This window comes from Nicotiana tabacum, unplaced genomic scaffold (genome assembly GCF_000715075.1).
Source record: "Nicotiana tabacum cultivar K326 unplaced genomic scaffold, ASM71507v2 Un00002, whole genome shotgun sequence".
Taxonomy (NCBI): domain Eukaryota; kingdom Viridiplantae; phylum Streptophyta; class Magnoliopsida; order Solanales; family Solanaceae; genus Nicotiana; species Nicotiana tabacum.
In genome coordinates, this window is record NW_027438240.1 from 1,395,915 (window position 1) to 1,468,003 (window position 72,089).

The 72,089-nt window shown below is 37.8% G+C and overlaps 2 protein-coding genes across 2 annotated transcripts; one reads left to right on the forward strand and one right to left on the reverse strand.

Moving 5' to 3' along the window:
• Positions 1-34,401: 34,401 nt before the first annotated feature.
• Positions 34,402-38,524, forward strand: LOC107826812 (putative pectinesterase/pectinesterase inhibitor 61). The gene is made up of 3 exons (XM_016653845.2): positions 34,402-35,544; positions 35,960-36,096; positions 37,559-38,524. The coding sequence occupies exons 1-3, from the start codon at positions 34,622-34,624 to the stop codon at positions 38,254-38,256; spliced, it is 1,758 nt and encodes a 585-aa protein (XP_016509331.1). The 5' UTR covers positions 34,402-34,621; the 3' UTR covers positions 38,257-38,524.
• Positions 38,525-41,573: 3,049 nt separating this feature from the next.
• LOC107760752 (phosphatidylinositol 4-kinase gamma 3-like) lies at positions 41,574-49,981 on the reverse strand. Its single transcript, XM_016578854.2, has 3 exons — positions 49,763-49,981; positions 42,869-44,260; positions 41,574-42,174 (listed from the first exon to the last, which is right to left on the reverse strand). The coding sequence occupies exons 2-3, from the start codon at positions 44,228-44,230 to the stop codon at positions 41,797-41,799; spliced, it is 1,740 nt and encodes a 579-aa protein (XP_016434340.1). The 5' UTR covers positions 44,231-44,260; positions 49,763-49,981; the 3' UTR covers positions 41,574-41,796.
• Between the last annotated feature and the right edge of the window lie 22,108 nt (positions 49,982-72,089).

Below are 72,089 nucleotides of genomic sequence, written 5' to 3' on the forward strand. Positions count from 1 at the left end.
TCGGTACATTATTTCGTACTGACATCCCTTTTCTAAGGGCGCTGCAATTTATGCGTGCAGGTTCAGACAGACAGACTGGTAGACCTCCTCAGTAGGTGTTGCCCGAGTTCAGCTTTATCGGTAAGCTCCCCGTCCTTCGGAGTTGCCGGGTCTAGAAGTTTTGTGTACATCTTATGCATGTATGTAGATAGGTTATGGGTAGGTCGGGGCCCTGTTCCGATCACAGTACATCCATCAGTAGAGGTTTGTAGACATATCCTGTCAGTTAGTGCAGTATGTTGGGCTGGTAGGCCTTTTATGTATATTTTGTTGGTTTGCCAGCTGTAGTAGTTATGACGGCCTTGTCGGCCCAGCTTTATATTGATATTTAGTCAGAATTCGCAGTTGTCTTGCAATGTGGCCCATGGCCAAAGTATGACATCACATGTTCAGAGTTCCTTAGTCGCAAGTTGGCACGCAAGGATAGGTGAGGCACCGGGTGTCGGTCCCTCCCCCCCCCCCCAACCGGGTTCGGGGCGTAACATGTAGTCCCTCATAATTAGAAGCAAATAGTAATTTAAAATACTTATGGGGTAATTCCCTCTTACAAGGTTAGGCAAGAGACTTACCTCATCTCAAAACTCACTTTCTGGCCCACAAATTCACTCTAAGGCCTCAACTTGGTTCCGAACAATTTGAAGCTAGCCAAATGTTATATAAATTAATCAATATACACTCAAAAGTTAATAATTTAGATATTTGAGTAATTACCCAACCCAAATTAGAAGATTCCTAAAATTCACCCCCAGGGCCCACATGCCCTGATTCCCGAAATATTTGAAGTTAATTGTTACCCATAACCTCACGAACTCAAATATATAATTTTCACCCAATTCCATAATCATTTTCGTGGTTAAATCCCATTGTTATCAAAACCTAAATTTTTCAGCTAAACCCACAATTTCTACACTTTATATACTAAGAATCTACCCAAAATACATGTATTAAACTCATCTCATATAGAAATTACTTACCTCAAAGCGCTAGGTGAAAACCCCTCTTCAAAGAGCTCCAAAATCACCCAAGAGATGAAAGAAATGAGCCAAAGTTGCCTAAGTGTTCGACTTAAATGAATCTCATTGCCCAGCTATTTTCTGCACTTGCGGAAGAATATCCACTTCTGCGGGCCCGCTCCTACGGTCAGTAGTCCGCGTCTGCGGAACACGCATGAGCCACGTACAGCCGCATCTACGGCTAAATCTCGCATCTACGAGCCCGCTTCTACAGCTCGCCTCACGCACCTGTGACCATGCGAGGCTGCCTCACTCCGCACTTTCGGACTCTTTCATCACAAAAGCGAGTTCAGTTTTGTGGAAGTCCTTCGCTTCTACGACCTCGCTGACTCCCTCCCTTTCCGCGTCTGCGAGCAAGACGCTGCTTCTGCGGCCATTCCCACCGCAGGTACGAACGCACCAGATGCCAGCCACCTTCAGCTCTTCTCCAAAGAGCAATCAAGCTCAGTCGACCCTGTGAATCCTATACGGGGGCCCCGAGGCCGCGAACAAACATACCAACAAGTTTGTAAACATAAAACAGACTCACTCGCACCCTCGGAATACGTAAAACAACATCAAAACTAAGAATCACACCCCAAAACCAATCGAATCAACTTATGAATTTCAAGTTTTTCCAACTTACTCTGAATGCGCCGAATCATACTTAGACAACTCGGAATGATACCAAATTTTGCGTGCAAGTTTTAAATCACCATACGGAACTATTCCCGGGCTCGGAATACCAAACAGACCTCGTGTCACGACCTAATTCTCCCTCCATAAGATGTCGTGATGGCACCTAGTCTCTACGACTAAGTAAGCCTAACAAAAATGCGGAAATAAACAAATGGAAAGAAAACTTAACAACTAACAACAATAGATAACTGATAATAATGCCGCTCGGCATGTACAATAACCAACACTCTAGAAATACACGGTATTCCCAAAACCCAGAACATCATAAGTCATAAGCTACAGAAGGAAACTAGAATCTCTATACACCAGAGTTTAAATAAAGAAACACAGAAAGTAGATGACATAGAAAAGAATAAAGGGAGACTTTAAGGTCTGCGAATGCGGCAGATATACCTTGAAGTCACTGTGTAGCAGCAAGCACTCTCAGCTAGCAGCGGGGCTGATAAGAAGTACCTGAATCTGCACACAAAACATGTGTAGAAGAGTAGCATGAGTACACCACAATGGTACCCAGTAAGTGCTAAGCCTAACCTTGATAGAGTAGTGACTAGATCAGGTCCGGACCCTACTGGTATATAATAATAAGACAGATGCTATAATAAACATGAAGTAAAAATGGAGAAGACAGCAGCAAGTATTCACAAAGCAATAGCAACACCGCACAATGATATAACAACAAGGGCGCTCCCGAGATACCGTCTCGTAGTCCCAAAAGTAAATATACAGGGAGAACTCCTGAGGTACCACCTCGTAGTCTCAAAAGTAAATATGCAGGGAGAACTCCCGAGGAACCGCCTCATAGTCTCAAAAGGAAATGTGCAGGAAGAACTCCCGAGGTACCGCCTCGTAGTCTCAAAAGTAAATATGTAGGGAGAACTCCCGAGGAACCGCCTCGTAGTCTCAAAAGTAAATATGCAGGGAGAACTCCCGAGAAACTGCCTCGTAGTCTCAAAAGTAAATATGTAGGGAGAACTCCCGAGGAACCGCCTCGTAGTCTCAAAGTAAATATGCAGTACAGGGGAATATCCCGAGTAAACACCTCGTAGTCCCAAAGTAAATATGCAGTACAGGGGGATCTCCCGGGATACCGTTCCGTAGTCCCAAAATAAGTACGCAACTCAAACAAATGAATATAATAGTTACAGCAAGAAAAACCTACAACATAGGCTAAGTACAAGTCAAGAAAGAAACAGGACTTACTAAACATGCTGCAAAGAGTTCAAATAGGCAATTAGGACACGTAGACATGTTATTCTAGGCTAACAGGATAACTACACATACTAGTATACTCATATAAGATGAAAACATGCTATTACTCAATAAAAATCAGGTTTTTCCACAAATATCCCGTGTACGCACTCGTCACCTCACGTACACGACGCTCACATATCATAACAACACCAAATCCTAAGGGGATTTCCCCCACACAAGATTAGGCAAGCCACTTACCTCGAACCAAGCTCAAATCAATCTGTAACAATGCTTTTCCCACGAATATCCGATTTCAAATGGCCAAAATCTAGCCAAAATCAATTACATATCATAAATATAACTGTAAGAAACTAATCTAATTAATGAAATCAAGGCTAAAGCAAGAAATTAGAAAATCGCCCCAAAACGTCTCTCCGGGGCCACATCTCGGAATCAGGTAAAAGTCACAAAATATGAACATCCATTCCATCATGAGTTCACTCGTACCAAAATTATCCAAATCCTATGTCAAAATCTCAATCAAAACCTAAAATTTTAGTTGAAGAACTTCTTCCCATTATCCCCAAAATTTCAACCCAAATCCGAAATTAAATGATGAAATCAACCATAGATTAGTGGAATATAACCATAAAGGAGTAAAGAATCGTTATCCAAAAGCTTTATCTGAAAATCCCTCAAATAATCGCCCAATCCGAGCTCTCAAAGTCCCAAAACTGGAAATGAGACCAAACCCTCGAAATTTCCTCTTTTCTAGCTAGTGATCTCGCACCTGCGGGCCAAGAATAGCACTTGCGTCACCGTACCTGTGGAATTCCCATCGCAGGTGCAGATTCCTCTTAAACACTCAGCGTCTGCTTCTACGATCAAAGGGTCGCACCTGCGTGTGCGCACCTACGGACCCATGTCCGCTTCTGCGGTCTCCCCTTCCAGCTCACTCTCCGCATCTGCGGAACTTCAAGCGCATCTGCAGGCTCGTAGATGCGGAAATTCCCTCGCACCTGTGACCTCCGGCCATCCCCCAATCTCGCTTCTGCGGAACTTTAAGCGCATCTGCAGGCTCGCAGATCTATCCTGCTCGGTCTCCCAAGTTGCCTCCTCGACCGGCTCACCCCTCCACTGAACCTTCACGGAAGCAATGTTCTTTGACCTCAACTTTCGAACCTACCTGTCCAAAATAGCCACTGGCTCCTCAACATAAGATAGATTTTTGTCCAACTGGACTGAGCTTAAATCCAACACATTAGCCGAATCGTTGTGATACTTCTGGAGCATAGAAACATGGAATACTGGATGGACCCCTACAAGACTGGGAGGCAAGGCAAGCTCATAAGCAACCTCCCCAATACATCACAACACCTCAAATGGACCGATAAAACATGGGCTCAGCTTGCCCTTCTTCCCAAACCTCATAATGCCCTTCATAGGTGAAACCCGGAGCAAGACCCGCTCTCCAACCATGAAAGCAACATCGCGAACCTTCCAGTCTGCATAACTCTTCTATCTGGACTAGGTTGTGCGAAGTCGATCCTGAATTACCTTCACCTTTTTTAGGGCACCCTGAACCAAGTCTGTACCCAATAATCTAGCCTCGCCCGGCTCGAACCAACCCACTGGAGTCCAACACCGCCTACCATACAGAGCCTCGTACGGTGCCATCTGGATGCTTGACTTGTAACTGTTGTTGTATGAAAACTTCGTAAGTGGCAAGAACTGATCCCAATCACCCCCAAAATCTATCACACAAGCGCGAAGCATATCCTCCAGTATCTGAATAGTGCGCTCGGACAGTCCGTCCGTCTGAGGGAGAAATGTTGTGCTCAGCTCAACTCGAATACCCAACTCTTGCTGTACAGCCCTCCATAACCGTGATGTAAACTGCGTACCCCAGTCAAAGATGATGGATACCGGTACGCCATGAAGCCTGACAATCTCGCGGATATAAATTCGAGCCAACTGCTCAGAAGAATAGGTAGTCATCACAAGAATGAAATGAGTTGACTTGGTCAGCCTATCCACAATCACCCAAACTGCGTCAAACTTCCGTTGAGTCCGTGGGAGCCCAACAACGAAATCCATAGTGATCTGCTCCCATTTCCACTCCACAATCTCTATCTTCTGAAGAAATCCACCTGGCCGCTGATGCTCATACTTAACCTGCTGGCAATTTAGACACCGAGCCATAAACTCTATTATGCCCTTCTTCATCCTCCTCCAATAGTAATGCTGCCTCAAGTCCTGATACATCTTCGCGGCACCCGGATGAATGGAGTACCGCGAACTGTAAGCCTCCTAGAGAATCAACTCACGCAAACCGTCCACATTAGGCACACATAGCCTTTCCTGCATCCTCAATGCACCATCATCCCCAATAGTGACCTCCTTAGCATCACCGTGCTGGACCGTGTCCTTAAGGACAAGCAGATGGGGGTCATCATACTGACGCTCCCTGATACGATCATAAAGAGAAGACCGAGAGACCACACAAGCCAATACTCGACTCGGCTCAGAAATATCCAATCTCACAAACTGGTTGGCTAAGGCCTGATCATCCAATGCTATAGGCCTCTCTGCTGCTGGTAGATTTGCTAAACTCCCCAAACTCTCTTCCCGACGAATCAAAGCATCGGCCACTACATTGGCCTTCCCATGGTGGTACAAAATGGTGATATCATAATCCTTATGCAGCTCTAACCACCTCCTCTTACGCAAATTAAGATCATTCTTCTTGAACATATGCTGCAAACTCCGGTGATCGGTGTAGATCTCACAAGGAACATCGTACAAATAGTGCCGCAAAATCTTCAAAGCATGAACAATAGATGCTAACTCAAGGTCGTGGACAGGATAGTTCTTTTCATGTACCTTCAGTTGTCTGGACGCGTAGGCAATCACCCTACCGTCCTGCATCAACACCGCACCAAGACCAATCCGCGATGCATCACAATATACAGTATAAGACCCCGAACCTGTAGGCAATACCAATATTGGGGCTGTAGTCAAAGATGTCTTGAGCTTTTGAAAGTTCTCCTCACACTCTTCTGTCCACCTGAATGGAGCACCCTTCTGGGTCAACCTGGTCATAGGTGCTGCAATAGATGAGAAACCCTCAACAAATCGACAGTAATACCCAGCCAAACCAAGAAAACTCTGGATCTCCGTAGCTGAGGACGGTATGGTCCACCTCTACATTGCTTCAATCTTCTTCTGATCCACATGGATCCCATCACTCGATACTATATGACCTAAGAATGCCACTGAGTCTAGCCAAAACTCACACTTTGAGAATTTTGCATATACCTCTTTTCTCTCAGGGTCTGAAGCACAGTCATCAGGTGCTGCTCATGATCCTCCCGAGTCCGGGAGTACACCAGAATGTCGTAAATAAACACAATGATGAATGAGTCAAGATAGGGCCGGAACACATTGTGCATTAAGTGCATAAACATTGTTGGGGCATTGGTCAGCCCAAATGACATCACAAGGAACTCGTAGTGACCATACCGAATCCTGAAAGTAGTCTTCAGGATATCTGGCTCCCGAATCTTCAACTGATGATAGCCTGAACGTAAGTCAATCTTGGAAAACACTCTAGCACCCTATAACTTATCAAATAAATCATCAATATGAGGCAAATGATGCATGTTCTTCATTGTGACTTTGTCCAACTGGCAGTAATCAATACACATCCGTATAGATCCATCATTCTTCTTCACAAATAAGACAGGAGTACCCCCAAGGTGACACACTGGGCCGAATGAAACCCTTATCTAGCAATTCCTGTAACTGTTCCTTCAACTCCTTCAACTTAGGAGGAGCCATACGATATGGAGGAATAGAGATGGGCTGAGTGCCCGATAAGAAATCAATGCCAAAATCAATATCTCTATGGAGCGGCATGCCCGAAAGATCAGCTGGAAACACATCTAGAAAGTCCCTCACTACTGGAACTGACTCAACTGTAGAGGTATCAATACTGACATCTCTCACATAAGCTAGATACGCGTCACACCCCTTCTCAACCATTCGTTGAGCTTTAAGAAATGAAATAACTCTACTGGGAGTATACTCTAAGGTACCTTTCCACTCTAATCGCGGTAATCCTGGCATAGCCAGCGTCACGGTCTTAGCGTGACAATCAAGAATAACATAATGGGGAGACAACCAGTCCATGCCCAAGATAACATCAAAGTCTACCATGCTGAATATTAATAAATTGGCTCTAGTCTCAAAACCACTAAGAGCAATCAAACACGACCGATACACGCGGTCCACAACAAGAGAATCTCCCACAGGAGTAGACATATAAACAGGGGAACTCAAAGAATCCCGAGAAATGCCCAAATACGGGGCAAAATAAGAGGACACATAGGAATATGTAGAACCTGGATCAAATAAGAGCGACGCGTCTCTCTGACAGACCGGAACAATACCTGTAATGACAGAGTCGAAAGCAACTACCTCTGTACGAGACGAAAGAGCATAATATCTGGCCTGGCCTCCCCCTCTAGGGCGACCTCCCCGACCTCCACCTCAAGCTGACTGAGCAGGTGGGGCGGTAGCTGGTGCTGGAATCATAGCCTGAGGACCCGGTGGAGCACGATGTGCCTTAGAAGTTTGTGGAGGTGCACCCCTCCTAAATCCGGGGCAATCCCTCACCATTTGGTGGGTGTCGCCGCACTCAAAACAAGCTCTCGGAGGGCGTGACTATTGTGACTAGCTCGGACCAGGTCTGCTGGACTGGCCACTGGGAACACCCCGTGCAGGAGGCACAATAGATATTGGCAGTGCATAATAAGGCTCCTGGGGGGCCTAGAAGGGGCCGGAACACCACTGGCGGCTGGAAGAGCTGAATGAACGGGGCAACTCACATAACCCCTACCATGGCGAGTTGCTGGGGCACGAGCACCAGAAAAAGAACCTGTCTCTCGAGACCTCTTTGCCTCTCTCTCTCTCTCCTCTCTATCCCGGGCAAGCATGCCATCCAATCTCCTAGCGATACTCACAACCTGCGGATAAGAAATATCCATCTCCAACTCCCTGGCCATACTGATCCGGATATTGGGGTGGAGTCCCTCAATAAACCGACGAACCCTCTATGGAACTATGGCAACCAAGGCCGATGCATGTCGGGCCAAATCACTGAAATGAACTGCATACTCTAACACAGTCATAGCACCCTGGCGTAACTGCTCAAACGCTGCGCGCCATGAGTCCCTAAGGCTCTGAGGGACATACTCTCTCAAAAACATGTCTGAGAATCGAGTCTATGTAAGTGAAGCTACCTCAGTCGGACTATCCAACTCATAAGAATGCCATCACTAATAGGCTGCTCCTCTAAGCTAGAATGTAGTAAAAGAAACCCCACTCGACTCCGCTACATCCATAGTACAGAGAATACGGTGACACTCCTCCATAAAACCCTGCGCATCATCTGTAGCCAATCCGTTGAAGGTAGGTGGATGGTACTTCTTGTACCTCTCAAGTCTGAGCTTCTCCGCCTCAAAAGCAGTTGTCCTAGTATCGTGCTAAACCGGAGCTACCGGCTGCATCGGTATAATCTCTGGAACCTGGTCGGCCTGAACCCACTGCTCTGGAGTATCGGCGATGGGAGTCTGTGCTCTTCCCTCAGCCTGAGATGTGGAAAGTGCAAGTGGAATCAATCCAGCCTGAGCTAAGGTGCTGAACATGCTCAGATGCTAGACTAGGGTCTCCTGAAGAGCTGGTACAGCAACAGGTGTCTGCCCTCCAGCTGGAGCTACTTAGGGCTCCTTTGTAGCAGCTCGTGCGGGTACTCTGGCTGCAGCGTGTGGACGTCCTCTACCTTTACCCCTGCCCCGACCTCTCGCGGCTCTAGGTGCAATTGCGCAGGTGCCTGGTCATCAGATCCTCTTGTACGTGTCCTCACTATCTATGAGAGAATAGAATACAGAAGTTTAAAATTTCGAAGTCAATAACTTCGCACGACAAGGAATCAAAGAAGTATAATTTTTCCTAACAATTCCATAGCCTCCAGAAGATAAGTACAGACATCTCCGTACCGATCCGTAACCCCCGGCCATCTATCCAATCTCGCTTCTCTACTTGGCCTCTCGTACGTGTGTGTCTGCACCTGCGGCCACCCTACCACAGGTGCGATTACACCAAAAGCTTGAAAGCTTCAACAATTACATAAGTCCAAATTTCGATCCGTTAAGCATTCGAAACTCACCCGAGGCTCCCGGGATCTCAACCAAACATACCAACAAGTCCTAAAATACCATAGGAACTTAGTCGAGCCCTCAAATCACATCAAACAACGCTAAAAATATAAATCACCCTCCAATTCAAACTTAATGAACTTGAAACTTTAAATTCCTACAACTGATGCCGAAACCTATCAAACCACGTCCGATTGACCCCAAATTTTGCACACAAGTCATATTCAACATTACGGACCTACTCCAACTTTCGGAATTGGAATTCGACCCCGATATCAAAAAGTCCACTTCCGGTTAAAATCTCCAAAAATTGGACTTTCGCCATTTCAAGCCTAATTTAGCTACAGACCTTCAATTCACGTTCCGGACACGATCCTAAGTTCAAAATCACCCAATGGAGCTAACGGAACCGACGAAACTCCATTCCGGAGTCATCTTCACACAGTTCTAACTACGGTTAAAATCCTAAGACTTAAGCTTCTGTTTAGGAACTAACTGTCCTAAAATACCCCAAAAACCAAAACAAAACCTCTCGGCAATTCACATAAGCTGAAATAGATACGGGGAAAGCAGTAAATAGGGGATCGGGGGCTATAACTCTCAAAATGACTGGCCGGGTCATTACACCTAGATAATACCAAAACCTACTCCAAGCCAAATTTAAAGAACTTGAAAACCCTTCAATGTGCCAACTTTCAATATTAAGCACCGAAACACTTACGAATTATCCAAAATCCAATCTGAACATACGCCCAAGTTCAAAATCATCATACGAACCTATTCGGACCGTCAAATCCCGGTTCTGAGGTCGTTTACTATAAATGTTGACCCAAGTCAAATTTAACCCTTTTAAGCCAATATTAAAGAACTAAGTATTATGATTTCAACATGAACCATTCCAAACCTAACTAACCATCCCCGCAAATCATAAAATAGTAAAAGCACATACGGGGAGTCTTATTTAAGGGGACTGGGATCTAGAAAGTAAAACGACTGATCGGGTCGTTACAGTATGGATTCTGGTTCTAGAGCTTGGTATAGGTTCATTACTATATTTATGACTTGTCTGCAAAATTTGGTGCAAAACGGTGTTGATTTGACGTGATTCGGACGTCCGGTTGTTACAATGAAAATTCTTAAGTTTCATAGAAAATTTCATTTGTTTTGATGTCTGATTCATAGTTCTAGGTGTTATTGTGATATTTTAATCACGCGAATGAGTTTGTATAATATTTTTGGGCTTGTGTGCATGTTTAGTTTGGAGCTCCGAGGGCTCGGGTGAGTTTCGGATAAGCTACGGAGTGAATTTTGACTTAGAATCATAGCCGATGCCTTTTTGCTTCTGGATTTGCGAGATCTGACTCGCATTTGCGAGCATGGGCTAGGGGCTAGTTTCTCGCATTTGCGATAGAGGTAGGATCGCAATTGCAAACAAGTAGTTTGCATTTGCGATGGGGACTCGAGTGAACAATTTGGTCGCATTTGCGGTAAGGCCCAGTTCGCATTTGCGAACAAATCATCGCAAATGCGATGATAGCAGATTTGTAGGTTGTTTCGCATTTGCGGCATGTCGCCATTGCGATATTTGCGCCTGGTCAAAAGCTGAGTTAAATAGGATTTTGGTTCATTCTTTCAAATTTTCAACCCTAAAAACCTTAAAGGCAATTTTCTCAAGAGCTTTTCTTCCTTAATTCTTTGGTAAATGACTCTAACCTACTTTCTTTCAGTTACCCACTATATTTCATAAGATTTCAACTTTAAATCTAGGATTTGCACGGTAGAAATTGGAAATTTGGGTAGAATTAGAGATTTTTGTATAATTAGAATTTATATCTCGAATTGAGGTTGGATTTCAAAACAATTACATAACCAGGCTCGGGGGTGAATGAGTAATCAAATTTTGGTTTGAATTTTGGGTTTTGACCAAGCGAACCCAGGGTTGACTTTTGTTGACTTTTTCAGTAATGACCTAAATTGAACCTCTTTCATTCGTGGGTAGTTCCTAAGGCTTATTTTGAATCATTTAGTTAATAATTTGCTAGATTTGGTTGATTCGGAGGCTTATTCGAAAGGCAAGGTCGTGGCTGGACTTTGAGTCGATTGTAGAGCGAGGTAAGTGTCGGGGTTAACCTTGACTTGAGGAATTAGGACTTGTTTGCATATTTGCTACGTATTTAAATGTATGGGTACAACGTATATGTGAAGTGACAAGTACCTATGCATTGTTGTTGGGTTAAAGCATGCGGGTGGGACTTGTTTCTTTGTAATTTATTATATTCTTTGATTATGATATCCATGCTTAGACTAGTTTATTACTTAGTTGATCGTTCTTTCCGCATTTATGAACTATTTGTGATGCTTGAGTATTTTTGGAAGTTGAGGTTCGGTATTTTGGAATCGTTGTTGACGTAAAGTTTATCCTTGCTTATTCTATCTCCCAAATGTTTATATTCATTGCTACATGGTAAGAAAGAGAGTTAAAGCACGAAGGGTGATGTCGTGCCGTAGTTATCATTTCATGGAGAAGTTAAAAGTAAACGCCTGAAGGGTGATGCCGTGCCATTATTATTATTTCATGGTGAGGTTGAAATTAAAAGCACGAAGGGTGATACCGTGCCATTATTATTATTTCATGGTGAGGTTGAGTGTAAAAGCACGATGGGTGATGTCGTGCCATCTTTACTCATTATGTTTATCCGTTTTCATTGGTTTATGTTTATCCGTTTTCATTGGTTGATGGTTTATTTGACTATCTCATGTTGTCATTTCCTTTTGTATTTACCGTATCTTGTACCCCCTTTCACATGTCCCCTCCCAATCATAAGTGTTTAATCTCTATTTGTTGTTATGTTGCACGTATATCTTCGTTTGTACAGGTTTAATTGTGTGGGTGTCCTATCATAGCTTCGTCACTACCTCGTCGAGGTTAGGCTCGACACTTACGGAGTACATTGGATCTGTTGTACTCATACTACACTCTACACTTCTTGTATAAACTTTGGTATTGGTCCCAGTGGTCCCAACTATATGTGAGGTGTATTAGCTCGAATTGGCATATTTGAAGATTGAGGTAGATCTGATGGCGTCCGCAGACCTTGAATTCCCCTTCCTCTTTCCTTATTTACTGTTCATTTCATTTGAAACAATTGTATTTATTTCAGACTCTATTTGTAGAACCTCTAGAAGCCCGTGTACTTGTGACTCCACATCCGGGTTGTATTTAGATATGCTGGTTATTATGCTACTTCATACTTCATTTTAGTTTCATCTCAGTTTAATTGGTTTATTTATTTGAACTGTTTTAAGAAATTGATTTAAGAATTTCTCTAACGTTGGCTTGCCTAGCGAGTGAAATGTTAGGCGTCATCACGGTCCCGAAGGTGAGAATTTCGGATCGTGACAATATTTCTGTTCAAAAGCACTTTTCTATTTTGGCCAAACACTTTATATTTCTAAATAAGAATTATTTTTTTCTGGCAAAATGTACTTTCGACTTCCCATGAGCTCGGCCAAACAGGCTCTCTTGAACCCAATTGAACTATTTTAATCACTTTTAAGGTCAGAGGTCCACCCTTAATTCAGCATAAGTCAATCTCAATGAATCTCAACATCCATGAACATGTTTGGGAAAGCGATTACTTGAATAAAAGAGGACAGCTCACTCATCCTTCTAGAGAGATGTCAACTACAAATAATTGCAATACAAGATTAATCATTAACCATTAGAATATATATACTCCTCTTCTGAAATTATGAGACCTTCGGCAAGTTTTTAAAGATATCTGATTTCAGTTTTCACGTACGTGGAAAATACAGCTTCCATAAGTTTTTATTCTTTAGCTTATCCATTTTGCAACTTGCAACACTATTATTGTGCCCAAGCTAATTAGAGAAGAAACGAAAAAGGGGATCGAAATAAAGTAGTATTATTCTCAATTTGGTAGATCCTTCTTGGTAAAGACTTATACATCACCCGATGCTTATACCAAATAATTAATAAATGTATGATTGTTATAACTAAACTATATTTAATTAATACACATTCTTATTTCATTTTGTTATTTAATCATACTAAATTAGTATAGTTTGATGTAATACCAAGTACAATTAACTTTTTTACCTTTCAAGGTCTGCAGCATGACGTTTTCTTTTGACATATACTACTTATATATTAAAAACAGAAAAACCAAAAGGTGGTTTATTCCATTTTGATCAAAGAAGAGAGTCAGAATCATATCCTGAAAATGCGCTTCATCGGTTGGCAAAGGCAAAGCTACAGAGGCAGGAAGTAAATTAATAATGGGTGTAAAATTGAATTTATCATATCATATAAATTGGACGTCCCCTTAAATGTAAATTTTTGAAAGGAATAAAAAATGCGAAGATTAAAAGTATAAAATTAGGAAGGCAGCAAACCCCTATGTAGGCCAGCCACTAATCTCCACTCTTGCGCATTAGCTGGGCTAAAAACTCGCTTAATAGACAAGTTAACATAATCCAAAGGAATTTTGTTATGAAATTAAAAGCTAAAATATTTGTAAGAAAAATGAACTCCATACAGGGTTGTAACAAACCACGGTTAGTGAAAGAGTAAACTTAGTTATGTAGAAAGAATATCATAGATTTTTATAGTTTGACCAAATGAACCTTTATCTATTTATCTATCTAGTATATATTAATAGAAGCAATTTAGAATGGAGTATTGAAATAGTGGAAGTTCAGTATCTCGTTCCTCATCTTAAAGCTTTAACATTTATCTCTGTTTTGGATTCTTTAAAATCCCAATAAAGATTAAAAAGTGAACATCAAAATGTTAAAGTGATGGCGGTAATATGAATATATAGCGAAACGAGAATAATGTGCTCGAAAGAGTTGCAAATTTGGAGAAGACAAGCATAGAACAGGACGAATAAATTTGTTTTTTCTAAAGATAATTTAACAAATAAAGTAAAAGGGAAAAAGAAAAAGAAAAAAATAAATAAATTATAGTTTCAAACAATACTTTTGCTGTTATTAACTAACTTAAACATGGACTTAAAATCATTATCTGTTGAATAATTATGCATCAAGATATTTCGAAAGCGATAGACCAATGAATTAAATGAAATTGTGATAGGTAACTAACCAACCATTCATTTGATTGGCTGTCCTAGTGTAGTGTCCCTACCACTATACAATTGTGCGCCATTCCCTACTTTATTTGTAAGTAACCTCGTCTCAATATTTTCAGTGGACTTAGTATTCATGTTACAAAAATATATTGTCATTAAGATTTTCGGTTACGATGTTGTTTCTCTTTTTCGACACTTGTTCTTTTCGCCAATTCCCTTCTTTTTTTTATTTATTTATATCAAGCGGAATTCGAGCAATATAATATTAGGATCGGAGCTAGGTAGACCAGAGGGGTTCAACTGAACCTTCCTTCGTGAAAATTACCATGTGAATATACGATCAATTTTTTTTCATATATATATATATATTAAATGCTGAATAATTTTAATATCTTCCCGTGTTTTTTTTTAATCTCCTTGATAAAACTTTTGCCATTGGACCAATAACCCCAAAAATTCAAATCAAAATCATATATTTCCTATATTTTATCTTACACAACGGATTGAATGAATAAAACTTCCTAAAGTTGGCACTTTTTACAGCTTACGTACATAAATTATTGTGTGTTTCTATCATATCCTGATATTAAAAAAGATTCTATTTATTATTCTCCTACGTAAAACTGAGTTGAGGCAAATTTCACACGCCTATGGGCTATGTATGTGTTTAAGTGGCATGACATGCAGTAATTTCTTTAGAATAAAAAACCCATAAACTTGACAATATTTACAACTTACTCGCTTATAAAACTATTGAATTATTTAGCTGGATATGAAATTTTAGATAATAGTCTACCTTGTCACATAGTATTGAAGTTAGAGAACAAGATTAACGTAATAGTAGATAAAAATAACTTGGTTACTCGTCATATCAATTTTCAAAATCTGAGTAGTTTAATAAATGTGAATTTTCAAATTCAGCCAAATATTGTCCAAACTCCTGCTTAATTAACATAACTATTCTATGCTGCCCAAGCTGCCACTCATCTCTTTACCTTTTTCTCACTTTTGCATCTTTTTCCTATCTGAAGTAATTAGTGGGTTTCTATCTTTTTTATCAAAAGAGAGAATGAACTTTTTAGAAACTTTTGTGCTCTATAAACTACATACATGGGTACACATAGTCACAAAGAGAAGTGCCCACCAAAAAGATACCGATCTACGTAACAAAATCGATCTGAATTTTGCAAAAGATTGGGTAAAGTATGGGAAATCATATGCTTAAAGTTTGGGAAAACATTATAAAGAATCTGGTGCCCACTAAGTACTAGCCAAACACCTCCTAAACCCCCACCCCCACCCCAACCATGAAAAGAAGTATTAAGTGAAGGACGACCAACAAACAGTCTAAGGATGGGCAAAGAATTTAATTAAACAAATAAACAATATCATGTGAATTTTAACCCATACGATATTTCAGGGCTATAACATTCTTATAAAACAATGAATATATTTAAGAAATCAGCTTACAACGATATTTAATCAAAAGTCTAGATCTTCCTTCTTTTTTTTTCTAACCGTTCGGAGTAGGGATGTACAAAGGTCGGGTTGGTTTGGGTTTTTCAATTACCAAACCAAATTAATTTTGACGGGTTATTAAATCTAAAGATCAAACCAAACCAATAAAAGTCAGATTTTTTATTCTCAGATTTTCAGATTTTTTTGGGGGGTTTTCCCATAAATTCTTCATAAGACAAAATATAGAAAATATTTCTTTAATCCAAATAAGACAAAACTATATAAGGTATTTTCAATAAAATATGAGGCGAGTCATGACATTGTACTAAAATATACAATAATAAAGATAATAAAATCTCATAAAAATATTATTAATAAGCCATAATAAAAATAAACATAATCTAAAATTACTAAGTTGCTAAAATAAGTACGACTAATAAGTACTAATTATTTACATGAATAAATACTAAAAAAAAGGTTATGCGTTTTATCTAAACCATGAAAAAACTAAAACATAGATATCCAACACTATGATCATTTCTAGTACAATTGAATTGAATGCCATTTGTTAGCCGTAATATTGATTTGATTTTGGTTTGGACTTTATTTGAGTTACTAACATTTGTGTAGTTTAAAACTATTGGAGCATTCAAAAATTACAAGTCCAAACTTAAAATAATATGTTACAAGATAAAATTATGAAAATATTTAAGAAATATTTATAAATTACACTATAATAAATACTTTTATGTATTAAATGTAACGACCCGACCGATCGTTTTGAGCAATTTCGTCCAGTTCGGCAGTTTGAGGTCATGATTAGCTTCACATAGCGTATTGTGACTTGCGTGCACTGTCGGCCTTAGTTTTTGAGTGATTCGTGATTGATTTGGAAGAATAATTCTTATTTTAGAAGTTTAAAATTGCAAGAGTTAACTAACTTTGACTTTTGAGTATTTGACCTCGGATTGGAGTTTTGATTGTTCCGGTAGGTCCAGATGATATTTTGAACTTGGGCGTATTCCCGGATTTGCACTTGGATGTTTCTAGAAGGTTTCGGCACCAGTTGGCGGAAGTTGGCAATGTTTGGAATTTTCTTAAGTTTGACCATGGTTTGACTTTAAGGATATCGGGTTCGTATTTCAATTTCGGGAGTTGGTATACCTCCGTTGAGTCATTTGAAACTTGCATGCAAAATTTGACGTCATTGCCGGTTGATTTGATATGATTCGGCACAAGTTGTAGAAGTTGAAAGTTTATTAAGTTTGATTTGAGGTGCGATTCGTAGTTTTGATGTTGTTTGATGTGATTTGAGGCCTCGAGTAGGTCCACATTATATTATGAAACTTGTTAGTATATTTTGACGGGGGCCTCGGGTGTCTTTCGGGTGGGCTACGGGTCATTTCTGCATGTCTTAGAGTTGCTAGTTTATGGTGTGCCTGTTGTTCTTCGCGATCACGAATGTTAAGCCGCGATCGCGAAGTGAGTCTGGGGATCAGTGATTTGTTCATCGCGAACGCGATGGTGGTCATGCGTTCGTGAAGTTCCAGTTGTTTGTCGTCCGCGTTTGCGTCCTTGTTTATGCATTCACGTAAGGGAGCTGAGGCCGGTGAAATGTTTCTCATCGCGTTCGTGGTAGGATATTTTGCTTAGCTTCACGTCATTGTTCATCGCGTTCGCAAGGTATGTGCCGGGAAAGCGAAGCTTATTTTCTCTGCGCAACAATTTTTTTTTCGCGATCGCGATGCTTGTTCCGCGATCGCATAAGAGGAATACCTCGGTAGAAATATAACTACTCTATTTCAATAGCTTTTGATATTTTATCACTTTTTGGATTAGAGAGCTCGGATTTAGACGATTTTGGAGAGAATTTTCACACTTTGAATTGGGGTAAGTGTTCTTTACCCGAATTTTATTATATTTTATGATTCCATCTTTATTTTTATCATTTAATTAGTGATTCAAATTGGAGAAAATGAGAATTTTTGTAAAAACTTTTAAAAATATAAAATGAGGATTTGAAGACCGGTTTGATGTCGGATTTGAATCATTTTGGTATGGTTGGATTCGTATCGGAATGAGTGTTTAAATTTTTGTGAATTTTATCGAGTTTCGAGATGCGGGCTGGGGATTGACTTTTTGAGTTGACTTTTTAGTTTTCATTAAAGATCGAAACTTTATTAGTCGAAATTATTTCCTATGGTTTTTATTTAGGATATTAAGTTATTTTGGCTAGATTTGGCCGTCCGGAGATTTGTTTCACACAAAAAGGTCATTTTAGAGTATTGATTTGGCTTCTTGAAGGTAAGTAACTTGTCTAACTTTGTGCGAGGTAAACTACCCCTTAGGATTTGGGTTGATTGTGCTATTTGTGTTATGTGAAAGTCGTGTATGCAAGGTGACGAGTGGGTACATGAGATATAATATTTGATCGGTTTAGGTTATCTAGACTTTTCATGCCTTTAATTGAATTGTTTATATCCCTCGTTGATAATCTACTCTTACATGCCCCATTTGACATTGTTAGTACTTGTTTTATCTCTTACTTGTTATTTGCCCTTATATGTATTAGTTGAAGTTATTGCCTTCCTTATTGTCTTGTTACATATTAATTGTTGAGATACCATTCCTTGTTGAGCATTTCCCATTCATTTTATTATTGTTAAAATTCTTGTACACATTGTAGTTGAGCCATGAGATATTTGTTGTGAAAATATCAAATCATGAGTTCCTTCCATAACTCCGTGCTTATTTGCTACTTGCCTTAATTGTTTACTTTCATACCTTAGTTGTCCCGTGCTTTATTTGTTCTATTGTTTTCGTAATATTTGTTGCATTTCTTGATTTTTACGTGGTTCCTTTCGTGACTTGCACTCATACCCTTTGATTGTAGAGATTCTTGTAAATTGAGTTAGTGGAGTGTTGTTGATAAATGATAGTACGGTGGGATCGTGTTGCGCGCCACAATGGGTGGAATAAGGGAGTATTATGTGATATGATAAAATAAGGGAGAATTTGATATTGATACGGTGGGATCGGGTTGCATGCCGCAACGGGTGAAAAAGGGAGTATTATGTGATATGGTGAAATAAGGGAGGATTTGATATTGATACGGTGAGATCGGGTTGCGTGCCGCAACGGATTTTATATGCTATTCTTGACATTGATATGGTAAAATAAGGGAGGATTGTGTTTGTGCGGTGGGATCGGATTGCGCTGCGCAACAGATTTTATATGTTATTCTTGATATTGATATGGTAAAATAAGGGAGGATTGTATTTGTATGGTGGGATCGGGTTGCGCGCCGCAACAGATTGTATGTGTTCTATTCATTGTTGTATTGTGTTAGCTTTCAGTATTTATCATATGAGATTCTGAGCACTGATATTTCTGGATTTATTGATTTTGATGATTGAGTTGTTTTCATTAGTTTACTGTTTTGCCGTCATTTCCTACTTTCCTTTCCTATTGTTATTATTTTGGTGAATTGATTTTCAAGATGAAATTACTATAGTGAGTCATTATCTCATACTCTGTTGAGTTGTTAGTAGTATAACCGTTTTAAGTAAAAGATTTTTTTTACGTGCTTACCTTACGTGACTCTTAAGTTAGAACTCATGATTTTATTCGAAACTTTACTATTCTTAATAGTTGTCATATTTTACTTTAATTAATTTCTTAAATTAAACTCCTTACCCTATTTGATGTTTTTAACTTATTTAAAAATTATTATAATGTTTTATTTCAACAAATTCTATATTTAATTCGGTAACTTATCCAATGATTTATTTTATTTGAAAATGCTATTTTCTTTACCCAAATAATTTCTAAAATAAATTCATTTTCTTGTTTGATTCCCTACTTTATTTTAAGATTGTTATTAGGGGTGTACATGGACCGAGTTGGTTCAATTTTTATCAAAACCAAACCAAACCAACTATATCGGTTTGGATTGGTTCGATTTTATCGGATTTTTCGGGTTTTGTTTTTACATGAATATATATATGATTTCAATCTTACTTTGTTAAATTTTGTATAAGTAAATATATGTTTAGTAAAAATTGACAAACATATAATCTATTAACATATTCTTATGAGAGAATTTTATTAGTTACAAATGATAGTTACTTTTTAGTCGTCTGACAATAATTTTTCGCTGATGTACACTTTCAAGGTTAAATGAATTTAATAATTAAACATAAAAATCAATATGATGCCTATATAATGATATGTTCTATTTAATTTTAAATTATCGAAATACCACTTCAAATTTGAAAATAGATATAAGAATTTAATAGATCTTGATATATGGATATAGAAGAACAAAGAGATTGACGCATTTCACTAACACTTGGTAAGAAATTAATTATACGACTCATTATTTAAAGTTAATAAAAATAGAGCACTTCATATTAACTAAATAATACATCCCATAAGAGAATCGCAAATATTTCTAGACATTTTTAAAGAAAATTCTATGAGAAGTATTAAAAGTATATATAAAAATTATATATTTATATGTCGGTTTGGTTCGGATTTTTTTACTCAATACCAAACCAAATCTAATCGGGATTTTTAATCGATTTGGTTTGACTTTTCTGTTTGGTGTGATTTTTCGGTTCGGTTTGTACACCCCTAATTGTTATTATGCTTTATCGTCTATAAATAAATCTCTCGAACATTTTATTTAGCAATTGACACAGATACGATGTATATGATAGCCCATGGACTTTGTCGTGTGAAAGTGATTTGGAAATAAAAATATAGGCACGAGGTGCCATATTTGTAAGGTTTGGAAGTTGTGACTTATGATTTGAGATTTACGAGGAGTGGTATTGTAACGATCCAACCGGTCATTTTGAGCATTAGCATTCTGTTCAACTATTTGAAGTCTTGAGTAGGTTCATATGATATTATGACGTGTGTCAATCGTCGATTTTGGTTTTCAGGTATTTTGGAATTAGTTTGGAAGAATGAATTTCATGTTTGAAGCTTTAAGTTGGAAGAGTTGACCAAGCTTGATTTTTTAGTGTTTGACCTCGAATCGGAGTTTTGATGATTTCGTTAGGTCCAAATAGTAATTTTGGACTTGGGTGTATACCCGAAATTTTATTTGGATATTTCTAGAAGGTTTCGGCACTAATTGGCGAAAGTTAAAAATTTAAAGGTTTGAAATGTTCATAAGTTTGAGCGGGAGCTGTATAACGACCTGGCCGGTCTTTTTGAGTGTTTTAGCCCCCGTAAATTTTCATAGTTGACTCAAGCTATTTATGTAAGTTTAAGAGGGTAATAACGTCAATCTCGAAGTTCATGCAGACCCACATTTAGGAATAATGATGATGGTAATGTATGTATAGTACAAGTTGAGGTGGTTGGGAGTGTCAAAATATCAAAAGAAAGTAAAATCATTAAGTTTGAAAAAGTTGGTTGAAATCGGCAAAAGCAACGCATTTAGGCCCTAACGCGCGCTCAGCGCATGAAAGAAAAAAAGAGTTCGCAAGAAATAAACCAGCGCATTTAGTCTGTAACGCACACTCAGCGTGCGCTGGGAAATGTTGCCATAGCAGTGATAGGTCATATTGCGCGCGCGCCATGCGCCCGGCGCGAGGTCCCCTGCAATATAAAAGTACATGAGCGGGGAAAGAGAAAAATAAAAGATTTCAAGGCTAGGGCTTTTTTATCCATCACCCATCCGGCAAAAGCTTTCAATACACACTTAAGGTGAGTTTTTAAGAGTGTTTTTATGATGATTTCACTTCTCAATCACTAGTTACAACAAGGTTTTGTATTGAATTCCATAGGATTTTTTCAAAATCTCAAGAACACCCAAAAAGTTGCCTTTCAAGATTTGGTCTTCAAGAGGTAATCTTTCATTCTTAAACCTACATGCATGGATTGTTAGTGAATATATGAGAAAGAAATAAGTATTAGAACTTATTGGATGGTGCTTAGAAGCCATAACTACTTGAACTAGATTATTGAGTGTTGTAGAAATTTTTGTAATGAGTTCATTAGTAAAAATTGGGTGGATGTGAGTTCATTGATGATTGTAATGCTGCTAAAGAAGGCAGTTTGTAGACAAAAGATGGTTTAGTATCTCTTGTTGGTGGGAAGGAGGGATTGTTGAATGGAAAAAATACTGTTACTAGAGGTAGTAGAATGCTATGCACTCTAGGTGTTTAATAAAATGCCTAAATGACCTAAAATATGGATATTTTTACTAATATTGGTCCAATTGAATTATGTTGATGTAGATTGAAGTTGTAAGAGTAGTGAGAGGTTTTAATATCACTAAAGAGTTTAATCAAGAAATCTCAATTTGTGGCGATTTTATTTTCGAGGAATTTTTAAGGAGATCATCGGGATTCGAGCCGTTCGGAGTTGGATAATTGCAGAAAAAGGCTTACTAGTAGATTGAGTTAACGTGTTTTGAGGTAAGTAACATTTCTAAACTTGGTGCTGAGGGTATGAACCCCTGAATATACGTGTTATGTGCTTGGTGTTGAGGTGACGCACATGCTAGGTGACGGGCGTGTGGGCATACACCGTAGAAATTGTGACTCAATCGATTCCATGGAGCTGTGTAGTCAAATAGTCTTGTCATTATCTATATATTTTTCATGTATTAGAATAATTTAGCTGTGATTCATGTTAGAAATAATGCTTAGGCTATATGATGGTATTGTTAGGACCCACTAAAGTCATTTCTACTGTTGAGTTATTTGCTTAAATTGCAATTACATACTCAGCCGTATTCATTCATTTCCATATCATATCTCAGTCTATGTTACTATTTGTTGTCACATCATGTTTTTATCATTATTTGGGATGATTGGCATGATATTTGTGAGCTCGAGAAACTGGAGAGATTGATGATTTAGTTGGAGCCTGAGGGCCGGATTGTGAGTTATATTGATGGGATCGGGTTGCACGTGGCAGCAAATGTTATTGATTTATGATGGGATCGAATTGCACGCCGCAACGGACTTTATTGATTCATGATGGGTCGGACTACACGACGCAGCAAGTATTATTGATTCATGATGGGATCGGGCTGCGAGCCGCAGCAGGTTTTATTAGAGCTTCGGCAGGATTCGCCCCTTCGGGGTCTGACATACCAGCAGTGAGCGTAGATTTTATTGATTCACGATGGGATCGGGCTGCGCGCTACAGTAGGCACCGTACAGTGCTGAGAGACTGAGTGTGATGAGTGATTGAGCGTGATGAGTGGGAGTGTGAGACAGTGAGATGAAGTACTGTAAGAGCGTGAGTACATGAGTTCATCACTATGACGCATTGCATTGGACATTCATACTTGACATACAGGCATAGAGATGTATTTCCTCATGCTACATGGTTTTGCGACATTCATGATTTCATATGCACATTGACATGTAGGCATAAAGATGTGCTTTCCTCATGTTATTTGAGATTTAAACATCTTATCTGTTGTTGATATGTTTTGGAAAAAATTAAAGATTTCTGACTTACTCATATTTTGGTGATTTTGATGAAAGATTTGGGTTTTACTGTTATACTTGAAATTTATGCCTATTTGCTGTAACTGTGAACGAGCTGAGCATCATATATTTGAGTTATTTCTTGTACTACTTTTATTATATTATTATGAGTTGTTGTTGGCTATTGGTGTTGGACACTGACCGTTGTCCAAGCTCGTCACTACTTTCAACCTAAGGTTAGGTTTGTTACTTATTGAGTACATTGGGTCGGTTGTACTCATACTACACTTCTGCACCTTACGTGCAGGTATTTGGATATTGATGTTGTTGTGTATGGCAGGAGCTAGCATTGAAGACGTACCTGCATTCCGGTTATAGCTGTCTCCTTTTCATGGTAGCTTTAGACTTATGAAAATCTGTTTATATATATTTCGGACAGATGATGTATTTATTTCATACTAACTTTGTAAACTCTAAATCTTAGAAGCTCATGATTTGTACTACCAGTCCTTGAGATTTTGTATAAAAGCTTATTTTTTTATCTTTTTTTTGTCTCAGTTAAACCTCGTTTAAATAGGACTGTTGCTATTTGGCTTACCTAACGGGTTGAGTTAGGTGCCATCATGACTAGTTGGATTTTGGATTATGACAGGTATTGATTAATTGATTAATTGAGTTGTCATTGATTTTTCCTTACTTGGGCTCATTCGTATTTCATATGTGTTCTAACTATGTTGTTGCTTTATTACCTGGTCATTTCCTGTTGCCATTTGTGCTTCTCATATTTTCATTGTTAGTCGTAAATTTGTGATTCTTCTGTTGTTAGTCTTACATTGATGTTCTCTCCATTGTTAGTTTTATGTTATATTTTGTACAGGTTTACATGTCTTGTAAGTGTCTTGACCTGGTCTCGTCACTACTCGACCGAGGTTAGGCTTGATACTTACTGGGTACCGTTGTGGTGTACTCATGCTACGCTTCTGTATATTTTTGTGCAGATCCGGGTTCTTTTGATCGAATTGGGTTGTGACTTATGTTTGTGCGGCTGGAGACTTCAAGGTATACCTGCTTGACATCCGCAGGCTCCGAAATTACCTTTTTTGTATTTTATATCCATTGTTTCCTATTACTCCGAGACAGTGATGTATTGTTATTTCTAGTGACTCTTATTATAGCTTATGACTTGTACTACGAGTTTTGGGATATTGTATCATGTTGAGATTATTGGCTTTATATAGAAATTCACAGTTATGTTTAATAGTTGTTTTGGTTAAATTTTGTCATTTATTCAGTAAGTGTTAGGCTTACCTAGTCTTAGAGACTAGGTGTCATCACAACATCCCACAGAGGGAAACTAGGGTCGTGACAAGTTGGTATCAGAGCTCTAGGTACTACGAGTCATAAGCAGATTTAGTAGAGTCTTGCGGATCAGTAAGGAGACGTTTGTATTTATCTTCGAGAGGCTACAGAACTATTAGGAAATTCCACTTATTTCATTCCTTATCGTGCGACATTGATTCAGCTTGAAGCATATATCTTATTTTCTTTGGCATTCATTCGTGTATGATTATGCACACTCAATGTCAGCTATGCACACCGACGGTTCATGATGTTGCGGATGGGCTAGGAGGAGGCCATGGATGTTCAAATATTGACTCAACGTGTCGTCCAGACTGAGGATACGACTGTATTGAGAGATAATTAAGTTGTTCATGTGGGGTGTGGCGGGTTCTGGCATCTAATTGATAAGTACGAGCTTGGAAAGATTTAAATGGTTGCCTAATCGTAGCGATCGTGGTAGGGTCATGAGGTGGATGATGACTTGAGGATAGTGGGTGGTATTAGAGACTATATGGTTCATATGGGGGTTTTGCTCAGTGAAAGGTATATATTATCATTCATGACACCGGAAGAAATGAGTTTGACTATTACAGGGATAGGCATACGCTTAATAGATTACTTGAGGTATCTCATGATTGGTGTTGTATGAGCTATGAAGGTTAGTAATATTGATTATCTGATGTTGTGTCCTATGGCTTCGCGCCAAATGGGGGATTCTACTATCGACGATCAAATTGCATGGGAAAGTGCAATATCAGTTTTGGGTCTGAGGTTTATATATAGTGTTGAGGGGTTCCCCGAATTGTACATGACTAAGACCTGATATTTTCATGAGATGGTGCTGGAACTTGTGGTTTATATGTATCATTGCTAAATCTACATTTCGGTATCAGAGAGGTTAGAGAAACATCTTCAGATTCATAGAAGGTCTCTTTAGAGTAGGTATCTTCGTTGCAGCATTGTTGGGTGATCCAATAGAAAATACAGTGGTTTATGAGCTTCTGGGCTACGTGGTTTGCGCTAGGATCTTCTGCATTGAGCTTTGGTTTTGGGACCATTGTGCACCAACAGGGAGAAATGTTACCCAGAAGAAAAGTTGAGGAGGATCTGAAGAAATGGGTCAGCTCGGTGGTGTTGGGTCAGCATAGCAACAAAGGTAACTGGTGTTTTGGTGTGATAGTGCCTCACCAGCGTTCTGTGGCGATACTCCTGGGATTGACAGCTTGTGTGACTTGGTTGAGTTGGGAAGTTCAGTTCTGATGGCTCGGTGATGTACGAGCTGGCCTCGAAGAGTTCTTGATAGTGTTGACCACAGTTTAAGGGATATATTGCGCATTATGATTTTTTTCTCTTTGATAGGGCCATGAGTTCTGGATATCATGGATGATTTCAGATGTTTAGAAGAATACTAGCACTATTTGATACCACCTAAGAAGGGTGCACACTCTAGAATGAGCACTGTGCCTGACTTCCATATGCCTGACTAGTATTACGGTAATCGCCTGGTGGATCGACTGCTGATATCCAGATTTTGCCTTGTGGCGCGAAAGAATTATAGAAGAACTTCTCGTGGACTGACCGTATGTGAGGAATGTGTTAGTTATTTGAGTAGTTCAGTGGGAATCGGATATGGAGATTCTAGTATTCTAGGGATTTGGAGACTCATAGGGTTCTCGAGGCAGATTGTTCCATGGTCGTGAATGGTGAAGGTATGTTAAGAGGTTGGCAATTGATGGTATGTACTATAGATACGCTACTGTGGGATTTTCGGAGGCTATTTACCTACATCGGAAGGATTGAAATTTATTTGGAGGCTTCTAGTAGGTCTAATAGAGATGCATATTCTAAATCGGGTCAGATTTATATACTCAGCGGTTATTGTGGAGGGGTATGTTATAGGTTAGGTTAATCACATTCGTGTTCTGATATGTCTTATGTGTTACTCTCCTATGCTGCGATGGGTTGTGATATGTTGGTTGTTTGCACACCGATGCGGTTATGTTAGGCTTTGTAGCAAAATTTTGAGCAAGATTGATCTTGGGGTATTGGATGGTTGATTGTTCCTTGGTTATGGACTTCCTATTTATGGTATATAGTGATATACATATCTCCACAGTTATGGTCACACGCTTCGTGTATTTGATATTGATATGCTTATGGTTGTTGATTATGAGTATCATGGTTCGACATATTCTAGGTGGACCGGTGTCGGATTGGGTTGTTCATCATAGTGGCGTTATGCTAGGATATGATCCTTTGTGCTTATTTCGTGTGTTACGTTTCCCCTTATATGGAGAATTGATAGGGTTGCACTTCATGGTGGAAACTGTTGAGTTGGCGGGACGGTTCCTTTATTTCTATTCTCTCTCCATTATTGGGTATATCTGAGTTATTGTGCGTTGGTCCACGGATTGTATGGTATATGACTCTAAGTACGATTTGTGTGACAGGTCAATCGAATAGCTTGTACTGGATGAGGCGAAGTTATTGGGCCTGAAAGGAGTGTTATCGGACTTGATTAAGATATGTTGGAAGGATAACATCGCCAGTTGGCTTAGATCTTTTTTAACTATGGTTCTTGTTGGGCAAGAGCGCTCCATGGCTTGTTGATCTGATAAATTGTTATGAGTTTATGGGTGTTTCTTCCTTCATTTACAGTGTGCGAAGGTTTAGAATAAGGTTTTATTTGATATGTGGTTTGTTAGTGGTACCAAACTTGTCATTGCGCAACTATTGTGGTCAGAAGCAACTACTATAAGTATCTTCGCTATGTGGTATTTCATGTGATTACATCTGGGTTACGGGTATGGCTCGGTTCAGTTTGTTCAGGCTTATACAATGTATTGATGTGAGATTCAGATCTTATGATGAATTTTAGATGTTGAGGATCAGATTCAGTTCTAAGGTTTATGGACTAAAGATTATGTGAGATCTTTAGTAAAGTTGCGTTGTTAGGCCTACATTGATTGGGGTGACGTGGAATCAGCCCCGGGTGTATGTATGGTGAGATCATGCATTGATTTAGTAGCTTTGGAATGACTCATGGCACGTTTGAGGACGAATGTATGTTTAAGTGGGGGAGGATATAACGACCCGGCCGGTCATTTTGAACAATTTCGTCTAGTTCGGCAATTTGAGGTCATAAGTAGCTTCACATAGCGTATTGCGACTTGCGTGTATTGTCGTCCTTATTTTTTGAGTGATTCGGCATTGATTTGGAAGAATAATTCTTATTTTAGAAGCTTAAAATTGAAAGAGTTGACTAAGTTTGACTTTTGAGTATTTGACCTCGGATGGGAGTTTTGATTATTCCGGTAGGTCCAAATGATGGTTTTGGACTCGAGCGTATGCCTGGATTTGCACTTGGATATTTCTAGAAGGTTTCAGCACCAGTTGGTGGAAGTTATCAATTTAAAGGTTTGAAATTTTTCTAAGTTTGACCATGGTTTGACTTTAAGGATATCGGGTTCGGATTTCAATTCCAGGAGTTGGTATAGCTCCATTGTGTCATTTGGAACTTGCATGCAAAATTTGACGTCATTCTGGGTTGATTTAATATGATTCAGCGCGAGTTGTATCAGTTGAAAGTTCATAAGTTCATTAAGTTCAATTTGAGGTGTGATTTGTAGTTTTAATGTTGTTTGATGTGATTTGAGGCCTCAAGCAGGTCCGTGTTATGTTATGTAATTTATTGTTTGTTTTCCCGGGGGCCTCGGGTGGGCTACATGCCATTTCTTCATGCTTTAGAGTTATTGGTTTCTGGTGTGCCTGTTGTTCTTCGCAGGTTAAGCCGTGATCGCGAAGTGATTCTGGGAGATCATTAATTTGTTCATCGCGAACGCAATGGTGGTCATGCGTTCGCGAAGCTCCAACTGTTTGTTGTTCGTGTTTGTGTCCTTGTTTACGCGTTCGCGTCAGGGAGATGGGGGCTGGTGGAATATCTCTCATCGCGCTCGTGGTAGGATAGATGTGTTCGCATAGCTTTACGTCATTGTTCATCGCGTTCGCGAGATATGTGCCGCTGACGTGAAGCTTATTTTCTCTGGGCAGCAGTTTCGCGATCGCAATGCTTGTTCCGCGATCACGTAAGAGGAATACCTCGGCAGAAATATAAGTACTCTATTTCGAGGGTTCACACTTTGAATTGAGGTAAGTAATCTTTGTCCAGATTTGATTATATTTTATGATTCTATCTTTATTTTTATCATTAAATTAATGATTCGAATTGAAGAAAATGAGAATTTTTGTAAAAACATCCAAAAATGTAATGAGGATTTGAAGGCCGATTTGATATCGAATTGAATAATTTTGGTATGGTTGGATTCGTATCGGAATGGGTGTTCGAATTTTTGTGAATTTTGTCATGTTCTAAGATGCGAGCTCGGGGTTGACTTTTTGAGTTGACTTTTTAGTTTTCATTAAACATCGAAACTTTATTATCCGAAATTATTTTCAATGGTTTTATTTATGATATTAAGTTATTTTGGCTAGATTGGGCCGTCTGAAGATTTATTTCACACGAAAAGGTCATTTTAGAGTATTGACTTGGCTTCTTGAAGGTAAGTATCTTGTCTAACTTTGTGGGGGGGGGGGGGGAACTACCCCTTTGGATTTGGGTTGATTGTGCTATTTATGTTATGTGAAAGTCGTGTACGCAAGGTGATAAGTGGGCACGGGCTATATGTGGTATTTGACCGGTTTGGGTTATCTAAACTCTTTCAATGCCTTTAATTGAATTGTCATGACATTTTATATCCCTCATTGATAATCTACTCTTACATGCCCCATTTGATGTTGTTGGTACTTGTTCTGCCTCTTACTTGTTATTTTGACCTTATATACGTTAGTTGAAGTTATTGCCTTCCTTATTGTCTTGTTACCTCTTAATTGTTGAGATACATTTCCTTGTTGAGCATTCCCATTCATTTTATTATTGTTGGAATTCTTGTACACATTGTAGTTGAGCCATAGGGTATTTGTTGTGAAAATATCAAATTGTGTGTTCCATCCACGACTCTGTGCTTATTTGCTACTTGCCTTAATTGTTTACTTGCATACCTTAGTTGTCCCGTGCTTTATTTGTTCTGGTTTTTTCGTAATATTTGTTGGATTTCTTGATTTTTACATGGTTCCTTTATTGCCTTGCACTCATACCCTTTGATTGTAGAAATTCTTGTAAATTGAGTTAGTGGATTGTTGTTGATAAATAATAGTACGGTGGGATCGGGTTGCAAACCGCAACAGGTGTAATAAGGGAGGATTATGTGATATGGTGAAATAAGGGAGGATTTGATATTGATATGATGGGATCGGGTTGCGCGCCGCAACGGATTTTATATGCTATTCTTGACATTTATATGGTGAAATAAGGGAGGATTATGTTTGTACGGTGGAATCGGGTTGCGCGCCGCAACGGATTTTATATGTTATTCTTGATATCGATATGGTGAAATAAGAGAGGATTGTGTTTGTACGGTGGGATCGGGTTGCACACCGCAATGGATTATGTGTGTTGTATTCATTGTTGTATTGTGTTACCTTTCAGTATTTATCATATGAAATTATGAGGACTGATATTTTTGAATTTATTGATTTCGAGGATATAGTTGTTTTCATTAGTTTACTGTTTTCCGTCATTTCATGCTTTCCTTTCCTATTATTATTATTTTAGTGAATTTATTTTAAAGATGAAATTACTATGATGAGTCATTATCTCATACTATGTTGAGTTGTTAGTAACATAACGGTTTTAAGTAAAAGAAATTTTTTACATGCTTACCTTGCGTGACTCTTAAGTTGAAACTCGTTGTTTCATTCGGTCTTTACTATTCTTAATAGTTATCATATTTTACTTTAATTGATTTCTCAAATTAAACTCCTTACCCCTTCTGATATTTTTACCTTACTTAAAAATAGATATTATATTTTATTTCAACAAATTCTAGATTTAATTCGGTAACTTATCCAATGATTCGTTTTATTTGAAAATGCTATTTTCTTTACCCAAATGATTTCTAAAATAAATTCATTTTCTTGTTTGACTCCCTACTTTATTTCAAGATTGTTATTATGTTTTATCGTATATAAATAAATCTCTCGAATATTTTATTTAGCAATTGACACGGATACGATGTACATGACAACCCGTAGACATTGTCGTGCAGAAATGATTTGGAAATAAAGATGTAGACACGAGGTGCCATATTTGTAAGATTTGGAAGTTTTGACTTATGATTTGAGATTTACGAGGAGTGGTACCTCGGGTAGTTCTTGTTGTAACTCGTGCATTAGGAACGATTTGATTAATTGATTTGTCATTGATTTTTCCTTACTTAGGCTCATTCGTATTTCATCTGTGTTCTAACTATGTTGTTGCTTTATTACCAAGTCATTTCCGGTTGCCATTTGTGCTTCTCAAATTTTTACTATTGGTCGTAAATTTGTGATTCTTTTAGTGTTGGTCTTACATTGATGTTCTCTCCATTGTTAGTTTTATGTTATATCTTGTACAAGTTTACATGTCTGGTAGGTGTCTTGACCTGGCCTCGTCATTACTCTACCAAGGTTAGGCTTGATACTTACTAGGTACCGCTGTGATGTACTCATACTATGCTTCTGCACATTTTTGTACAGATCCAGGTACTTTTGATCGAATTGGGTTGAGACTTATGTCTGGCTGAAGGTTTCAAGATATATCTGCTTGACGTTCGCAGGCTCGGAAGTCACCTTCTGTTGTATTTTATTTCCATTATTTCCTATTACTCCGGGACAATGATGTATTGTTCACTAGTAACTTTTATAAAAGTTTATGACTTGTACTAACGATTTTAGAATATTGTATCATGTTGAGATTGTTGGCTTTATATATAAACTTACGGTTATGTTTAAAAGCTTCGATGGGAAAAGCATGTTACGACAACAATAGGTAACCACTGAAAATTCGAGAGAATGGAGCAAATTGTTTTTGTTAATAATTACTATACGTTTTTTTCTTTTTCTAAAATAAAACGAGGCAGAAGAAAATTGCATACTCCTAATAAACATGTTTTTTGTGTTGTAGTATTTACATTTGCAAAATGAAAAAAAAAAAAGGGATACTTAGAAGTCAAAAGTCAATTTAATATAGATTCTTTATACTAAATTGACAAAAGTAGCCTTAAAGAGGAGCCTGTCCTACGTCCAAATTGAACAAATAATAGTTCAAAAAATTAATTCCTAAAGATGGAGGGAACGTAACTATTTATTGTATTGTCTAAATTAAATTCTTGAAGAGAAAAGACAACACGATAAAATTAACGCAGCATCCTCAATTGCATGAAATTTCGATAACAACGTCTTAGGAACTTTCTGAAGAAGTGAAGTGTTTTGTTTTTGAGCAAGGTGGTTGTTGTGTGGATACAATTAAATATATAGTTGCCACAGAATATAATCATATACCATTTTTATACTTTAGTAGGAGAGATAGCACGCAATCAAAAAAAAACAAGCGGCATCGAATCTCAAAAGGAGAGACTAAATAGGGAACTAAAGGTAACAACTATGAAAACGAACAAGAAGCTGAAAAAATCAATTCAAAATTATTCTCCCGTTTCAAAACGAATCATGGAATGTCAACTTGTTTAAATTTTGTTGCGATTCAAACATCTATATATATATATATATATATATATATATATATATATATATATATATATATATATTTGAACTACACAGGTTTGTTTTTTTAATAAGTACATTTGAACTAGTACTAAGATGCAATTTGTATATTCTATAATAACGAAATATTTAACACATTAGAATTGTTTATCAATACACGTCCCACTATTTCTATACTCTAATTAAATTTTCTTAATTACACGTCCCACTATTTCTCTTCTTACTCTAGCGATTACATTTTGTATGGAAAAGGCATTAGAACATTTAAAAATCCTACTTTGGCATCGTTACATTTCATGATGTATCAGTTATTTTATTGTTATTTTTCTTTGTTTATCCTTTTCCTTTTCATTCTTTGTTTTGATTTAGTACTTTGGCATCATTCTTGCCTATGCCAATTTGACTTGGTTCATCGTTATAAGAGATATATTAGCGAAGTACGAGGAATTTTTTTTAGGTCATAGTTCTATTGAATTTAGAGCTATGTTACGTTATTGGACAAGAAACTGTATTTATATAATATTCTCATGTTGAGTTTGAATTATTATATTTTCTATCGCATTGAATAAAAATTGCGACGGAAGAGAATCGATGTGATTATTGTTTCTCGTATTTGTACTAACTATCTTAGTATTTCTTTAATTGCAGATATACCACAAAAATTAAAGTATGTTAAAAGTGGAGGACAAGAAGGAAGCCCCGATCAGGATACTAAGCAAATTGCAGAGTAACTCCGATATTGTGAAAGTTTAAGTTAATGATTATCAGGCCAGCTAAAATTATACTCGATATCTTTTATTTCTCTCGGAACTTTTTCTTTTCCAGAATTTATATCCTACTATTTATATATATATATATATATATATATATATATATATATATATATATATATAGATGAGAAGTAAAGGTTTATATTGTTGTATGAAAGTTCCCACCAGAAAGCAAACTTAAAATAAGAAATTGATGCAAGTGTTGCAGCAGGCTTCAGTAATTTTTATACCTTTCTGGTTGCTTTTTAAAGGTTTTCCAATGAGTTCTGGTATTGCTTTCTCATTTTTGAACATTTTTCTCCCTTCAATGAAGATGTACGGCCAATAAAATGTTTTTCCTCTTTTTTCCTATTTCCCCGGTAACTCTAACGATTTTGATTTTCCTCACCTTTCCTATAATTGATGTTTATTATTGTGTAATAGTCTCTGACACAGACCACAGAGTATTTAGCCAGTTTAAGAATAATTGTACGTTTCTAACAATAGTAAGTCACTTAATTTCCTAATCCGCTTAATTACTCTTCTTTGCCACTCCCACTCCATTTCTTATGAATTTAATGTATGCTGAATGTGGTATTAAATTTGGAATGTCAAATGTATTTTTTTAATTTTGTTTGTTTATACATATTTAAGCCAACCAAGACACCATAATTTAGGAAATCGTACTATTTCTGCAATTTTTGTGTTGCGCCTTCAATACCTTCCCACATAGAGATCATTTTTTCTTGCTTTAAAGGAAAAAATTAGCTTCACCTATACTATTGTATTGTACGAAAATCAAAATTTGAGGAAAGCACACAAGTAAGTGTTAATCTAATTTAATTGAATTGAAAATAGTATTTCTAATATTTACATTATAAAATACATGTATTAATACAAAACTATTAGAAAATTATTTGTAAATCCACTAAGGTCTTTTATTACGGCGTGAAACACGGTCAAATTCATGAGTTATATATAAACACAGAATGTAATACAAACTGTATTTGGCCCCATTTTCCAATCCTCATAAAATCATATAAACTAGCTGCAAGAAGTTCGGTACAAAAAGCTATACTTATTAGTCAACCCAAGTGATCAATAGATTAGTTAGTCTAATTAACTAAACTCCACTAGAAACATTCTTCCTTCAGAAAGCAAAAAAGTACTACCACTTGCTATTCATCATTTTTAGCGCTAATTTGTTATATGAATGGGGAAAAAATCAAGTAATTAAAGCTAATTGAGAAGAAGACAGATCCTTGCTCCCAATGCCTCTTTTTATTTATTTTTGTTATAATAAAATTTATTGAAGAGAAAACATTTTTATTAGAATTTTTTTTTATCTCTATAACCTGAGACATGTAATAATTCTAATAACGGTTGTTAAAGAACTCTTTTTTCCCGATAAGAATAATGTGTCAAACATGAAATTTGTTCTTTAGTGGTTTGGTTGGTCTAAATTCTTGTGGCTCCATTCACTAATCACAGCATACTCATACTGTAAGTCGAAGCCAGCTAATTCTCCCTTAAGACATGGACCTCACACCAACCTCTACTTTTCTCTTAATTACAATATACTTACTGTAGCTACAACCCCTACTCTTCCACCGCCCAATATATATTCACAAATTTCTATCTCTCAATTATCTCCCCTCCAAAACTCAAGCAACTGCATTATCTTTCTTGAAAACTAAATTCATAAAAATGGGCTATGGCCGGCTAGGAAAACCTGGTAGGGAGATTATTCCTAGTGATATTCCCATTCCCAAATCCCGCAGTTCTAAGCTTAAAATACTCATCATTTTTGCCACTCTTCTTTTAATTGCCTCTGCTATTTCAGTAGCTGTTTTGGTTGGTGTTCGGAAAAATTCCGGTAACAGAATCGATAAACCAAGCCAAGCAATGGCGCGTACCTGCAGTCGCACTCTCTACCCATCTCTCTGTCTCAATTCGTTAATTAATTACCCTGGAGCTAAATCTGCTTCAGACAATGACCTCGTTCACATTTCTGTCAATTTAACACTCCAACGCTTTGGTAAAGCACTTTATATATCTTCCGACATTAACAACCTTCAAATGAACACTCAAATAAGATCAGCGTACGATGATTGTCTCGAATTGTTGGAGGAATCAGTGGACCTTTTGTCTCATTCTTTGAACTCTGTTTTCCCCGGCGGGGACGGAAGTAATTCTCCGACGGACTCCACACATGACGTGATGACGTGGCTGAGCGCAGCTCTTACGAACCAGGACACGTGTACGGACGGTTTCGCTGACGTCACGGGGAACGTGAAGGATCAGATGAGTGAGAACCTTAAGGACTTGTCGGAATTGGTGAGTAATGCTCTCGCCATTTACGCCGCCGCAAATGGCGACGATGATTTCTCCGGGATTCCAATACAGAATCGTCGGCGCAGATTAATGAAATTTGAAAAACATCATGATGATTTTCCAAAATGGTTGTCGAGGAGAGACAGAAAATTGTTAAACAAATCAGTGTCGGCAATTCAAGCCGACATAATTGTGGCAAAGGACGGTAGCGGGACGGTGAAGACGATAGCGGAGGCGATAAAGAAGGTGCCGGAAAAGAGTAATCGTCGGACCATAATTTACGTCAAGGCGGGAAGGTAATTAAAATTCAGTCTATTTTTCGTACCATTAGTTGGAAAAGTGAAGAAAAAAAAAACTTTTTGATTCACTTTTTAGTAACGTATCTGATTCCTTTTTAATCTCTTTACGTGGCAAACTCACAGTAACTTAGAGGAGTAGCGTTTTCTTCATTTCTTTATCGTAGTCATTAAGCAATTTGACTTCAATGTTTTAATTATTTTGACATTCTTAGTAAAATTTTCTAAACTCACGTGAACTTTATTCAGATTTGGTTTTGATATTCAACAAAGTGATCTTTAACCTAACTATTATTCCCTCATTCTAGAAAAAATAACAGAATTCCAACTATAAGGTTGAAGAGATGTTAAACTTCAAAAACATTGCTTTAGTTTATATTTGACAGTATTATGTATGTATAATAATAAATGACAGGTATGAAGAGGATAACTTGAAGGTAGGGAGGAAGAAAATGAACGTGATGTTTATAGGAGATGGGAAGGGAAAGACGGTGATTACAGGAGGCAAAAGTGTAGCCCAGCACATTACAACATTCCATACAGCTTCTTTTGGTAAAATTTTCCACCCCCTAAAATCTTAGTACTTATTTATTATTATTGGCTCCACTTTTTTATTTTTGGGTGTCACGGAAATTAAATTAGGAAATGGTGGGTATGGGGCGATACTGGGCTATGCAGAGCATGTGGTAGAAAACAACCCGTGGGATGTCATTGAATTTCCTTCTTTTAACTAATTCCTAATTAAATATCTCCTAGCTTAGCCCCCTTGCTTGGACTTTTTAGGTCTTTAATGTGGTTTCTAGACGCTCAATTTAGCACTTAATTATACTCTTCCCATTCACTTTTACTAGTATTCTAAATTTTTACTTTTACCGGTTACTTTTAGCATATCAATAGAAGACAATTTCTTTTTTCATGTTATACGCACAATATTAATTACTCATTTCAAATTATTTTCTCAAATCCATTAAAAATATACATCAATTAGTATGAGTATCATGATAAATTATGTACTTCATTTATTATTTTTTAAGAGATGTGCAAAGTCTATAGTAGATAATTAAAAGTAAACGGAGGGAGTAGTTCTCTCCTTGTTGCGCTGTTTATTTATTGTACGAATACCCATTTCACGTAAAAGAAGAAGACACTAACATATATTTACTCTGCTAATTTAATTTTGTAAAGGCATATTTATAGCTTGTTTGGCCAAGATTTTTTTGGGCCAAAAGTGCTTCTTCTTTTTTTTTGCCAAAGTGCTTTTGGCCAAAAATTGAGGTGTTTGGCCAAACTTTTAAAAGGGAAAAAAATATTTTTTTAAGGAGAAGCAGAAGTAGATTTTGAGAAGCAGAAAAATGTAGCTTCTCTCCAGAAGCACTTTTGAGAAAAATACACTTAGAAGCAGTTTTCAAAAGCTTGGCCAAACACTAATTACTGCTCAAAAGTGTTTTTCAAATTAATTAACCAAACACAAATTGATTCTCAACAAAAGTACTTTTTTAAAAAACACTTTTGAAAAAAGTATTTCTCAAAATAAGCAGATTTTAGAAGTTTGGCCAATAAGGCTATTAGATGTATAACAATCGGAGTTCGTCAGAAGGTAGTAATTTATGGCAAGAAGAATTTTCTTATCCTTTATCCATTGCAACATTGATTGGGTTTCTTCCTCCAGAATTAGGGATAGCGATATGACCTAACTAATTAGGTGGCCACAATTTAAAAGGGGGGGGAGGGGGTTTGTAGGTGGAGTCATGACGCATTGCCCATGTCATTTTTATTCTCTAAGATCACCTTTGTGTTTAACTTGGTTATTTTGTCACTTTTAACATACTTTAGATCTAATGGTATGCTTTTACCCCTTGACAATGTTATATTGTCATTGTCTATATTGCTTAGATCTCCATATTTTCTGAGGATCCGACACGGGTACGATAGTTTTTAGAGGATCCAAACAACATAAGTCATTATTATACAACAATCTATTTCAAAGAAGTTTATTGAATTTATTGATGAACAGCGGCAACTGGAGCTGGTTTTGTCGCAAGGGATATGACATTTGAGAACTATGCTGGACCAAGCAATCATCAAGCAGTAGCCCTTCGTATCGGAGGTGATCATGCCGTGGTCTTTCGCTGCAATATTATTGGATACCAAGACACCCTCTACGTGCACTCACAGCGCCAATTCTATCGCGAGTGTGATATCTATGGGACGGTGGATTTCATCTTCGGCAATGCAGCAGTGGTCCTCCAAAACTGCAACATCTATGCCCGAAAGCCCATGGCCAATCAAAAGAACACCATCACTGCCCAAAACAGGAAAGACCCTAATCAAAACACTGGCATTTCAATCCATGCTTGCAAACTCCTAGCAACACCTGACCTCGAGGCGTCTAAAGGAAGCTTTCCTACATATCTAGGTCGACCATGGAAGTTGTACTCGCGAACAGTCTACATGTTATCTAACATGGGCGATCATATCCACCCGAGTGGTTGGCTAGAGTGGAATGGTAATTTTGCGCTGGACACATTGTATTATGGCGAGTACATGAACTTTGGGCCAGGAGCAGCCGTAGGACAACGGGTTACTTGGCCGGGGTATCGGGTCATCAAGTCCGTTGAAGAGGCCAGTAAGTTCACTGTAGCAAAGTTCATTTATGGATCATCTTGGTTACCTTCAACAGGGGTGGCTTACTTGGCAGGGCTGAATACTTAAGGTATACCAAACCTACTCCAGAATAGATATTTATGGTTTTTGCAGTGGTATATAAATAAGTATACATGTCCGAATAGTATTTAATTTCAAAGTGTAATAATTAAGCCGTAAAATTGCAATTTGCTTCATTGCTAAATTGACTAAAGAGCAAACATCCTAGAGTTTACGTCTTTCATTGAATGATAAGTGTTGTAATTTATTTTTGTTGTAATTAGACCATACTAGCAAAAAGCTATTGGTTCAATTGAAAAAGTGCCAGTTTTACGTTCGGACAGGACTAAGATTCAATTATTTGAGTTTCAAACTTTTGTGGATGTGCCTCTACATTCTTTTCCCCTTAATAAATGTATGGCTTTCATTAGATGCCCGACGTCGTGGCTTTAAACTGTTAAAATGCATAAATGCAATAGGACTTGTGCAGGAGTCTGTAAAGAGGCTTAGTAAAATGTGTTCTTGTAAGATGATTATAGAACTTGGATCAATTCTATCCCCCCCCCCCCCCCCCCAAAAAAAATAAATTATACATGGATACAACGGTAAAGCTGACGGCAAACGAACCAATTCTGGTGTTAGTGCTCTAGCTTTTTTGAAAGGAAAAGAAATAATGTCAAAGGGCCAAACTTTTTTGGGTCCAATCCAAAAGACCAAAGGCATAGAATAAAGGCAGAGTTGGGGAGGTTGATGGGTTTGGAAACTTGGGAACGAAGAAAATTGGCAAAAAAGACTGGTGTGAGTATCTAAATAAGGTCTCTCTACTAAATGCTCAGACACTAGTGGAGGCCGGGAGATTGATAGGAGGGCTGATTTTAGTCGAATGTCCCCAAAATTGATTATATTTAAAGAATGGCTCACAGACTCGCACATAGCTTTTAATGGATTTTTCTCTAGCGATAAAATTGTTCGTCGAACTCTACCTCATTGTCATACTTTTGTTCTTCTTACGATTTCTCTATCGGATTGATAGAGTTGAAGCTATTATTACTCAACATATCTGTTAAATTGTTCATTGAAGTCTACCCGATTGTCATACTTTTGCTCTTCAAGGAGTTTTCTTGACTTAGTAAAGTTGATGCTATATTTACTCTACCTATTTGTTAAGTTGTTCATTGAAGTCTACTTTCTAGGTTTTTTTTAACAAAGTGTTCTTAGAATTTACAACTTCAATTTCGATTCAAACCACCCAAATCTACTCCAAATGATCTCAAATTTAAAACAAAATTTCTAAATACCAACACAATCTCCCAGTCAGCATTTTAATCAAATAACACCAAATAAAAAGACTCACTTTGTCCTCTTCAACACTTTCTATGGTCCAATAATGAAGTTTTTAAATTTTTACAGTAAATCGCTAAAATTTGTGTTTGCACTAAAAAGTTTAGCATAAATTATCAACACTAAAATAATTAAAACAATAATTTAACTTCTACTTTTCACCGACCAAACAAGAATTTCAAACTTTAAAAATTAAAAAACTATGGTGTTCAAATAAAAAACGAAAATATTATGCTAAGGCCGTAAAAAAAGGGACTTTCCGCTAAGACCAGTCCCTTTGGGGACACGCTCGGTGGAAGCCCCTGTTTACCATTCAGTTAAGTTTCTTCTAAATAAATTAGCCTCACGAACTACTAACACTATTATTCGCGTAGCCCTTTTTTTTTGTGCTATTTCATCATAGGCTTGGGAGGGCGATCCTCCCGGTGAACTGACCGTACCCCAAACCTAGCTGAAAAAAACTGAGACGATTTGCTTACTATATTCTTTTTCATTTATGAAGTGGACCTGGCGTCTGGCTCGGCCCAATTAGGAAAAAAATGGCCACTACACATCTCCCAGATCCATCATTCTCATCCATATTGTTTGCATGTAACTAAGGGTGGTAAATGGGCCGGTCCAGGCCCGGGACCGGCCCGGGACCGTGTGCCAAACGGACTAAACGAGCCAGGACCGTTTGGCCCGGTTTTAGTGGGCCTGAGCCGGTCTCGCGGGCCGGTCCTATGATTTGGGCCCGTCAGGCCCGAGACCGTTTAGCGCGCCAGAGCCCGGGACCGGCCCGGTCCCTTAATGGGCCAAACGGTCCCAACGACTATTTTTTATTTATTTATTTATTTTTATTTTTATTTTTAAAATATAGCCGTTGGGGTGTCAAAAATAGCCATTGGCTATTTATAAAATAGCCATTTAACCCCCAACTTTGTTTTAATCCCAAACTTTTTATAATTACATTTTTTCCTTATTTTCAACTATAAATACCCCATCATTCTTTCATTTTTTCTTACAAAATCATCAATCTATCACAATCTCTCTCTAATTTTCTTCTATAATTGCTACTATTGCTTACTTTATTGTTACTAAGTGTATAATATATAAGCTATATTATATATATATATATATATATATAAATATGGAATGATAGAAGATCAAGTTTTAGCTCAACTCAGATTACAGTTCAACTAAAACTGAGTTGAGCTAAAACTTGATCTTCTATCATTCCATATTTATACCAGCTAAGAAGTACCATACTTTGGTCATTTCATGTTACTACTAAAAAGTATATATATACTAAGTGTATAGTATATAAGCTATATAAGATGTACATATATATATATATATATATATATATATACTATACTATATATAAATCTTATATATAGTATATAAGATGTATATAGCTTATCGATAATTCTATAATAAAATTTACAAAGCATTGTCTTAGATATTTTTTTTAACATCCTTTTGTCTCTAATATCTATTTAATTTTTTTTTTTTTTAAATATGTTGGGCCCACTTAGCCCGTTTAGCCCGGGACCAAACGGTCTGGGCCCGGTCCCGGGCCGGTCCCTATAAAAAGCCCGTTCGGCCCGGGACCGGGACCGTTTGGACCGGCCCACTTGGCCCGTTTAGGCCCGGGACCGGCCCACTTGCCAGCCCTACATGTAACTATGAACTACAGTCAAACCTCTCTATAACAACCCTGTTTGTTCCGGATATTTTTGAATGTTATAGCAAATTACTGTTACGGAGAACATATATTATAACAAAATATGACATTTGGTTCCGAAAAAACGTTGCTTTTATAGTGAAGTGCTGTTATATAAGGATGTTGTTATAGAGAAGTCTGACTGTACCAGAAAACAATCGACTTAGGAACTGTTTTCTTTGGGAGTTGCTGTAAAAATGTATTTTTCATACATATGTTATCAGCCAAGGCTATCTGTTTCAGTAATGCATGACACTTGCTTCCTTGGCTGGTTGCACCCCCAATAGAGGCAAGAGAAAGGGAAAAAGAGAAAATACATTACAATATCTCCGACATCTGCTAGCTATAGTAGGATATATTTATCAAGTCATAGTACCACAATAAGCAAAACCTAAAACATGCCAAGTTATAGGCCCTTATCTGTAAGCAGGAAATTGTATGAACACCGAGTAATGCATAAAGACGCATTGAGAACTCGGGAAATAACATATGCACAAAAATCTACATCTTCAAACATTTTTCTTAATCAGGTTATTCACAAAAAATCTACATTTTCATGCGTTTTACTTAATCAAGTCATCAAGGTGTCGATCCATGACCATCGAAATAGATTGCAAGAATGCTGCCTCACTTGTTTCTGGGAGCACACCCTCTTGTGCTTCTTCAACTATCTGCTCAATGACAGATTCCTTCTTTAGTGTCTCCCTACACATGATTCTTCCAATAGCAAAAGGTGTGAGCCCTCTTTTTGCACCTTTCTTCAGAAGCATAGATGAGATACGAAGTACGCGTGCACATGCAAGGGATAGGGTCCAGCCATGAAACTTCAGAAGTTCAATGTCTTTCTCGGCATCAAGAGAGTTTATGTAAGCAATTGTTTCGGCAGAGTAAGGTTGTTGTGCTTGGGGCCAGTACAGCCAGTCAAAAGTACAATCTTCAAACTGCAGCGGGAAAGGCAAAAAGGAGAGGATGGGAAAATGAGAACAAAATCACTATCAGAAAAGATGAAATGCAGAGCATAAGGACATTTTCTGGATTAATGCAATCACATTCCATAAGCCGGTAGGCAACACAAGAAGCATACGAGTAATAGATCACTACCCACAAAAACAACTCAATTCTTCCCCCATCACATTTGGTCTGCTTTCAAAGAACATTAGACATATTTAAACAGAATTCCTGCATAGATGCTTGCGACTAGACCAAGAAACCTATCTTAGCAGCCCTCAAGCAAACTTATAATTTGGTTATGACTGAATCAACACCTAGCATACCATGATCTAGAGTGAACAAGCAAGGTGATGCATACCAGGGATTTCCTGTGACACACTCTGAACCTATATCATAGTCCTCATAGAACAAACTATATGTTAAAACCTATCAAGAAAATATATACATCACCACAGAAGTCATAAAGAAGCCTGAAATAGATCCAGTAAAGGAATCAGCAGATAAGTTAATTAATACCCACATCATCATTGGGTAGATCTTGAGAAGCCAGGATATTTACAACAACTACAACATATTCCGACTTGCCAAATTTTGGGAAATAAAGAAAAGCTTTACGCATATGCCATCCAGGATTACTATGTGCTTCTATTGGTAAATCCAAGGCTGCTGAGTCAAGACACTTACATTTTCAGGCAAGCAGTAGCCATGATCAATTGGAATAAGCACAAGCTGACCATCCTTATCATCTTTCTGAACCAAAATGTTTCCCGCGTGCCTATCTGCATTCGCCAACCTTATGTCCAGCACTGAGATCCTGTGTACATCATCAACAGGAAAAGCACGAGGACCAAGATCCTCACAACTTCCACAGTTTTTCATGAACATCTGCAGTGACCCAATCTTAAGACACCCGGATGAATATTCACAACCTTCTACATAATTAAAACCGGTATGGAGACACTTGACCATAATTGTGGGAGGAACTCCAGCAAAACCCTTCTCATCGCTACAAGTTGAGCGAGGTCCCGACTTGGGATGATCCAAAATGTATGCTGCAACCTCCCTTAATGCCCCTTCTCCTACACGTGTGCCCTTCTTCAATCCCTCACCATCTACAGACAATGGCAGCCCCCGGGGATTATTCGCAGCCATAGGCTCCTCATCTATTGGTTTAAAAACAGAGACATAATTCTGACCACATGAATCTAGCATGAAATAAGCACCCCCTGATCCCTCAGAAGACCTAATTGGTTGGTGACCCATCTCTATGCCGTCGAAAGTGCTACCAATCAGCTGCTTAACCACAGGTGATAGTGTGATCTTAGGGTTAACAATCAATGGTTCCAAAATAAAACTTCTCGGCACGGTATTGAGTGGGACAACCTGAATACTCTCTTGTAGCTTCTCTACTGCATCAGCCCCATTCTCATCTGATGATGCTACAATCGAAACTTCAAAATCTTTTTGCACTGCTCTAGCCTGTACTTTAGCTGATTTACGCACCAGCAAGTGAAGAACTGCATCGTTGCTTTTACAAATATCATCTATCAGCCTCTTATCTTCTAATTCTTCGCCATCAAATATTAGTTCCTGTTCCTTTAGATTACAAAAACCCTTCCTCTTCTTTGCAATCTGCTGTTTCACATAACCAACATTTCTCTTTCTCTCCACATGGAACTCAAACTCCTGACCACACACTGTCCTAACAGTAATTGCTTGTAAATCAGACAGACGAAGAACCAAATGCAAAATGTTGCAATCAGCGACTCCATAGTCCCTCACACAGGAATTGTTCCGAGCCAACTCCCTGCCTTCAAAGACAAGCTTCTGCTTCTTCACAAAGAAACCTTTGTATGTCTGGATTCTTAATTTCACAGAAGCAATAGAGTCGGATTCCTTAACACGCAAGGGAATTACAGAACCACCCACGGTCAGAAAGATCAAGATTGAATCATTCGACCAGGAACCATGTTGGGCTGACAAACAGCCGGCTAAGTTCAAATTATCCTCAAACACAGGACTCAGAGCAACACTAGCAATAGACATTGTTCCTTAAAAAGTAAGGACTTCTTTCCCCTACAAATCAAATTTTACTCATCAGAGTTGGGATATGATCAATAATTGCAAGCCATCATACTTGATTAACTAGTTGACAATCAAAAGTCACAAATATATTTAAAAATGCTAAAACCTTAGAAATTCACAAGTTGCCGCTAAAATTAACAGCAGCAATTACAGATTTAAACAAATATGCCCTCAATAGCCAAAATTGGAGATAGAAAGAGCAGAGACATGGAATTGAAGGTACTGCAGCAAAACACTTAATGTCAACAGTAAATCAACACTAGAACTAAGGTCCAATTTCGAACCACCAAATCAGACATCAGCTCACCAACTCTTGGCCATTTATCTAACACCACCATGATAACATCAACTATTTATTCATTTAAATCCATGAGAAGGATTTCCTTTTCTTCTTCTTTTTAATTTATTAATTAGGGTTTAAGATTTTCGTTTTCGGACTAGACTTGGACATTGAAACAGTGAAACAAGCACTAGTTAGTACGGCAGTATCATGAAGTTTGTATCAGTTTGTTTATCAAATTGCTGCTATTTCAACTTTTATACTCGAGAAGCACTGTTCTCTAACAAATCAACTGTTGATATAGAGTTCATTTTGCGGTCAACAAAAGCAGATCTAAAAGCTAACCATTTCAATTCTCGATAGATGTTGAGATACTGATTCTATTGGCCTATGTAGGGCTGTATTTTGTCCCGGGCCCGGGCCTTAGTGGGCCTAACGGGCCGGGCCTCGCGGTCCCGGGCTTCGTGGTCCCGGGCTCTGGCGGTCCCGGGCCTGGCGGTCCCGGTCTTCGTGGGCCTAATGGGTGGAACCGGCCCGTGACGGGCCTAAGCCCACATGGTCCTGTGCTTAACGGGCCGGGCTCGTGGGCTTCGCGGGCCTAGCGGGTTTTTTTTTTTTTTTAAAGACAATTTCTTGTAGTATCATGGCTATATTAATATGTAGTATATATGTATATCTAATTATTAAAGTGCTTGACGAAAAAGAAAATAACAAAACAATAGTAAAACACTAAATTGTCATGCATAAATATCACTTCTTGATATTATATTGTATCTTATGTATATATATTCTCTTATATATTTTCTTTTAGTATATATATTGTATCTTATGTATATATTGTAGCTTATAAATATATTTTCTTGTAGTATATATATTGTATATTATGTATATATTGTAGCATAATATATTTTCTTGTAGTATATTATATTGTATCTTATGTATATATATTCTCTTATATATTTTCTTGTAGTATATATATTGTATATTATGTATATATTGTAGCATAATATATTTTCTTGTAGTATATATATTGTATCTTATGTATATATATTCTCTTATATATTTTCTTGTAGTATATATATTGTATATTATGTATATATTGTAGCTTATAAATATATTTTCTTGTAGTATATATATTGTATATTATGTATATATTGTAGCATAATATATTTGCTTGTAGTATATTATATTGTATCTTATGTATATATATTCTCTTATATATTTGCTTGTAGTATATTATATTGTATCTTATGTATATATATTCTCTTATATATTTTCTTGTAGTATATATATTGTATCTTATGTATATATTGTAGCTTATAAATATATTTTCTTGTAGTATATATATTGTATATTATGTATATATTGTAGCATAATATATTTTCTTGTAGTATATTATATTGTATCTTATGTATATATATTCTCTTATATATTTTCTTGTAGTATATATATTGTATATTATGTATATATTGTAGCATAATATATTTTCTTGTAGTATATTATATTGTATCTTATGTATATATATTCTCTTATATATTTTCTTGTAGTATATATATTGTATCTTATGTATATATTGTATCTTATAAATATATTTTCTTGTAGTATATATATTGTATATTATGTATATATTGTAGCATATAAATAATTCTAAGTATAGACAAAGAAATATTGCGAAAAGAAGCTCATGGGTAGAAGCAATAAATTTTATTACCAAAAAATGACATATCTTTCTTAGTCATCCTTCCCCCAATGGAATGAGCACAACAAGGTACTAATACCACCATTAGAAGGAAAAAAACTAAGGAAGATGTGCCAAAATACAAGTTACATATTATTCTATGTATTATCTCTAACAAATCTCATAAATCCTTCAAGGTTCGGAGGAGGTTGCGTTGGTGGTGGTGGAAAAGAAGCTTGTTCATCACCACTTCCGGGCGAAGCCGAATCCTCCGTAAGTTCCGCTATCATTTCTTCATAAGCTTCATCTATCGCCGGTTGTGCTTCTGCAATTCCAAAGTTTCTTCTTTCCGAGCGGATCCAATCTCTAAACAATACTGATTTTTCCAAGCTATCCCTCATAGACGCTCTATGATCACCTATTTGCAGTCTTGCTTGACTGAAAGCGCTCTCTGATGCAACAGTTGAAGCTTGAATTGATAAAATATCCCGAGCCATCCTTGCAAGAACAGGAAAATGTTTTTCCCTTGCCTTCCACCATTCCAAAAGATCAAAAGAGCCGTCTGGATTCTCCTTTTCAAGTCCCTGAGACAAATAAACTTGAAGCTCATTTAGATGTGAAGTTTCATCATAATTTTCACCTTGAGACCCCCTGAACTCCGTCCAAGATTTAAGAGCTTTTAAGCCCGCAACTCTTTTAGAGGATTGTGAGCTAGACGAAGTAGGGGTTGGAATAGTTGGCCTAGCATGCTCTAAGGCAAGTTGATAAGCATTATAAACTGTTTGAGCGTTAATCTTAATTGAAGCTTTTGCATCTGCAAGTGTCGCAATTTCCTCATTTGAAAGATCTAAAGCCTTATAAATATTTGAATACCAAAAATGAGGACCTCCCAATTTCATTGTAGGATTTAGCATTGCAGCAAGACCATAAATAGGAGGGATAGGAAAAAAATATTTTTTAAACTTTTGTTTCATTTCATTTATAGCAAGTTCATAAATATCCCCACCCTCACTAAATTCAACAAACAAATCAGATAGTGCTGCAATATAAACTAAACAGTTTGAAATAGTAGGATAATATTGCCCAGAAAATGCATTTGTTGCAATTTGAAAATGTTCTAAAAAATCTAAAAGAATTTTAACATTAGTCCAATCTTGAGTGGTAAGCATTTCATCATCATCTTCACCACCTACCCGAGAATTAAACGTTGCATTAATTGGGTTTCTATATTCATATGCTACTACTAAACTTTCGTACATACAATTCCATCTAGTCGGGCAAGGTTTAGGAACCTTTCTTTCTCTAAGGCCATATTCATCACATTTTTTAAAATACTCTCTAAGTCTACTTCTACGGTTTGAATAAAAAAGCCAATTAAGAGCCATTCTAACCTTTTCAATTTCTATGTTTAATATTCGCATACCATCACCGACAATTAAATGATAAATATGACAAATACATCTAACATGGAAAATATTAGTAAATGCAGGATTTAGTGTTGTTGTAAGCATGCCTATAGCACTGGTGTTACTAGAAGCATTATCCATTGAAATTGCCATTATTTTATCGCTAAAGCAAAAATATCTACAAATATCTGCAACAGTGTTAGCTATAAATTTACCTGTGTGACGCGAATTAATTATTCTATATGCAATTATGCGTTTTTGCATTATCCATTCTTCATCTATCCAATGACTTGTAACAGTTAGGTAATCACAATCATTACCACTTCTACCAATATCAGTAGTAATAGAAATCCGATTAGGTATATGAGTAAATAAATAACGCAAATATTGTTCATATTCATGTTTGAATTTATAAATATCACTCTTAACTGTTGCGCGAGGCCAACCTTTATAAGTAGGATTAAACACTCTTCTAATATAATGAACCCAATTGAATTCCAAACTAATGATGTTTCTAAGCGTTTAGCAGGTTCTCTATTAAAAGTAGGAGTTTCTACAGGTGGGTCGACCGGTGCATCACTTGGGTTATTAAGAGGACTAGTAGGTGTATCATCTAAATCCGGTGCTTGAGTTTCATCATCATCCTCATTTTCCTCATTATTTTCTAAGATGGTTTCATTAGGATAAAGAGCATTCATAATTTCATCATCTAATCTATCACCTGGTGCAACATTATGATAAAATTCACTATCGGTAAATTGAAAACAAGGGTGATCACTATCAAGAATTACGGAAGGAGGAGGACGTCTAGGTTGGCGACTACTTTCAACTTGCTTATCTTTTCTAGGTCGGGGAGCCGGGGAAGGGTAGTTGGTTGGCCACTACTTTCACCGGTTTTATCTTTTCCTTTACCAAACATTTTTTTCAAAGTAAATGCCATATTAATTATAATTATGCAAACTAAACCACACAAAAATATATTATAAAAACGTAAGAGTTGAAACGAGTTTACCGGATTGCCGAACAACTTCTTGAAAATTGAAAATCGTTGAACACTTGAAAACTTCAATTCAACAACTTCACAATTTTTCACGAAATTTCAACAATAAATTAAGTAATTGTAGTAGAGAGATTGAGAGAGATTGAGAGATATTGAGAGATATTGATGAATTGGTGAATAAAAATGAAAGAATGAGGGGGTATTTATAGTTGAGAAATGGGGAAAAGTGTAATTATATAAAGTTTGGGGTTAAAATAAAGTTTGGGGGCCAAATGGCCATTTTTTTAACTTAAAAAACGGTCATATTTTCAGCCCAAACGGCTAGATTTTAAATATGGCCGTTTGATTTTTTTTTTTTTTTTTTTTTTTTTTTTAAAATAGCCGTTGGGCCCGCCAGGCCCGCCAGGACCGGCCCAGGCCCGCCTGCCGGTCCCGGGCCAAACGGTCCCGGGCTCGTGGGCTCAACCATGGAGACCAGCCCGTGACGGGCTCAGAGGCCCACCAAGACCGGCCCACCCAGGACCGGCCCACCAGGCCCACCAGGCCCGTTAGGACCGCGGGCCCGGTCCGGTCCGGTTCAGGCCCGGCCCACCGAGCAGCATTAGGCCTATGGTTCTTTTTATGAACCCCTGGCTACTATTTGGTTTCATTACTCTTTGTTACTGGATATTGGCTCCATTTCTTTGATACTCTGGAGAACTAGTTAATATATTACCACAATCAAATTTCACTCATCAACCACAAGATTAATTATCCAAAACAATCAAAATCATAATCAGTCAGTAAATCACCCAAAACTTTTACTATTCAAAAATTGCAAATAAAATTAATAGCAGCAACAATAGATTTCAAACAATTATGTCCTCCAATAACCAAGAATCCAGAACAATAAAAGCAGATACAATGGAACTGAAGGTAATGCAACAAAATCCAAAGTGTGAGCAGTAAACCAGCACAAAAACTAAGGTTTAATTAAGTCCCAAATCAAACATCATCAGCTCAAAAAGCCACAAACACTTAGCAATTTCTCAAATCCCACCAACAAGAAAAAGGGATTCTGGTGTTTAAGCAGAAACAAATACACACTAAACTATGGAAAATATGAAAGAGAAAAATGTGAATTACTTACCAGAAAGAAAAGAGAAATCAAAGCAAAACTTGAACTTTTTGCATACAAAATAGAGGGACGATCAGCTTTTTCCGCCGCATCAGCTTTGTAAAGACTAATGATCTTTTCTCCTCTGTAGTTTTTTCTTCCTCGGTGACAGACAAAGGAGTAAGTAATGATATTATCGCAGGGTCCCCCGTGCAATATATAGAAATGGAAATGGGACACCCATGCTTTGACACTCTTTAACCGTAAGTAACGGGTTTTATTTGACGCCGTCACTATTCTAGAACTTTACTACTCCTATTGTTCACCATTTTAAATTTTGCTTTTTAAATCTTTTATCGAATTGCTTATAAGCTCATTATATAGAATTAGATATTATAGGCTGCAAGCAAAAATAAGGTAATTGAATCGTGCCACAGTTCAAAAGTTTAATTAGAAGAGCCTGTTAGTCCCGCCAATATTGCTGTATTTGTAAATAATAATTCTGCAAAATATAAGTTAACGTAATGAAACAGTAATTAATTCGAGCCCACTGAATTCACAGTGTTTCCTTAAGGAATTTAATCCCCTCCTAGTACCCAAGGTAATGGATTATTTCCTCCCAGGATAGAACGAATCACACACTGGTGTAACGGTACTTCAAACCCTAGTGTTTCAGCGTACACAAAGTTCGGTAGCAAATCACACTTACAGTTGTTTTGTTTGAAGTTAAAAACAATGCAGAACGAAGGAGTAGAAACTCAGAAAATCATATGAAAATATTGAGAGGAAGGAGTGCAATGTATAGCCAAATCCGTTGAGCGATTTTCAGTTTGTTGGGCTTGTGTATTGTGTGTGTCTTTCTTCAACAGCTGCTGCACATATATATAGCAGCCAGTGTTGAAGAAGACCAATCGTCCACCCTCTATGGTGGAGTAAGCATTAGCTTGTTTGTGGAGCAAGCACATTCATGGTGGGAAGAGCATTAGGTGGCTGCCAAATAGTCAATACACGGATTGGAAAATATCCGTTATAAATGCGGATAATCTTACGTTAATATTTACTATTAACAAATAAATTTTGTCCAAAAAATTAATCAATCAATCGATCATTTGACCAAATCCAAATCCAAATCCAAATCCAAAGCCGAAGCCGAAGCCGTAGCCGAAGCCGAGCCGAGCGAGCGACGACGACGACGGCGCAAGGCTTGCTTTCTTCTTAACTCTTTAAGAGCTACAAGAAGAGCAATTATATATATACCCACCAAAAATCTTTTCCTCTTCCAATATGGGACAATGTCTCATTGTCAAGAGGGGAAAACTTAAAATTTTACTCAAAATTTCATTTTTTCTCCATTTCCCATTCACCCTCATTTTAAGACTATTTCATCTTAAAAACAAAACCTCAATAATCTCCCACATGAATGGGGAATGGCTATATCACGGAAGTATGCATGGAAAAACTGTGTGATTTACAAGCAAGTATTAATCGCATCTAGATAAGTAGGTTTCCCTTTGAACTTTCCGTAGTAAACTTATGTCGGATATACTCGATCAATCGGTAGATTTGATATCTTTGAACCGTCGATCTTTTGTGTATACCTAGACAACCATAAGTCACACAATCAACCCTTAACCATCTTTGGTTCTCATTGTTGTGTTCGTTTCAGCCATGAACACCGCCTGATTTCATAAGTGCATAGAGAACTGGCCTTACAAAGTTCTCCTTGAAGCGGCTAACACTTCACACTTACATAGGTGATTCCTAAACGTGTCATCCTGTAGATACACTATTTGATATACTCCGTATCAAATTTAGAAATCATTAAAAAGCCTTAATGCTTTATCCTTGGTACTGAACATTGTCTCATCACGAGAACGGACTAAAATTTTATTTGACAATGTTGATCCGTCATTAATGACTTTGTTTGATCTCCTTGAACCTAGATCTTGGGATCTCCAGTCTTCTAGGTAGAGTTACCGCCACAATGACTTGTTCTCGGTCATAGCCCCATTCCCCTTAATGATTTCTCAACTACCTCTCTAGTTAGGCCTTTTGTAAGTAGATCCGACACATTATCACTTGACTTTACATAGTCAATTGTGATAATTCCTCTAGAGAGTAATTGCCTAATGGTTTTATGTCTTTGTCGTATATGACGAGATTTACCGTTATACATAACGCTCCCAGCCCTTCCAATTGTCGCTTGACTATCACAATGTATGCATATTGGTGCCAACGGTTTGGGCCAAAATGGAATGTCTTCCAAGAAATTTCGGAGCCATTCAGCTTCTTCACCGGCTTTATCTAAGGCTATGAATTCAGCCTCCATTGTAGAGTGGGCAATACATGTTTGTTTGGACGACTTCCAAGATACCGCTCCTCCACCAATAGTGAATACATATCCACTTGTGGACTTAGAATCAGTTGAACCGGTGATCCAATTTGCATCACAGTATCCCTCAATCACCGCAGGGAAATTACTGTAGTGCAATTCAAAGTTCTGGGTATGTTCTAAATATCCCAAAACTCGTTTCATTGCCATCCAATGAGATTGGCCTGGATTGCTCGTATATCGACTCAGTTTACTTATAGCACAAGCTATATCTGGTCGTGTACAATTCATGATATACATTAAGCATCCCAACATACGAGCATAATCCAATTGTGATATGCTTTGGCCTTTGTTCTTTGCTAATGCAAGATTCACGTCAATTGGAGTCTTTGCAACTTTAAAGCCCAAGTGCTTGAATTTTTCAAGTACTGTCTTAATATAATGAGATTGTGACAATGCCAGACCTTGAGGAGTCTTATGGATCTTAATTCCCAGAATTAAATCAGCAACTCCCAAGTCTTTCATATCAAACTTGCTATTGAGCATACGCTTAGTAGCATTTATGTTGGCAATGTCATTACTCATTATCAGCATATCATCCACATATAGGCAAACAATGACTATGTGATTTGGAACATTTTTAATGTACACACATTTATCACATTCATTTATCTTAAAACCATTTGACAACATTGTTTGGTCAAATTTCGCATGCCATTGTTTGGGTGCTTGTTTTAGTCCGTAAAGAGACTTAACAAGTCTACATACCTTCTTTTCTTTACCTGGAACCACAAACCCTTCAGGTTGTTCCATGTAAATTTCTTCCTCCAACTCTCCATTTAAGAAGGCCGTCTTAACATCCATTTGATGAATTTCAAGACCATACACTGCAGCTAATGCTACTAACATCCGTATGGACGTAATTCTTGTAACTGGAGAGTATGTATCAAAGTAGTCTAGACCTTCTCGTTGTCTATACCCTTTGACTACGAGCCTTGCCTTGAATTTATCAATAGTGCCATCATCTTTGATTTTTCTCTTAAAAATCCATTTAGAACCCAAAGGTTTATTTCCAGGAGGAAGATCAATCAATTCCCATGTATGGTTGTTCAATATGGATTCTATTTCACTATTGACTGCCTCTTTCCAAAACAATGATTCCGAAGAAGTCATAGCTTCTTTAAATGTTTGAGGCTCATTCTCCAATAAGAAAGTCACAAAATCTGGTCCAAATGAAGCAGACGTTCTTTGACGTTTACTACGTCTTGGATCCTCCTGATTACATGTACTTTCTTTTGTTTCTTCCCGAGGTCGTTTAGATCCTTCACCAAACGACTCACATTTCTTTTTATACGGATATATATTTTCAAAGAACTCAGCATTATCTGATTCTATAACCGTATTATTATGAATGTCGGGATTTTCTGATTTATGAACCAGAAATCGATATGCTTTACTATTTGTCGCATATCCTATGAAAACACAATCAACGGTTTTTGGTCCTATCTTTACCCTTTTGGGTTTAGGAACTTGCACTTTTGCCAAAAACCCTCACACTTTAAAGTAATTCAAGTTGGGCTTCCTTCCTTTCTATTTTTCATATGGAATGGATTGTGTTTTGCTATGGGGCACTCGATTTAATATTCGATTAGCCGTAAGAATGGCTTCCCCCCACAAGTTCTGTGGCAAACCAGAACTTATCAACAACGCATTCATCATCTCCTTTAATGTGCGATTCTTTCTTTCCGCAATCCCATTAGATTGGGGCGTGTAAGGGGCTGTTGTTTGATGAATAATTCCATATTCTAAACATATTTCTTCAAAAGGAGATTCATATTCACCACCCCTATCACTTCTTATCATTTTTACTTTCTTGTTAAGTTGCGTTTCAACTTCATTTTTGTATTGCCTGAATGCGTCTATTGCTTCATCTTTACTATTCAGTAAGTAAACATAGCAATATCGAGTACCATCGTCAATAAACGTTATGAAATACTTCTTTCCACCGCGAGATGGTATTGACTTCATGTCACAAATATCTGTGTGAATTAAGTCTAAAGGATTTGAATTCCTTTCAACTGACTTATAAGGATGTTTAACATACTTAGATTCCACACATGTTTGACATTTTGATTTTTCGCATTCAAACTTGGGCAGTACTTCCAAGTTAATCATTTTCCACAAGGTTTTATAATTGACATGACCCAACCGTACATGCCATAAATCATTTGACTCAAGTAAGTAAGAAGAAGCTGAAATATTATTATTGTTTTCCACAACCATTACATTCAGATTGAAAAGGCCCTCGGTGAGGTAACCTTTTCCTACAAATATTTCATTCTTACTAATGACAACCTTGTTGGACACAAAAACGCACTTAAAACCGTGCTTAACAAGAAGTCCAGTAGAGACTAAATTCTTTCTCATTTCGGGAACATGTAGGACATTGTTCAAAGTCATGACCTTGCCAGAAGTCATTTTCAGAAATATCTTCCCATATCCTTCAACTTTTCCTGTTGAATCATTTCCCATATAAACTCTCTCTCTGGGTCCAGCAGGAGCATAAGTAGCAAAAGCCTCTCTAACTGCACAAACATGGCGAGTGGCTCCTGAATCAAACCACCACAGTTTAGGATTTCCCACGAAGTTACATTCAGAAAGCATGGCACACAAGTTATCAACATCATCATGGTTTACTACCATGTTTGCTTGACCCCTTTTCTTGTCTTTCTTCGGAGCACGACACTCAGTGGATTTGTGTCCGGTTTTCCCATAGTTGTAGCAGTTTCCACTGAACCGCTTCTTGCTTGGGTTGTATTTCGGACCAGAAGCCTTCTTCCTCTTTTTGTTATCTTCAACAATATTTGCTCCCATTATTGTTGAATTTCCACGGCCTCTCCTTTCAGCAGCTTTATTGTCCTCTTCGATTCTCAACCGAATAATGAGATCTTCAAGGGACATTTCCTTTCGTTTGTGTTTCAAATAATTTTTGAAGTCCTTCCACAATGGAGGCAACTTCTCAATCATTGCTGCTACTTGGAATGCTTCATTGATGATGAGACCTTCAGCAAGTAGATCATGAATAATCACTTGCAATTCCTGGACTTGGGTAATAACAGACTTGATATCTACCATTTTATAGTCCAAAAATTTTGCGGCAACGAATTTCTTCATCCCGGAATCTTCAGTTTTATATTTCTTTTCAAGCGCATTCCACAATTCTTTTGACGTCTCCACGCTATTGTATACATTATATAGAATATCATCCAGTCCGCTAAGAATATAATTCTTGCATAAAAAATCAGAATTCTTCCACGCTTCAATCACGAGAAAGTGTTCATTCTCTGGAGTTTTATCTGGCAGATCAGGAACATCTTCCTTGATGAACTTCTGTAGACATAACGTAGTTAAGTAGAAGAACATCTTCTGCTGCCAGCGCTTGAAATCAATCCCGGAAAATTTTTCGGGTTTTTTTGCCGGTGCCAACGCCGGTGTTCGACTTGTCGATGCGTTGGCAGTCACCATCGGAACAGCTTGGTTTTCGCTTTCAGTCGTCATTTTTTCTGTAAAAGAATGACACAAACAAACGTTTAATACACGTTTTCAAACAAGAGTAAAAATCACGTAGATTTTAATCTCCAACAAAACGCCACGAAGGCTTTACTCTCCAAAATGGGAGTACACAAAACCACAAAGGTTTTAGTTTGCAGAATAATAAGAATAACACAAATACAAAAATAAATATTAAATTCCTTAAGATTGTTAGTCCCGCCAATATTGCTGTATTTGTAAATAATAATTCTGCAAAATATAAGTTAACGTAATGAAATAGTAATTAATTCGAGCCCACTGAATTCACAGTGTTTCCTTAAGGAATTTAATCCCCTCCTAGTACCCAAGGTAATGGATTATTTCCTCCCAGGATAGAACGAATCACACACTGGTTTAGCGGTACTTCAAACCCCAGTGTTTCAGTGAACACAAAGTTCGGTAGCAAATCACACTTATAGTTGTTTTGTTTGAAGTTAAAAACAATGCAGAACGAAGGAGTAGAAACTCAGAAAATCGTATGAAAATACTGAGAGGAAGGAGTGCAATGTATAGCCAAATCCGTTGAGCGATTTTTAGTTTGTTGGGCTTGTGTATTGTGTGTGTCTTTCTTCAACAGCTGCTGCACATATATATAGCAGCCAGTGTTGAAGAAGACCAATCGTCCACCCTCCATGGTGGAGCAAGCATTAGCTTGTTTGTGGAGCAAGCACATTCATAGTGGGAAGAGCATTAGGCGGCTGCCAAATAGTCAATACACGGATTGGAAAATATCCGTTACAAATGCGGATAATCTTACATTAATATTTACGATTAACAAATAAATTTGGTCCAAAAAATTAATCAATCAATCGATCATTTGACCAAATCCAAATCCAAATCCAAATCCAAATGCGAAGCCGTAGCCGTAGCCGTAGCCGAAGCCGAGCCGAGCGAGCGATGACAACGACGACACGAGGCTTGCTTTCTTCTTAACTCTTTAAGAGCTACAAGAAGAGCAATTATATATATACCCACCAAAAATCTTTTCCTCTTCCAATATGGGACAATGTCTCATTGTCAAGAGGGGGAAACGAATCACACACTGGTGTAGCGGTACTTCAAACCCCAGTGTTTCAGCGAACACAAAGTTTGGTAGCAAATCACACTTATAGTTGTTTTGTTTGAAGTTAAAAACAATGCAGAACGAAGGAGTAGAAACTCAGAAAATTGTATGAAAATACTGAGAGGAAGGAGTGCAATGTATAGCCAAATCCGTTGAGCGATTTTCAGTTTGTTAGGCTTGTGTATTGTGTGTGTCTTTCTTCAACAGCTGCTGCACATATATATAGCAGCCAGTGTTGAAGAAGACCAATCGTCCACCCTCCATGGTGGAGCAAGCATTAGCTTGTTTGTGGAGCAAGCACATTCATGGTAGGAAGAGCATTAGGCGGCTGCCAAATAGTCAATACACGGATTGGAAAATATCCGTTACAAATGCAGATAATCTTACGTTAATATTTACGATTAACAAATAAATTTGGTCCAAAAAATTAATCAATCTATCGATCATTTGACCAAATCCAAATCCAAATCCAAATCCAAATGCGAAGCCGTAGCCGAGCCGAGCGAGCGACGACGACGACGGCGCGAGGCTTGCTTTCTTCTTAACTCTTTAAGAGCTACAAGAAGAGCAATTATATATATACCCACCAAAAATCTTTTCCTCTTCCAATATGGGACAATGTCTCATTGTCAAGAGGGGGAAACTTAAAATTTTACTCAAAATTTCATTTTCCCTCCATTTCCCATTCACCCTCATTTTAAGACTATTTCATCTTAAAAACAAAACCTCAATAATCCCCCACATGAATGGGGAATGGCTATATCACGGAAGTATGCATGGAAAAACTGTGTGATTTACAAGCAAGGATTAATCGCATCTGGATAAGTAGGTTTCCCTTTGAACTTTCCGTAGTAAACTTATGTCGGATATACTCGATCAATCGGTAGATTTGATATCTTTGAACCGTCGATCTTTGGTGTATACCTAGACAACCATAAGTCACACAATCAACTCTTAACCGTCTTTGGTTCTCATTGTTGTGTTCGTTTCAGCCATGAACACCGCCTGGTTTCATAAGTGCGTAGAGAACTGGCCTTACAAAGTTCTCCTTGAAGCGGCTAACACTTCACACTTACATAGGTGATTCCTAAACGTGTCATCCTGTAGATACACTATTTGATATACCCCGTATCAAATTTAGAAATCATTAAAAAGCCTTAATGCTTTATTCTTGGCACTGAACATTGTCTCATCACGAGAACGGACTAAAGTTTTACTTGACAATGTTGAACCGTCATTAATGACTTTGTTTGATCTCCTTGAACCTAGATCTTGGGATCTCCAGTATTCTAGGTAGAGTTACCGCCACAATGACTTGTTCTCGGCCATAGCCCCATTCCCCTTGATGATTTCTCAACTACCTCTCTAGTTAGGCCTTTTGTAAGTGGATCCGACACATTATCACTTGACTTTATATAGTCAATTGTGATAATTCCTCCAGAGAGTAATTGCCTAACGGTTTCATGTCTTCGTCGTATATGATGAGATTTACCGTTATACATAACGCTCCCAGCCCTTCCAATTTCCACTTGACTATCACAATGTATGCATATTGGTGCCAACGGTTTGGGCCAAAATGGAATGTCTTCCAAGAAATTCCGGAGCCATTCAGCTTCTTCACCGGCTTTATCTAAGGCTATGAATTCAGCCTCCATTGTAGAGCGGGCAATACATGTTTGTTTGGACGACTTCCAAGATACCGCTGCTCCACCAATAGTGAATACATATCCACTTGTGGACTTAGAATCAGTTGAATCAGTGATCCAATTTGCATCACAGTATCCCTCAATCACCGCAGGGAAATTACTGTAGTGCAATTCAAAGTTCTGGGTATGTTCTAAATATCCCAAAACTCGTTTCATTGCCATCCAATGAGATTGGCCTAGATTGCTCGTATATCGACTCAGTTTACTTATAGCACAAGCTATATCTGGTCGTGTACAATTCATGATATACATTAAGCATTCCAACACACGAGCATAATCCAATTGTGATATGCTTTGGCCTTTGTTCTTTGCTAATGCAAGATTCACATCAATTGGAGTCTTTGCAACTTTAAAGCCCAAGTGCTTGAATTTTTCAAGTACTGTCTTAATATAATGAGATTGTGACAATGCCAGACCTTGAGGAGTCTTATGGATCTTAATTCCCAGAATTAAATCAGCAACTCCCAAGTCTTTCATATCAAACTTGCTATTGAGCATACGCTTAGTAGCATTTATGTTGGCAATGTCATTACTCATTATCAGCATATCATCCACATATAGGCAAACAATGACTATGTGATTTGGAACATTTTTAATGTACACACATTTATCACATTCATTTATCTTAAAACCATTTGACAACATTGTTTGGTCAAATTTCGCATGCCATTGTTTGGGTGCTTGTTTTAGTCCATAAAGAGACTTAAATTCCTTAAGATTGTTAGTCCCGCCAATATTGCTGTATTTGTAAATAATAATTCTGCAAAATATAAGTTAACGTAATGAAACTGTAATTAATTCGAGCCCACTGAATTCACAGTGTTTCCTTAAGGAATTTAATCCCCTCCTAGTACCCAAGGTAATGGATTATTTCTTCCCAGGATAGAACGAATCACACACTGGTGTAACGGTACTTCAAACCCCAGTGTTTCAGCGAACACAAAGTTCGGTAGCAAATCACACTTACAATTGTTTTGTTTGAAGTTAAAAACAATGCAGAACGAAGGAGTAGAAACTCAGAAAATCATATGGAAATACTGAGAGGAAGGAGTGCAATGTATAGCCAAATCCGTTGAGCGATTTTCAGTTTGTTGGGCTTGCGTATTGTGTGTGTCTTTCTTCAACAGCTGCTGCACATATATATAGCAGCCAGTGTTGAAGAAGACCAATCATCCACCCTCCATGGTGGAGCAAGCATTAGCTTATTTGTGGAGCAAGCACATTCATGGTGGGAAGAGCATTAGGCGGCTGCCAAATAGTCAATACATGGATTGGAAAATATCCGTTACAAATGCGGATAATCTTACGTTAATATTTACTATTAACAAATAAATTTGGTCCAAAAAATTAATCAATCAATCGATCATTTGACCAAATCCAAATCCAAATCCAAATCCAAAGCCGAAGCCGAAGCCGAAGCCGTAGCCGTAGCCGAAGCCGAGCCGAGCGAGCGATGATGACGACGGTGGAAAAATTTGAAAACCCTCTTGGATAGATTTGAGTATTTGAGGGTCGAATCGTTATTGGAATTTAGTCATTTTGGTATGGTTAGACTCGTGGTTGAATGGGCGTTCATATTTCATAACTTTCGCCGGATTCCGAGACGTGGGCCCATTTTTGAGTTAATTTCGGATTTTTATTGAAATATATAGTATTTTCTTATAGAATTAATTCTATAATTTTTGTTGACTGTATCGAATTAATTATGACTAGACACGAGTCGATCAGAGTCGAAAAATTGAGAAAAAGGCATACTACTTAGTTAAATTGGAGCAAGTCGAGGTAAGTGACTTGTCTAACCTTGTGTGGGGGAAATTTCCCCTAGGGTTGGTATTAATTATAATGTGATGAAAGTCGTGTACACGAGGTGACGAGTGTGTACACGGACTAAATGTGAAGGATTATGTTTTTAAATGGTGAAGATCACTGTTGCATATTAATTAAATTATTAAATCTTGGTATATTCTCCATCATTGATTTGATTTGTATACTTTAAATTTGCTTGACCTTTTTCTGCTAATTGTTTTATCTGTTTAGTTGAAACTTGATTTCTTTTATTCTGTGCATTATTTGAAATTGATTTTCTTTAATTTAAATATTATTAATATGAAGTATTTGACATTTTTAAATTTCTATTGAAGCAACGTATTAAAGATTTTGAAATATTATTTTGCCGAATTATTTATTCCTGAATATTTATGTAAGATTTTCGTACTCATTGTGATGGAGTTGTGAGCTCTATATTGTAAAAAAGTATTATTGATGACTTATTTTGGCATGAGCCACGAGCTCTTTATTGTGGAAAACATTGTTGTTGAATCATGTTGGCAAGTTAAATTATTTGAGCACTCGAGGTGTAAATTGTGATATATTGTGATATTGATACGCATGCGGTGGTATAAGGTCTGTGTATTGAAACGCATGCGGTGAGATAAGGGTGGCTTGATACGCGTGGCTAGTAGGGGGAACTACTAGAAGTCATGCGGTGTGATAAGGATGGCTAAAACGCGGGATGTTATTTCGGAAAAAAAATATTTTCCTTAAAATAAATTGTAAAGGCTCCCGCAGTGAGATAAGAAAATGAGATAGTGTAAATTTATTATGACTTGGGACTACGAGGCGGTACCTCAGGAGTGCCCTTATTGATATTGATTTATGGTCATAGTTGCCTTTTATTTTGTTGTAATTTTTCTTAAAGTTGAAAAGAAATTCTGTTTTGTTTCACGAGGTATTATTTGCCATTATTTGTGTAATAAAATCGTGAGATACTACTTAATTCATTTTCATTCTCATTTTATTTTATTATATTGTGAATCATTTTATCATGCCATTTATTATTATTTTTCAGTAGGGCCTGACCTGACCTCGTCACTACTCTACCGAGGTTAGGCTTGGCACTTACTGGGTACCGCTGTGGTGTACTCATACTACATTTCTGTACATCTTTTTGTGCAGATCCAGGTACTTCTTACCAGCCCAGACATTAGTGAGTACCTGTGCACGGAGACTTCGAGGTATATCTGTCAGCGTACGCAGACTCCGGAGTCCCTTTCTATTCTTGTTATGTTGCTTCCTTAGTTTTTCTTAGACTCTGTTATATAGAGACATTGAGGATAAATTCTTAGAAGCTTGTGACTTATTTCTACCGAGTTTTGGGAGTTGTAATTAAGTGAATTGCAGGTTTATTTATTTCATATTTCTATTATTATTCCGCATTGATAGGCTTACCTAGTCTTCGAGACTAGGTGCCATCACGACCTCCTACGGAGGGAATTTGGGGTCGTGACAAGTTGGTATTAGAGCACTAGGTTCATAGGTGTCATGAGTCACAAGCAGGTTTAGTAGAGTCTTGCGGATCGGTACGGAGACGTCTGTACTTATCTTCGAGAGGCTATGGAACTGTTAGGAAATATTCACTTCTTTGATTCCTTATCGTGCTCATTTGTTGATTTCAAAGTTCTAAACAATTGTCTTTCTATTCTCTCACAGATGGTGAGGACACGCACAACTGGATCCGATGATCAGACACATGTGCCCCCTGTTAGTGCCGCAAGAGGCCGGGGTCGGGGCAGAGGCCGAGGAAGACCACGTGGTGCAGCTAGAGCACCTGCACGGGCTGCTGCATCAGCGCCACCAGTAGCTCCAGTTAGAGAGCAGGCACCTGAGACGCCTGTTACTACTCCTACACTTCAGGAGACTCTTGCCCAGTTTTTGAGCATGTTTGGCACTCTAGCTCAGGCAGGGTTAATTCCACTTGCTCCTGCCACATCTCAGGCGGGGGAGGAGCACAGACTCCCGCCGCCCGTACTCCAGAACCACGGTCCCAAGTTGACCATGCCTCAGAGGTTATACCAGTGTAGCCAGTTGTCCCAGTTCGGCCTGAGATTAGGACAACAGTTTCAGAAGGGGAGCAGCTTAGGCTCGAGAAGTACAAGAAGTACCACCCTCCCACTTTCAGCGGTTTAGATTCAGAGGATGCTCAGGGTTTTCTGGAGGAATGTCATCGTATCCTTCGTACTATGGGTATTGTGGATTCCAGTGGAGTTTCTTTCACGGCATTCCAGTTTAGAGGAGCAGCCTACCAGTGGTGGCGGGCATATGAGTTGGATAGTCCGGCTGAGGCAGCTTCACTCACTTGGACTCAATTTTCAGATATGTTCTTAAGGGAGTATGTTCCTCAGAGTCTTAGAGATACATGGTGCGCAGAGTTTGAGCGTCTGCGTCAGGGTTCTATGACCGTGTCAGAATATGCAGTGTAATTCAGTGATTTGGCTAGGCATGCACCAGCCTCAGTTGCTACTGTTCGAGAGCGGGTTCGCAGATTTATTGAGGGTCTCCACCCTAATATCAGATACAGTATGGAACGAGAGCTAGAGATGGACATCACATACCAACAAGTGGTGTCAATTGCTAGGAGATTGGAAGGTATGCGGACTCGGGAGAGGGAAGAGAGGGAAGCTAAGAGACCCCAAGATTCTGGCACATATAATAATTCTCGTGCCCCAGTTGCAGCCCGTCATGGTAGAGGTTATATGAGACGTCCTATTCATTCAGCACTTCCATCTTCCAGTGGTATTCTGGCTACTTCAATACCTCAGGTTCCATATTACGCATTGCCAGTGTCTATTGTACCTCTTGTACAGGGTGTTTTTAGCGGGCAGTCTAGTCGATCAGGCCCGAGCCAGTCCCAGCAGCCACATCCTCCGAGGGATTGTTTTGAGTGTGGTGACACACGTCATATCATGAGGGATTGTCCCAGACTTAGGAGGGGTGCACCTCCACGGATTTCTCAGGCCCCACCTATTCCACAGGGTTCTCAGGCTTCTCAGGCCATGATTACTGCACCAGTTGCCACTCCACCTGCACAACCAGCTAGAGGTAGAGGTCGGGCAGGTAGTGGTCGCCCTAGAGGGGGAGGCCAGGCCAGATATTATGCCCTTCCTGCTAGGACAAATGTCGTTGCATCCGATTCGGTTATCACAGGTATTATTCCGGTCTGTCATAGAGATGCATCAGTCTTATTTGATCCAGGCTCCACTTATTCTTATGTGTTATCTTATTTTGCCCCGTATTTGGGTGTATCACGTGATTACTTGAGTTCTTTTATTTATGTATCTACACCAGTGGGAGAATCTATTATTATGGACCGCATGTATCGGTCGTGTTTAATTGTTATCAGCGGTTTTGAGACTAGAGCTGATTTATTATTGCTCAGTATGGTAGATTTTGATATTATTTTGGGCATGGACTGGTTGTCACCCTATCACGCTATTCTTGATTGTTACGCCAAGATGGTAACGTTGGCTATGCCAGGTCTACCGCGGCTAGAGTGGAGAGGTACCTCAGATCATGTTCCTAGCAGGGTTATTTCATTTCTTAAAGCTCAACGAATGGTTGAGAAGGGGTGTGATGCGTATCTGGCCTATGTAAGAGATGTTAGTATTGATACTCCTACTATGGAGTCAGTTTCTGTAGTAAGAGATTTTCGTGATGTATTTCCAGTAGATCTTTCGGGTATGCCACCCGATAGAGATATTGACTTTGGCATTGATTTATTACCGGGTACTCAGCCCATTTCTATTCTACCATATCGTATGGCCCCAGCAGAGTTGAAAAAATTAAAAGAATAGTTACAGGAATTACTTGATAAAGGTTTCATTTGGCCTAGTGTATCGCCTTGGGGTGCTCCTATCTTATTTGTGAAGAAGAAGGGTGATTCTATGCGGATGTGTATTGATTACCTCCAGCTGAACAAGGTTAAAGTGAAGAACATGTATCCATTGCCATGTATTGATGACCTATTTGATCAGTTTCAGGGTGCTAAAGTGTTCTTTAAGATCGACTTGCGCTCAGGCTATCATCAGTTGAAGATTCGGGAGCCAGATATCCCGAAGACTGCTTTCAGTACTCGATACGGTCATTACGAGTTCCTTGTGATGTCTTTTGGGCTGACCAATGCCCCAGCAACATTTATGCACTTAATGAATAGTGTATTTCAGCCCTATCTTGATTTTTTCATCATTGTGTTTATTGATGACATTCTGGTGCATTCCCGGAGTCGGGAAGATCATGAACAACACCTGAGGATTGTGCTTCAGATTTTGAGAGAAACAAAGTTATATGCAAAATTTTGAAAGTGTGAATTTTGGCTTGATTTAGTGGGATTTTTGGGTCATATAGTTTCATGTGAGGGGATCAAGGTAGATCCTAAGAAGATTGAAGCAGTGCAGAGTTGGTCCAGACCGTCCTCAGTTACGGAAATCCAGAGTTTCCTTGGTTTGGCAGGGTATTATCGCCGATTTGTAAAGGGTTTCTCTTCTATTGCTGCATCTATGACCAAATTGACCCAGAAAGGTGCTCCGTTCAGGTGGACCGAGGAATGTGAGGAGAGCTTCCAAAAGCTCAAGACAGCTTTGACTACAGCCCCAGTATTGGTATTACCTACAGGTTCAGGGTCTTATACGGTGTATTGTGATGTGTCGCGTATTGGTCTCGGCGCAGTGATGATCCAAGACCGTAGGGTGATTGCCTACGCGTCCAGACAGTTAAAGGTGCATGAGCAGAACTATCATGTACATGACCTGGAGTTAGTAGCTATTGTTCATGCCTTAAAAATTTGGCGGAATTATTTGTACGGTGTCCATTGTGAGGTCTACACCGATCACCAGAGTCTACAGCATCTGTTTAAGCAGAAGGATCTTAATTTGCGGCAAAGGAGATGGTTGGAGTTGCTTAAGGATTATGACATCACCATCATCTATCATCCTGGGAAGGCCAATGTAGTGGTCGATGCCTTGAGTCGTAAGGCGGAGAGTTTGGGCAGCTTAGCATATTTACCGGTAGCAGAGAGGCCTTTAGCCTTGGATGTTCAGGCCTTGGCCAACCAGTTTGTTAGACTGGATGTTTCGGAGCCGAGTAGAGTTTTGGCTTGTATGGTTTCTCAATCTTCTCTTTATGATCGTATCAGGGAACATCAGTATGATGACCCCCATCTATTTGTCCTTAAGGATACAGTTCAGCATAGTGATGACAAGGAAGTCACTATTGGAGATGACGATGTATTACGGATGCAGGGCAGGCTATGTGTGCCTAATGTAGATAGTTTGCATGAATTGATTCTCCAGGAGGCTCACAGTTCACGGTACTCCATTCATCTGGGTGCTGCAAAGATGTATCAGGACTTGAAACAACACTATTGGTGGAGGCGGATGAAGAAAGACATAGTGGAATATGTAGCTCGGTGCCTAAATTGCAAGTAGGTGAAGTATGAGCATCAACGACCAGGTGGATTTCTTCATAAGTTAGAAATTCCATAATGTAAATGGGAACAGACCACTATGGATTTCGTTGTTGGAGTCCCGCGGACTCAGAGGAAATTCGATGCAGTTTGGGTGATTGTGGATAGATTGACCAAGTCAGCTCATTTCATCCCTGTGATTAGTACTTACTCTTCAGAGCAGCCGGCTCAGGTATATATTCGCGAGATTGTCAGACTTCACGGTGTACCGGTATCAATCATCTCTGACCGGGATACATAGTTTACCTCACGGTTTTGGAGGGCTGTATAGCGAGATTTGGGTACTCGTGTGTAGTTGAGTACAATATTTCACCCTCAGACGGACGGACAGTCCGAACGCACTATTCAGATACTGGAAGATATGCTTCGTGCGTGTGTGATAGATTTTGGGGGTGCTTGGGATCAGTTCTTACCACTTGCTGAGTTTGCTTACAACAACAGTTATCAGTCGAGCATTCAGATGGCTCCGTATGAGGCCTTGTATGGTAGGTGGTGCCGGTCTCCGGTGGGTTGGTTCGAACCGGGCGAGTCTAGACTATTGGGTAAAGACTTGGTTCAGGATGCCTTGAAAAAGGTTAAGTTGATTCAGGATAGACTTCGTACAGCCCAATCTAGACAGAAGAGTTACGCGGATCGAAAGGTTCGTGATGTTGCATTCATGGTTGGTGAGCGGGTCCTGCTCCAGGTTTCGCCTATGAAAGGGGTGATGAGTTTCAGGAAGAAGGGCAATTTGAGCCCTAGGTATATTGGACCTTTTGAGATTCTGGAGAGAGTTGGAAAGGTGGCTTACAGACATGCACTACCACCTAGCATCTCTGCAGTTTATCCGGTATTCCATGTTTCTATGCTTCAAAAATATCACGGCGATCCGTCTCATGTGTTAGACTTCAGTTCAGTTCAGTTGGACAAGGATCTATCTTATGTTCAGGAACAAGTGGCTATTTTAGATAGGCAGGTTCGAAAGCTGAGGTCAAAGAACATTGCTTCCGTGAAGGTTCAGTGGAGGGGTCATCCGGTCGAGGAGGCGACTTGGGAGACCGAGCATGATATGCGCAGCTGTTATCCACATTTATTCACCAGCCCAGGTACTTTTTCTAACTCCGTTCGAGGACAAACGTTTGTTTTAGAGGTGGAGAATGTGATGACCCAAAATGTCATCTTTAAAGTTAATAATTAATTTTTTGTTCTAAGACCTCGAAAAGCACTATTTATCATTACTCGACTTGCGTGCGCAGTCCGTAAAACTTTTATGGAAAGTTTTTATGTGAATAAAGGATTAAAATGTGAATTAGAGCTTTAAAACTCAACTGAGTTGACTTTGGTCAACATTTTGAGCAGATGGACACGGATAAGTGTTTTGACAGTTTCGGTAGGTCCGTATCGTGATTTGGGACTTGGGCGTATGCCCGGAATCAAATTCCGAGGTCCATAGCCCGAGATAAGGAATTTTGATGAAAAATTACAAGTTTAAGTTCAAATAGTGATCGGATGTCGAATTATGTGAAAACGATCCCGGAATAGAATGTTGATGATTCCAACAGCTCTATATGGTGATTTTGGACTTAGGAGCGCGATCGAAATTTTATTTGGAAGTCCGTAGTGAAATTAGGCTTGAAATGACTAAAATAGGAATTTAAATTTTGAAAGTTTGATCGGGGAGTTGACTTTTTGATATCGGGGTCGAAAACCAGTTCCGAAAATTTTCATAGCTCCGTTATGTTATTTATGACTTGTGTACAAAATTTGAGGTCAATCGAACTTGATTTTATAGGTTCCGGCGTCGTTTGTAGAAATTGAAAGTTTCAAAGTTCATTAGGCTTGAATCTATGTGTGATTCGTGTTTTTAGTGTTGTTGGATGTGATTTGAAGACTTGACTAAGTTCGTATGATGTTTTAGGACTTGTTGATATATTTTCTTGAGGTCCCGAGGGGCTCGGGAGTGTTTCAGATGGTATTCGGAGTATTTTCCTTCATTTTGGCACTGTTGGTAGCTGCTGATTTCTGGTATTTTAAACCTTCTTCGCGATCGCGAAGATTGGGACGCGATCGCGTAGGCTTAGTTGAGGCAGTGTTGATTTTGTTCTTCGCGATCGCGTGGCACTGTTTGCGATCGCGTAAGGTTAATTGAGGGTTGCTGAGTTTTGTGCTTCGCGATCGCGTGAAGCGGGATGTGATCGCGTAGCTTTGATATTTTGTGACTCGCGAACGTGTGAAGAAGGTCACGTTCGCGTAGAGTAACGAGGCAGAAGCTGGGCCACGCACTTAATGCTTCGCGATCGCGTGAGAAGGCTTGCGATCGCGTAGGCTTACGGAGACTGTGCTTCGCGATCGCGTGGGATTGTCCGCGATCGTGTAGAGTTAAATCTGGGCAGCAGAATTTTGTACTTCGCGATCACGTATGGATGTTCGCGATCGCGAAGAGTAAAAGCCTGGGCAGGGAGTTTAAGTTCTGAAAATGGGAGCTCGTCCCATTTTCCATTTTTAACGACTTGGAGCTCGGATTGAGGCAAGTTTTGGGAGATGTTTAGAGAAAACATCGAGGTAAGTGTTCTTAACTCAATTTTGGTTAGATTACCCAAATCCATCACTGTTTTTATCAGTTAATTGGTGATTTAAGTTGGAAAAGTTTGAAAACCCTGTTGGATAGATTTGAGGATTTGAGGGTCGAATTGTTATTGGAATTTAGTCATTTTGGTATGGTTAGACTCGTGGTTGAATGGATGTTCATATTTCGTAACTTTCGCTGGATTCCGAGACGTGGGCCCCACGGGCCATTTTTTGACTTAATTTCGGATTTTTATTGAAAACTATAGTATTTTCTTATAGAATTGATTCTTTAATTTTTGTTGACTGTATCGAATTAATTATGACTAGATACGAGTCGATCGGAGTCAAAAAATCGAGGAAAAGGTATACTACTTGGTTAAATTGGAGCAAGTCGAGGTAAGTGACTTGTCTAACCTTGTGTGGGAAAATGTTTCCCTAGGATTGGTATTAATTGTAATGTGATGAAAGTCGTGTACACGAGGTGATGAGTGTGTACACAGACTAAATGTGAAGGATTATATTTTTAAATTGTGAAGATCACTGTTGCATATTAATTAAATTATTAAATCTTATTATATTGTCCATCATTGATTTGATTTGATTTGTATACTTTAAATTTGCTTGACATTTTCCTGCTAATTGTTTTATCTGTTTAGTTAAAACTTGGTTTCTTTTATTCTGCGCATTATTTGAAATTGATTTTCTTTAATTTAAATATTATTAATATGAAGTATTTGACATTTTAAATTTGGTATTGAAGCAACGTATTAAAGATTTTAAAATATTATTTTGTTGAATTATTTATTCCTGAATATTTGTGTAAGATTTTCGTACTCATTGTGATGGAGCCGTGAGCTCTTTATTGTGGAAAAATATTATTGATGACTTATTTTGGCATGAGCCGTGAGCTCTTTATTGTGGAAAACATTGTTGTTGAATCATGTTGGCAAGTTAAATTATTTGAGCACTTGAGGTACAAATTGTGATATATTGTGATATTGATACGCATGCGATGGTATAAGGTCTGGGTATTGAAACGCATGAGATGAGATAAGGGTGGCTTGATACGCGTGGCTAGTAGGGAGAACTACTAGAAGTCATGTGGTGTGATAAGGATGGCTAAAACACGGGATGCTATTTCGGAAAAAAAATATTTTCCTTAAAATAAATTGTGAAGGCTCCCGCGGTGAGATAAGGAAATGAGATATTGTGAATTTATTATGACTTGGGACTACGAGGCGGTACCTCGGGAGTGCCCTTGTTGATATTTACGTAGTTGCCTTTGATTTTGTTGTAATTTTTCTTATAGTTGAAAATAAATTCTGTTTTGTTTCACGAGGTATTATTTGCCATTATTTGTGTAATAAAATGGCGACCTACTACTTAATTCATTTCTATTGTTATTTTATTTTATTATAATGTGAATCATTTTTTCATGCCATTTATTATTATTATTTTCCAGTAGGGCCTGTCCTGACCTCGTCACTACTCTACCGAGGTTAGGCTTGGCACTTACTGGGTACCGCTGTGGTGTACTTATACTACGCTTCTGCACATCGTTTTGTGCAGATCCAGGTACTTCTTACCAGCCCAGACATTAGTGAGTACCTGTGCACGGAGACTTCGAGGTATATCTGCCAGCGTACGCAGACACCGGAGTCCCCTTCTATTCTTGTTATGTTGCTTCCTTAGTTTTTCTTAGACTCTGTTATATAGAGACATTGAGGATAAATTCTTAGAAGCTTGTGACTTATTTCTACCGAGTTTTGGGAGTTGTAATTAAGTGAATTGCAGATTTACTTATTTCATATTTCTATTATTATTCTGCATTGATAAGCTTACCTAGTCTTAGAGACTAGGTGCCATCACGACCTCCTACGGAGGGAATTTGGGGTCGGGACGCATTGGAACCTAAAAATAGCCACAAAGCGAAATAATAACTCGTATTATGGCAAAGCACAAAGGTTGACACAGTATGAACGATTCTTTGGTTACGATGTAACTCTTTTACTACGACGTGAACTCTTATTTGGTATGTTATTATCTTTCAAAAAATACTTATATTTTAAAATTTCAATTTCTAAAATTTTATATAGATTTCAATTATGATTGTGTTTATAATGATGCAAGTGGAGATAATATCCTTAATTTTAAATTCACGTTAATCAGCTATCTAAAAATTTAAATAATTCTTTAGCTGGTGAAACTTTATTTCAGTATGACTCCATTTTGAGTTTATCGATATCTCTAGCCACATATTTTGAATTTTGAATATCCTATGTATATAGATTTTTTGTTCTTTGAATCATTAAATGTTAAATTAGTTGATTATTATTATATAATATTGCATATATTGTGTTGAAATTATCAAGTAGTTTTTTCTCGATATTATACTTGGCTTAACCTCAATGCAAACTACTCAAATTGCATTTAAATTCAAATTCAAATATCATATCAGTTTGTTAGAAATAGTAATTTTTTAAAAACGACACATAATGTAAATTAAAAAAAAAATCTAAGATATCCTTATCTTATAATCTATGTATTTGAGTTGAAAAGAATATTTGAAATCGATGAGATCAGCTTCCAAATTTTTTATACTCAACAAAGATGAAACAGAAGAAGAAATTCGTTGTCATCTCTTATTTCTGGTTTTTAGATTTTTCATACATTTTTTTCTATATTTGTTTTCTTTTATCTTATTTTTGATGTCTTTCTTTATTTTGTTACAAAAAATTAATTTATTTCCCTGTAAAAGGATAAGTTTTAATAGAAATTGTCTACATAAGAACTTTGTTTATATTTTTAGTCTTTGGTTGAAATTCTTTCATATTTTTCTTTTGGTTTTATCTAATCAACTTAAATAGGTTCTCACCCAACGACTTAAATTAAAAAATTGAAGGATGTATAATTTATATATAATCCATAAATAATATATGTATAATCGTGTGTTGTCGGTATATCATCTATGTATATTAGCTATAGGAAGTAAATAATAAATCTGGCCGGATATTTATGTAAATATTTCATAAGATTTCGGTTTCTTGATTTTATCCATGATATGACTTCTATTATAATAATTTTAAAAATTCTCTACTAAAATTCAAAATTATCTTATATTTTTATTCTTAAAATTAAATTATATTTTAAAATATAATCCCATTTCGAATAATTTATTTACATTTTAAAAAAAAAGTTTACGTCATACCAATGTTTTTTTAAAATATACTTTTTGTTACACTTGAAAATCGGTATAGAAACTATCAATTAGAAATCAATATCCCTCTCATTGAATTCGAGAAAAAAAATCTTTCACATAATCTAATGATTCAAAACTAATATTCTTCTACAAAAAAAATATTATACCCTTATAATGTTGGATTGACTGTAGCTAAATGAAGAGGTTTCAACTTATACCCTTAAATTCCTAGAAGGTGCTAAATTAAAATTAATGATATCAATTGTATAGCCAAAGCTGTGTTATTTTTTTGATGTCCATTTATACAAATTGACTCTTCAAAGTAACATTCTTCAAAAAGAAAAAGAAAAATAATTTTTTCTTTAATATTGACTATTTTTGTAATGTTTCTTTCTCCAGCATGTAGGTTTACATTATTATATATGTAAGTAAACTTTTATTCGATTTTTAAACTCCTTTTTGTTATCTGGATAAACATAGATATGTACCATATATATTACATTTATTTTAAAAGAAATTCGCTTTATTCAAATCTAGCTATAGTGTTTTAAAGAACTATAAGTATAAAGTTATAAATGTGAAAGAGTTTTACTAGTTATATGGAGTAGTTTTTTTTTCTATTTTT

Coding starts and splice junctions, on each gene's coding strand:
- LOC107760752 (XM_016578854.2), bottom strand. CDS start 44,230: ATGTCTATTGCTAGTGTTGCTCTGAGTCCTGTGTTTGAGGATAATTTG. Junction 42,175..42,868: donor GCTACTGCTTGCCTGAAAAT/GTAAGTGTCTTG, acceptor TTCCCGCTGCAG/TTTGAAGATTGTACTTTTGA.
- LOC107826812 (XM_016653845.2), top strand. CDS start 34,622: ATGGGCTATGGCCGGCTAGGAAAACCTGGTAGGGAGATTATTCCTAGT. Junction 35,545..35,959: donor ATTTACGTCAAGGCGGGAAG/GTAATTAAAATT, acceptor AATAAATGACAG/GTATGAAGAGGATAACTTGA. Junction 36,097..37,558: donor ATTCCATACAGCTTCTTTTG/GTAAAATTTTCC, acceptor ATTGATGAACAG/CGGCAACTGGAGCTGGTTTT.